Here is a 71,710-nt window from a genome sequence, read left to right on the forward strand (position 1 = left end):
GAGCACAAGGAAACTGCAACGCAGAACGTAAAGAGGATGGAGGGAATCTTTATAGTTACCAGAACAACCCTCACCTGTCCCCCTTCCAAGAATCCCCGGGTAGTGCTTCACTTGGACTCGAAAGCAGGAAAACACCAGGGCTGAGTGGAACGGTGAAAGGAGGAGAAGAGGAGGAGGAGGAGGAAGATTTGATTGAGGCAGCAGGGAAGAGTGTTAAAAAACGCCAGCCGAAACGCACAGTGAAGAAACCCCACTGCTGCTCAGACTGCGGCAAAAGCTTCAGTCACAAAAGTCATTTGACTGTTCACCAGCACACACACACCGGAGAGAAGCCTTACCACTGTACGCAGTGCGAGAACAGTTTCTACTGCTCATCTTATCTGATATCACACATGCGAACGCACACCGGTGAAAAGCCCTACCGCTGCTCTGACTGTGGGAAGAGGTTTGGCCAATCGAACGCCCTGAAGCTACACCGCATGCGAAGGCACACCGGTGAGCTGCCATTCTCTTGTTTAGAGTGTCCGAAACGTTTCGTCACGTCGGCACACTTGAAATCCCACCAGAGAGTCCACACGGGAGAGAAGCCCTACCACTGCTCGGACTGCGGGAAGAATTTCTCCCACTCGAGCGCCCTGAGACTCCACCAGAAAACCCACAGCGGAGAGAAACCTTTCATCTGCGAATGTGGAAAGAGCTTCATTAACTGGGCCCACTTAAACTCCCATCAAAGATCCCACACCGGTGAGAAGCCTTACTGCTGCGAGCAGTGTGGCAAGTGCTTCTCTGAATCCGGCACCCTGTCAAATCATCAGAGAACCCATACTGGGGAGAAGCCTTACAGCTGTGATCAGTGTGGGGAGAGGTTCGCTCAGTCGGGATCTCTGACGATCCACCAGAGGACACACACAGGAGAGAAGCCCTATGCCTGCGATCAGTGTGAGAAGAGGTTCATTACCTCTAGCCACCTGAGACGCCACCAGAGGACTCACACTGGAGAGAAGCCTCACCTCTGTGATGAATGTGGCAAGAGCTTCACGCGGGCCGGAGCCCTGGCGAGCCACCGCAAAACACACAGCGGAGAGAAACCCTACAGCTGTGATCTGTGTGGGAAGAGTTTTGTTCAGTCTGGGCAGCTGACGAGCCACCAGCGCACACACACAGGAGCCAAGCCGTATGGCTGCGATCAGTGTAGTGAAAGATTCACTCAATCAGCCACCCTGGCCAATCATCAACGAACACACACGGGAGAGAAGCCCTATGGTTGTAATCTATGCGAGAAGAGCTTCGCTCAGTCGGGGCACCTAAAAAGTCACCAGAAAGCCCACGCCAGAGGAGGAATGTGTCCTCTTCCAACCCTCTCCTCTCCGACATCTGTTCCGGTACCTTCTGTAAGTTCTAAATGGTCCAAAACTCAGCTGCCGGACTCCTCAGCCACACCAAGTTCTGAAACTACATCACCAGTGTTCTATGTGAACACTGGCTACCCGCTACACACAGCACCTTCTACTACTAAACCCCCTTATTGACCTGTTTTCTGAACCAGTGGTTGTCAAACCTCTCCTCAGGGACGTTTTGTGTATTTGATCTATTCCAGAACTAGTACACCTCATTCAACTAGTCAACTAATCCTAAAGCCCTTGACTAGGTGAACCAGGTGAGCTACTTCAGGAATATAACAAAGTTGTGAAACGTTGGGGTGTCCAAGGAGAGGTTTGGAAAACACTGCTCAACACTGTGGACACTATGGGGTGGTTTCCCGGACACAGATTATAACTTAAAAAATAATTTAATAGAGATTCTCCATTGAGCTTGTTTTTTTAGTTAAGGGCTAGGGTAGTGGGGTAATATTTATCATAAATGCATATATTATATATACCTCACATGCGACTCGTAATAAGAGAACAACAAAAAAGCCCATTTTAATTCATTATCTGACTCCATAAGATAAATGCCAATATGCAAGAGACTATAGTTAGTGTTACAAGACATCCTTCTAGGCATGGTCAGAGAGAGAAAGAGGGAGACAAAGTAACCATGGCCCATAGTTCATGGGAGAGAGAAAGAGGGAGACAGAAACCATGGCCCATAGCTCATGGGAGAGAGAAAGAGGGAGACAGAAACCATGGCCCATAGCTCATGGGAGAGAGAAAGAGGGAGACAGTAACCATGGCCCATAGCTCATGGGAGAGAGAAAGAGGGAGACAGAAACCATGGCCCATAGCTCATGGGAGAGAGAAAGAGGGAGACAGTAACCATGGCCCATAGCTCATGGGAGAGAGAAAGAGGGAGACAGAAACCATGGCCCATAGCTCATGGGAGAGAGAAAGAGGGAGACAGAAACCATGGCCCATAGCTCATGGGAGAGAGAAAGAGGGAGACAGAAACCATGGCCCATAGCTCATGGGAGAGAGAAAGAAATGGAGAGAGTATCTCACCACAGCAGTTCAGGAACCAAAAAAGAGAGAGGCAATGAATGTAAGACCTTTTATAATGTCAGAGCTGTTTGAATTCAAAAACTGAGTTGTTGACCAATAGCATTACTGTAAAGCTAACCTCCAATCAGATATCGTACCTACAGACCTGTAAAGACAACAGAACCCCTGACAATGGGGTTGGAGAATAACACAGATAAGACGACACAGAGGACATTCTGGCTTACAGTCGATAAGAAGGGTCTGGCCTGCCCTGAACTAGTATTAAGCGTTGTCTCGGAAACCGGCTCTATGGGCTAAACAACATCATACTGACCTGTTTCAATGTCATAGAACATGTCATAGTGAACTGTGTGTGTGTGTGTGTGGGTGGGGGGGGGGGGGGGGGGGGTGTTGAGGGGTGTATCTTTTATGCTCTCCCATTATCAATTAAGTTGTTATAATGTAGAATGTTTTAACAATAGTAGGTATGTATTCATGTATTCAATTGATCAATAAATTCAACCCAGTATCTTCTCAACAATGTCAGCTTATCACCTTGATTGTTTAGTACACTTAAAAATATATATATAATCTGTTTTAATATAAGTGCATTGAGTGTGGGAAATGTGCTCTACAAAATATAATTATTGTTATTAAAAAATGATGAAACGACTCGTGAAACTGTAATAAAGAATACATCTCATAATATACAAGGTCAAGCACTTTTCATGCTTTGTCTTCACATGATAAACACATCTGGACTCTGAGAGGTTCCTGTTCCAAGTGGGTGTCAGGTAAAAGTAGACGATAGCAGACAACAGGATTCTTAGTGAAAGGGCTGTTGTTGAACGTGTTCTTGATTTATAGATCCGGTAAAATCTTATCCAGGATCTTTCCTAAGTAAGATTAGCCTACATGAGACGCTTATTTGTTACTACTTAAATTAAGTTTTTAAATCTAAAATTAACGTTTGATTGGTCTGGTATTTCAGCTCATCGGACTTGAGATCCTGGAATTATTTCCCAGCAACCCCCTAATCTTTATCTAAAGGCTGCGACTAACAAAGTAAATGTAGCCTTACTTATTTGTCATGTGAATAAACTCTGAGGAAACAACATCTTCCACAATGGATCAGGTGAGTTTGTATGCTTTTCAACAGCATAGGCACGCTGTTCTGTATAAAGTGTTTCAAATATGCTTGATTGTAGAGCAGAGGAAAAAATGCATACAAATGTACATTTTGTTGTGAGCAATTATTTTTTACATAAATGACATGAACATACAAAACATCAGTATAATACAGCTGGAGGTCAAAGTTAACACGTTGAAACAAAATGGATACTTCAAAAACGGTATGAAGAGAAAAGGAAAACCCGAGACTCGAGACAAAGTGACTGAGAAGAAACCTCCTCCACCTTGTTCTGGGGACAATAAAAGGCCGCTCTACAATGTGCCGTTTTCACACGCAACACAATGCCACAGATGTCTCATGTTGAGGGAAATGTGCAGTTGGCAGAGCTGTTGCCAGATCATTTCATGTAAATTTCTCTACCATGAGTCTGGTAGAGAGAACATTTTACAGAAAACGTTTTATATTTTTGTTCAGTGTTCAATAACATTCTCAGTAACGGTTACAGAATTATTATTTTTCTTCTTACAGCTGTTATGTTGTTTATCTACATTAGTTGAATGCACTGACTATGTCACTCTGGATAAGAGCTCCTGCTGAATGACCAAACTGTAAAGGTAAAAACAAACAAATTCAAAGTATGCTGGATATTATTCTAATTAAATTAACATTAAATTACCAGACCAAATCTGAACCAATTATAGACGTCTTGGCTATGTTTCACAAATTTGAACAGCACAGTTCAGTACGGTACAGGACAGTAGTGTTATTCAGTAGAGTACAGTACGGTACAGTAGAGTTTAATTCAGTTGTGTACATTAGAGTAAAGTAGGGTACAATACAGTACATTATACTGAACTATACTTTACTTTCCTGTACTGTGCTGCTCTCTAATGGACTGTGCTGTACTGTGCTGCTCTCTAATGGACTGTGCTGTACTGTGCTGCTCTCTAATGGGCTGTGCTGTACTGTGCTGTACTGTGCTGCTCTCTACTGGACTGTGCTGTACTGTGCTGTACTGTGCTGCTCTCTACTGGACTGTGCTGTACTGTGCTGCTCTCTACTGGACTGTGCTGTACTGTGCTGCTCTCTACTGGACTGTGCTGTACTGTGCTGCTCTCTAATGGACTGTGCTGTACTGTGCTGTACTGTGCTGTACTGTGCTGCTCTGTGCTGTACTGTGCTGTACTGTGCTGCTCTCTACTGGACTGTGCTGTACTGTGCTGCTCTCTACTGGACTGTGCTGTACTGTGCTGTCCAAACTTGTGAAACATAGACGTCTATGTTTGGGTCAAATCAAAAACGCACCAAAAACACACGGCCGGAAGACATTGGCGTCGGTCCGTGCTTAGTGGAATAATCTATCCAGCCTTGTCTGGCGTATTTTGTTTTGTTGACATTTGGAAAGTTTACTGACAAATTTTCTCGTTACATCAGGCTTGTCATTACATGCATTTTATTCGCATAACAAGGTTAGCTAGAAACCAGGTTACTGACTTGCAGTGGCGACCCATCATTCAGGGCAGAGCCCCACATTTTTAGCAACATTTAATTATATTTTTGGGGCTTGCCTGTTTGCATGTTGTTTTGGCATTAATACGTGTCACATATCCGTTTGCAAACAATGTTTAAAAATATATATAATTGAGTTAATAAAACCTCATACAAACTTGGTCTCTTTGTTTTCTTGAGTAAGGCAGCTCCAAAATGAAGGAGTTTTAGCCTAGCTCAGTGCTTTCTGTGGTGGTGGCGCAAGTGTTCTGTCGCTCAGTGTTCTGTCACTCATTGGGACACTATGTCACCGCCAAGTCTAAGGGTAGAGCTCGAAATTCAAGCCCCTTGGGGGCTGCCATAGAGTTACATTAGAAGTGGCCATCCAAGAAGGCTCAAGGTCATTGACCACAGAGATAATGACGTTGAATCACGTTATATCTACAGTGGGGAGAACAAGTATTTGATACACTGCCGATTTTGCAGGTTTTCCTACTTACAAAGCATGTAGAGGGCTGTAATTTTTATCATAGGTACACTTCAACTGTGAGAGACGGAATCTAAAAAAATCCAGAAAATCACATTGTATGATTTTTAAGTAATTCCTTTGCATTTTATTGCATGACATAAGTATTTGATACATCAGAAAAGCAGAACTTAATATTTGGTACAGAAACCTTTGTTTGCAATTACAGAGATCATACGTTTCCTGTAGTTCTTGACCAGGTTTGCACACACTGCAGCAAGGATTTTGGCCCACTCCTCCATACAGACCTTCTCCAGATCCTTCAGGTTTTGGGGCTGTCGCTGGGCAATACGGACTTTCAGCTCCCTCCAAAGATTTTCCATTGGGTTCAGGTCTGGAGACTGGCTAGGCCACTCCAGGACCCTGAGATGCTTCTTACGGAGACACACCTTAGTTGCCCTGGCTGTGTGTTTCGGGTCGTTGTCATGCTGGAAGACCCAGCCACGACCCATCTTCAATGCTCTTACTAAGGGAAGGAGGTTGTTGGCCAAGATCTCGCGATAAATGGCCCCATCCATCCTCCCCTCAATACGGTGCAGTCGTCCTGTCCCCTTTGCAGAAAAGCATCCCCAAAGAATGATGTTTCCACCTCCATGCTTCACGGTTGGGATGGTGTTCTTGGGGTTGTACTCATCCTTCTTCTTCCTCCAAACACGGCGAGTGGAGTTTAGACCAAAAAGCTCTATTTTTGTCTCATCAGACCACATAACCTTCTCCCATTCCCCCTCTGGATCATCCAGATGGTCATTGGCAAACTTCAGACGGCCCTGGACATGCGCTGGCTTGAGCAGGGGGACCTTGCCTGCGCTGCAGGATTTTAATCCATGACGGCGTAGTGTGTTACTAATGGTTTTCTTTGAGACTGTGGTCCCAGCTCTCTTCAGGTCATTGACCAGGTCCTGCCGTGTAGTTCTGGGCTGATCCCTCACCTTCCACATGATCACTGATGCCCCACGAGGTGAGATCTTGCATGGAGCCCCTGATCGAGGTTGAATGACCGTCATCTTGAACTTTTTCTATTTTCTAATAATTGCGCCAACAGTTGTTGCCTTCTCACCAAGCTGCTTGCCTATTGTACTGTAGCCCATCCCAGCCTTCTGCAGGTCTCCAATTTTATTCCTGATGTCCTTACACAGCTCTCTGGTCTTGGCCATTGTGGAGAGGTTGGAGTCTGTTTGATTGAATGTGTGGACAGGTGTCTTTTATACAGGTAACGAGTTCAAACAGGTGCAGTTAATACAGGTAATGAGTGGAGAACAGGAAGGCTTCTTAAAGAAAAACTAACAGGTCTGTGAGAGCCGGAATTCATACTGGTTGGTAGGTGATCAAATACTTATGTCATGCAATAAATGCAAATTAATTACTTAAAAATCATACAATGTGATTTTCTGGATTTTGTTTTAGATTCCGTCTCTCACAGTTGAAGTGTATCTATGATAAAAAAAATTACAGACCTCTACATGGTTTGTAAGTAGGAAAATCTGCAAAATCGGCAGTGTATCAAATATTGTTCTCCCCACTGTATAGTAGCTTTGATTGTACTGATCATGTCAACATCATACTTTTGAAATCTTAGCTCGCAGTCATCATCATGTATCAAGTCGACAATCTACTGGGAAATCCTTTTTAATCCTTGTCATATGAAGAGAAATAATGAAGAGAAAATATAGATAAAACGTATCGGTTCTCATCGGCTATTGGACATAAACCTTACACAACAAGTTGGAAATTGCAAATTTAACAATGAGTGCTTTGGAAGGAATAAGTGACTAACTGCAAGCATTACAAAGCAATCATTAGCCTGCTATTCAGTGGAGTGGATGTGGGGTCCCAAGTCTAAGATTAAGGGTCTCTTTTCCTAGTTTAAAATTATAAACATTCAACATTGGCCATGCTGTCAATTAAGCATGATTTGTGCCACGCTCAAAACAACTGTTAACTCAGAAATGCAAAATCTAAATTTAGTTAGCTCAAGACAACTGGGAACTCAGGAAAAACGAGCTACAACTGGGAAAATACGTTTTGAACTGTCATCAACTCGGAATTATAAATTGGTAACCCGGGCCTCTTTCAAGCGCTACAACCTGAAGATCTCTGACATCATCATGATTCAACCTTTTTTTCTTTCTTCGAGTTCCCAGTTGTCTTAAAAGCACCATAAACCCAGAGAATGCCAGACTTTGATGACAAAGTTTGATGAAAAAATTTGCCCACGAAGGACCGCTGCGCCACCTTCCTGTTCAAGTGAGCACAGCACAAGGTGAGTCCAAAAAATGTATTGTGTGCGGCTGCATAAATTATGTAATATGCCAGGGAGAGATGTATTTTTTTTCTTCGTTATTTTACCAGGTAAGTTGACTGAGAACACGTTCTCATTTACAGCTACTACCTGGGGAATAGTTACAGGGGAGAGGACGGAGATGAATGAGCCAATTGTAAACTGGGGATTATTAGGTGACCAGATTGGGAATTTAGCCAGGACACCGGGGTTAACACCCCTACTCTTACGACAAGTGCCATAGGATCTTTAATAACCTCAGAAAGTCAGGACACCCGTTTATCGTCCCATCTGAAAGACGGCACCCTACACCGGGCAGTATACTGTAGCTAAGAAAGTAGTACTAAGTGTATGTTGTGTAGTAAGCTGTTAGTAGCCTATGTGCCTCACCCTAATTTGGTCTATCTTCACCTCTTAATTTCACCTACTGTTCTGACTTGGTGGTGCACATGTAGCCTATAACCTGTTTTTGAGAAATGTAATCATTGAATATTGTAAGAGCTTTCATTGTCTGCTTATATGCCCCCTTTATTTATCCTACAGTTCTGACTTGGTGTACAGGGAGAACACTGTAAGAACGGCCCATGTTCTGAATTCTGTTGCTGTACATTTCAAAAGTGCTGAACAAATAGTTATATTGACTACGTCTGTCCTAGCTCACTCAGTAATGTCTTAATTGAAATTACGGATTGTCTCTTATCCACTTGTTGTCCGCTTTTGCCATAGTTTGTACATCTCAATTGCCAGTATAACCCACATTTGTTTAAGCAAGTCAGCCATATCAGCTATGTTTTTTTTAAAGGCAGTAAATGAGGGTGAATGTTTCGCTGCCAGACAAGGCTCCGCTGATAGCCAGGTGTAGCAGTCGTAAGGTTGTGGGACTGCTGTTGGAACTCTGTTGTTGGGACAGCTTTATGTAGGCCCTAACAGTTTGTGGGCACCATTTGTCACCGTTATAGTGCAACTAATGTATTGTTTAGTGTTGTGTTGTATTGTGTAGTGCCCCACCAAGATGTACATGCCAAAATAGCCACTGCTGATTTGAAAGGTAATGATTGGTATTTAAAATTTTAAAAATAAAAACTCCCGCTAGCCCATGTCTCCACTAATCCAATGCTTTTAGATTTGTGGGAAGTAGAATGGTTGCACACTTAAGGAGATATTATAGTAATGCACCCAATCAATCAGGTTTGAATACTTCCTGTGGTCACCAATCTTCACCCAATGAAAACATCCGTACTCTCAACAAGAACTTTGTGGTCCAAGTATACTGAATGGAAATATAAACGCAACATGTAAAGTGTTGATCCCATGTTTCATTAACTGAAATAAAAGATCCCAGGAATGTTCCAGGCATAAAAAGCTTATTTCTCCAAAATGTTGTTCACAACTTTTTTTTACATCCCTGTTAGTGAGCATTTCTCCTTTGCCAAGATAATCCATCCACCTGACAGAAATTACCTAGTGGTCGGTTCCAGATCTCTAAACAGAAGTTCTATAGAAAACAACTAGTGAAGAGGTTTCAAATCTCTAAATAAAGGTTCTATAGAAAACAACTAGTGAAGAGGTTCCAGATCTCTAAATAAAGGTTCAATAGAAAACATGTAGTGAAGTGGTTCCAGATCTCTAAATAAAGGTTCAATAGAAAACATGTAGTGAAGTGGTTCCAGATCTCTAAATAACGGTTCTATAGAAAACAACTAGTGAAGAGGTTCCAGATCTCTAAATAAAGGTTCTATAGAAAACATGTAGTGAAGAGGTTCCAGATCTCTAAATACCGGTTCTATAGAAAACAACTAGTGAAGAGGTTCCAGATCTCTAAATAAAGGTTCTATATAAAACAACTAGTGAAGAGGTTCCAGATCTCTAAATAAAGCTTCTATAGAAAACATGTAGTGAAGAGGCTCCAGATACCTAAATAAATATTAAATGCACTGGTTTGCCGGACACGATGAAGGGGGTTAGTGCTCCTGATGGATTATCTTAATTCATATACTTTCCCATATGTAAAAATAATATATTGACATTTTATGTTTAATTCAATTTCATGTAAATATATTCCAATGTATATTTTTTCCGAATGGGTTTATCAATTGATGTATGCTATAAAGTTGAATTGAGTAATATATGTTAGTGTTTTTTTTTTGTTTTTTTTTTAACCTGTGCACGCCTTTTTTCATGTTAAGAAGTACGAAGGAATCCTTAGACAACTAAGCCTCGTAATGCTAATGAAATAACAGAAAAGGCTCCTCTGAACTTCAAAATTCATTTTTTTCACACTTTATATTTGCCTGAAAACATCCCAAATGCAGCAAAAATGTCTCCTGAAGTGAGATTACACGAAGCATCATCAGTCATATCTGCTCTAGCCATAGAGTTTACCATTGGTGGGGAGAAAGAGAGAGCGGTCCCAGCTAATGGTGGATCACGTACAGAGCTGGTGGAAGGAAGTCAAAATTGGAAAGTGTCGCAGTAGCTTTTGATAAAGAATAACTTCAAGACTAAGCAGCTGCATTATAAGTGGGATGCACTGTTGAGCGCTACATCCTGAGGGATTTGTGCTGATTGTACGGAGATTGTGAAAGCCGGTTAAATGGCGTCCCTTGAGAAGGCAAGAACAAGATGTATGTCAGGAGACGTGCCTTATTATCATAAGGAGACGTATACTTGGAATAAGGAGGAGGAATTCAGGGAAAAAGAGATGCAGGGGAGGTCTAAGAGAGAGGGAGGAAGATGGTGAGCTTGAGTCGCTTAAAAATGGCGGAAAAAGGGAGATGGTTTGTTAAAGAAGAATGGTAGAAAGTGTAAGCAGAGGGAGCTGAAGACAGGATGAGAATTGGAAGTGAATGAGGTTGAAGTATCGGAGGTGGTGGGTGTGGTGAAGTTCTCAGGCGCCCGACCCTTGAACCGAGGGTCAGGATGAAGATGAGTCTATGACAGTAGGAGTGAAGTTTTTGGAGAAAGTGGACCCTTGCCTTTTTGCTGATCCATTTGTGGTTTCAGGGTGGGTGAAAACAGAGCTGGGTGCCTTGAAATCAGTGAGGGTAACCAGAAGTGGTCTTGTGATAATTGTTTATGTTTCTGCTGGTCAGAGGGAGAAGGCGCTCGGAGTTAAACGAATGGGGACAAGAAATGGGAATTGTTTTGCACTCAAGAGAAGGGTGCCATTGAAAGGAGTGATTACTGGGGTAGCAGTAAATGTAAAAGTTTACCAACTGAAGAGGAAGACTTTGGGTGTTTGTGATGCTCGTTGTTTGCTGCGAGGCAGACAGGGTGGCGAGAGTGGTGAAACAGAAGAGTCATTGTCTGTTCTTTTGAGTTTTGATGTTGAGTCTTTGTCCGACAAAGTGATGTTAGAATATATAAGTTAACCTGTGCAAGCTTTTATACCGAATACATTATGTTGTTACAGGTGTCAAGCTTATGGGCACGTGGCAGCAGTGTGTAAGAGGGAGGTTCCTAGGTATGAGAAGTGTGCAGACGGGCATGAGACAAGGGAATGTGTAGCATTGGGGAAAGTAGTGGTATGTGTTAATTGTAGGTGTCCCCATGGGTCTGGGGATCAGAAATGTCCCGTGCGAGATAAATATTTATATTTTATTAATTTGTAGATTTTTTCGTGAGTGTGGTGTTAGATGGTAGGGTATTTGAATATCTTATTTAACAATTTAAAAAATCAAGCAACGTATAAAGGAGTTGTACTCCAGTCTAGTAAGTTGCGGTAATGCAACATATTGGATACCAATCGCCGTTAAACCTCATCGAAGAAGAAGTTTACCATTGATATATCGATACTCGACTGGTCTGGTCTGTGTGTGATGACGGCATAGCAGAAATTGGAACCGAGTAAAGAATGAGGAGCTAGCCCTAACTAGATTAGTCTTCCAACATAGTGGGAATTTCTAAAACTGATCTCAGAACAACGTTATCGAAGGAACATCGAGCGAAAGTCACGAGGTTTACTTCTTGTTCAGGTTGGACAGAGACGCGCTGGCCTGTTAGCTAGCTAGCCTTTCTACTGTACCTGGTAGGTAGCAAAGGTTACAAACGTTAGCACTACTGTGATTTACAACCTGATTTCAATCTTTTTTGGAATAGCAAGAAATGTATTGGTGAATTACATCGATCATGCATTGAATTGCATTCTTACTGTACGTCATATCGAACCTATTTATAAAACCTCTTATAAAGTTGGTTTTGTAGCATACACTGGGAATTTTATGTTTTAGACTGATATGATTATGTTTGTTTCATATCTGCAAAGTAGTTCAAACGCTGTCGGTTCCACTTTAGAGTTAAGCAAATGATTATCAAACCAAAGCCCTAAACAGTAGCTAATCGTTCACAGGGTTGGTGGTGTACAAAAACATCAAACTGGCTCCAAATCACAGCTGGACTGGTATTGTTTGCTGCATCCATTCGGAATGCACCGTTTAAGTTTCAATGACTCAATATTTCTGACAAAAACGGACGAATGTAACTAAGGCTGGGAATATCAAAACAATCAAACTAGCAATGACGATGATCACAAGGCAGTCATAGCGTGGCTAATAGGCTAGCCTGCGTATCTATTTATTTAACATGTTAAAAGCACGGAACCTAACATTAGCTAGCTGCTGGGAGGATGTCATGTCATTGGAGGAGTGGGTGAGTGACCGACTTTTTCCCCCTCATATCGTTTTTCGGTGGCTACAACTAGATGCAGGTGTCATTTGGTTAGCTAGAAATACATTTGGTTATCTTTGCTAGCTAGCTATGCTGAACTTGAACGACTGCTATCCAGTTAGCATATCTCTTGCGGTTCGTAGAAGTCATTCTGGCAATCTACTCCGATTTCAAAGGACACTGGTCTGTGTGCGCATGATGCAGAATAGGTGAATTTACCAACACGCAACACCAGCTGAATATATTACTTTAGAATTTTCACAAATGCCTTATTCTACATCAGGAGTCACCAACCCGTCGATCGTGGTCGACAAGTCGATATTGGAAGCATTCCAAGTCGATCGGGAGGAGTTTTCAAAATCAGAGAGAAAAAAAAATCATAAATGTTTGAATTAATTCATTATTTTTTAAGGAGGCCTTTATCACCTTGTTACTATTAAAAGGGAGCACAATAGGTGAGAACATTTACAACGAGTTTAAACGTTATGTGCATGATAACAGCATTCCCATTCATAAGCTGGTAGCGAGGGCACTACAGACGGGGCACCAGCAATGCGTGGGGTGCATTCGGGCTTCGTTGCAGTGTGCTGTCGTGATCCCGATTTCCCCGAGTTTTTGAACGAACACTGTGTGATCCATCAGCAAGCACTAGCTAGTAAAGTAGTGGACTCGTCTCATGTCATGACACTTGTTGTTATTATTGTTTATTCAATTCGCGCAAATGGACTTTAGCACCGCTTGTTTAAATCTTTATTAGATGAGTTTGACGCCGCATATGGTGACTTGATTCTCCACGCTTGCGTAAAGTGGATGAGTCGCGGGAAAGTACTGCAGCGATTTGTTGACTTGCTGCCCGAGATCAAATCGTTTCTGGAGTCACGAAATGAGGAGTATGAGGAACTGTCTGATGATGCATGGCTGCTAGACTGAGGTTTCCTCACGGACATAACAGCAAAACGGAACCAGCTCAACTATGAGCTTCAGGGAAAAGACAAAGACGTGGCAAACATGATCAGCGCTGTCAGTGCCTTTTAAGGCCAAGGTGGGTGTGTTTCTCAGCTGAGGAATGGAAGGCTGGTGCACTTCCCAAACCTGGAGAAAATGTAGCAACACATCGGAAACAAAGATGCTTTTCCCCAGCAACAATTCTGTCCCCACCTGGAGAAACTGGCATCTGAATTCAACAGGCGTTTTCAGAAGTTCAATGACATAGGAGTGGTTGTTGCATTTATCTAAAACCCTTACCTCCCCATTGAGATTGAGGAGGTGTCTGCCAAATTTCAGCAAGTATTTGCTTTACCAATCGGAGTTGACATGGAGATAATTGAATTGCAAAAGGACATAGGTTTGAAAGCAAGATCAAGAGACCGTGACTCTTGGGTTCTTGTAAACACTGAAAAGTTTCCCCTCCTTTCATCCTGCGCACATGAGGTAAAGGCCTACTTTGGATCAACATATCTCTGTGAGATGGCCTTTTCAGAGATGAAAATGATCAAGTCAAAGAACAGCTCTTGTCTATCTAATAGAAGTCTCACACAGTGTCAGACTTGCTGTGTCAAACTATGAGCCAGACTACAAAGCACTTGCTGATCATGTGCCATCACATTGAATGTGTGTGTGTGTGGGGAGGGGATCTCATCCACAGCCATCAGTGAGTGGCTATTGCCAGTTTGAAATCTGTTGTAGGCTACATTGTTTACAAAAGGATATGAACTGTGTTGTATGCTGTTCAAAAAAGGGCAAATAGAACAGTACTGTACATGATTGGCTTAGGCCTGTAATTGACATATTATTAAAGTTTTATATGAATGGTAGTAGGCCTGTAATTGACTGATTATTTAGGTAATGAATGGTAGTAGGCCTGTAATTGACAGATTATTTAGGTAATGAATGGTAGTAGGCATGTAATTGACAGATTATTGAGGTAATGAATGGTAGTAGGCCTGTAGTTGACAGATTATTGAGGTAATGAATGGTAGTAGGCCTGAGCTTGACAGATTATTTAGGTAATGAATGGTAGTAGGGCTGTGATTGACAGATTATTGAGGTAATGAATGGTAGTAGGCCTGAGCTTGACAGATTATTTAGGTAATGAATGGTAGTAGGGCTGTGATTGACAGATTATTGAGGTAATGAATGGTAGTAGGACCTGTAATTGACTGATTATTGAGGTAATGAATGGTAGTAGGCCTGTAATTGACTGATTATTGAGGTAATGAATGGTAGTAGGCCTGTGATTGACAGATTATTGAGGTAATGAATGGTAGTAGGCCTGTGATTAACAGATTATTGAGGTAATGAATGGTAGTAGGCCTGTGATTGACAGATTATTGAGGTAATGAATGGTAGTAGGCCTGTAATTGACAGATTATTGAGGTAATGAATGGTAGTAGAGCTGTACTTGACAGATTATTTAGGTAATGAATGGTAGTAGGCCTGTGATTGACAGATTATTGAGGTAATGAATGGTAGTAGGCCTGTAATTGACAGATTGAGGTAATGAATGGTAGTAGAGCTGTACTTGACAGATTATTTAGGTAATGAATGGTAGTAGGGCTGTGATTGACAGATTATTGAGGTAATGAATGGTAGTAGGCCTGTGATTGACAGATTATTGAGGTAATGAATGGTAGTAGGCCTGTAATTGACTGATTATTGAGGTAATGAATGGTAGTAGAGCTGTACTTGACAGATTATTTAGGTAATGAATGGTAGTAGGGCTGTGATTTGTGTGATATTATTTTTGAACAATTGAATGATGTGACTGTTGTCCTAATATTTTGAATGCTAGTTGCACTTGAGAATTGTCATTTTGAAGTGTCTTGAAATATATTTTAAAAAGGGAAAGTGAAACAGTACTGAGACTGGTCCAGACTGCTTTAGCCACTAAATACAGAGCTGTGTCAATACCAGCAGCTGTATTTAGGACAACACTGGGATTGAAAGCTGTAGCTACACGTTGCATGTTGTCCATGATGAAAATACGAGTAAATCCAATGGACCTTTCAAATATCTACTCTAGCAGAGAGCAGGAGGTGCCATTTGACAGAGAAGCTCTCCACCCTATAAAGCGCCATCAACAGCTCGATTAACAAGTCTGGTTGTGCTCTAGACTTCCCTTCTCTCAGCGTGACCAGGGCAGCGGCAGTCTGAACACAAAGTAACCCTTTTAGGCCCCACTTCTTCCACCCACCCCAATGCCCAGACTAGTGCCAACAACACAGCAGAGAAGACTGAAACTGCATCAGACATCAGCCTCCCCTGGTGCATCTGAAACCGGGGAACATGTATCCCAAACCCTGCTCTCCCACTGCCTGGGTTCCTCTGTGAAGATCCGCAAGTAGGGACCCCATGCCCACGTCATTGAAATGGCTCCCTTCCACAGATCTCCCTATATGATGTCATCTTAGTTCCGAAGTATTAATCAAACTAAGACAAAACACAATAGATGTAAACCACCATGTCATCTTGACATGCATAACCTTTTCATGTCATTTTATGACTATACCAACATGAATATTTAATTTAAACATGCCTGAATATTCCTAAACCAATTTAACACTCAAAGTAAAAAGAAACAAAATCTTAGGGTGAAATGACAGATGCAATCGTTAATGTGTTCTAATCTTTCATTACAGGTCATCTAACTGGACTATATCTGTCTTGACATTGACTTCATTGCTGTTGTTGCCACGTGAGCAGGACAATATGAGTGGAGAGAGGGAAACGTTGATGGATGAAATGGAACAGAGTTTATACACTTTAACCAAGGACAATTTACGCTGCCTGTGTGAACGCAGTGGAATAGGTGGCATGGATGGCTCCGATGGTCAAGGAAAGAATCCCCATCACTCATTGTGCCGTAAAATCCTGGAGGAACTTTGGGAAAATGTAGATTCAATGGAATCGGAGGAGCAGGGAATGTCTTGGTTACTCCAACTGAAAGAGGACATCAGAAAGATACAGGAGGATGGTAGTGGTGCACCTTTGAGTCCCAGCCAATCCATTGATGATGATGCTGTAGACTGTGATGAAGATGAGAACCAGAAGGACATGGATTGGTTACCTAGCACAAGGCTGGAGGCGGAGCGCATGAGTCCCAGCCAGTCCTTTGATGACAATGCTGCAGACTGCGATGAAGAATGGAATGAGGAGGACAGGGATTTGTTGCCTAGCAAAGGCCTGGAGGTGGAGCCAGCTCCAGAGAGACACACACCAGAGCAGAGGGAGAAGAGAGTGAGTGGGGCCCCCTCTCTGTCCTCTCCTGGTAATGCCTTACTGCTGGGTCTGAAGAGGGTGTCTGTGCTGCTGGTCGACTGCAGGAAAACACCAGGGTTGAGAGGAACTGCTGGAGGAGGAGACGAGGAGGAGGAAGGAGACGTGATTCATCAAAGTAAGTGCAGCAGGATACCTTTTGTTTTGGTTCTAAGTACCATTGTGAAGTGTTGTTGTCTAACATTACAGTACAGTCTGATATCAACGTTTTCTAAGTTGCATCAACACCTTTGTGTGTAACATTGTAGAATCGTTAACAGAGGACATTGACAAATCCAATCAATGTATGTTTCACATGCGCCGAATACAACAGGTATTACTGTGAAATGCTTACTTAAAATGCAAAGGTTTTACATTAAATGCCTTCATTGTAGAATCGTAAAACTTAGAGGACAGCGACGTGTAATGCACTCCCCCTGCCCTCTAACATCACTCCATTAGCTCTCCCTCTAACATCACTCCATTAGCTCTCCCTCTAACATCACTCCATTACCTCTCCCTCTAACATCAATCCATTACCTCTCTAACATCACTCCATTACCTCTCTAACATCACTCCATTACCTCTCCCTCTAACATCACTCCATTAGCTCTCCCTCTAACATCACTCCATTAGCTCTCCCTCTAACATCACTCCATTACCTCTCTAACATCACTCCATTACCTCTCTAACATCACTCCATTACCTCTCCCTCTAACATCAATCCATTACCTCTCCCTCTAACATCACTCCATTACCTCTCCCTCTAACATCAATCCATTACCTCTCCCTCTAACATCACTCCATTACCTCTCCCTCTAACATCACTCCATTACCTCTCCCTCTAACATCACTCCATTAGCTCTCTCTCTGCCTCTGCCCCATCTCTGCCCCTTCTCTGTCTATCCTCTCTCACATCACTCCATTACCTCTCTATTATCACTCCATTACCTCTCCCTCTAACATCACTCCATTACCTTTCTCTCTGCCTCTGCCCCTTCTCTGCCCCTTCTCTGTCTATCCTCTCACATCACTCCATTACCTCTCTTTAACATCACTCCATTACCTAGTTTAGTTGTTGTTATCTAACATTACAGTGCAGTCCAGGGGCCTCTGAAATCAACGTTTTCTAAGTTGCATCAACACCTTTTTCCATTGTAGAATCGTTAAACATAGAAGAGAGCAACATGTTGCCAAGGGTTTTGATACAATTAACGTATAACCATGTATCTGACAGTTGTGGCTGAAGACCGAGCTCATTAGAATAATACCCAGCATGCTATGAACGTGTTTTGTTTTTACATTCAGCAAGAGCTCTTATCCAGAGCGAATTTAGTCAGTGCATTCAACTAATGAAGATAAACAACATATCATAGTTGTAATAATGAAAAATATATTTCTGTAACCGTTCTTGAGAATGTTATTGAATACTGAACAAAAATATAAAATGCAACAGCCCCAGCCAATCAGAGTTAGTTTTTCCCCATAAAAAGGCTTTATTACAGACAGAAATACTCAGTTTAATAAGCTGTCTGGGTGGCTAGTCTCAGACGATCCTACAGGTCTTGCATTGTTACACATGATCTGTGGTTGTGAGGCCGGTTGGACGTACTGCCAAATTCTGTAAAACGACTGTAAAACGCCTAGAAGGCCAGCATCCCGGAGTTGCCTCATCACTGGTTAGGTTGAGACTGGTGTTTTGCGGGTACTATTTAATGAAGCTGCCAGTTGAGGACTTGTGGGGCATCTGTTTCTCAAACTAGACACTAATGTACTTGTCCTCTTGCTCAGTTGTGCAGTAGGGCCTCCCACTCCTCTTTCTATTCTGGTTAGAGACAGTTTGCGCTGTTCTGTGAAGGGGGTAGTACACAGCGTTGTACGAGATCTTCAGTTTCTTGGCAATTTCTCGCATGGAATAGCCTTCGTTTCTCAGAACAAGAATAGACTGATGAGTTTCAGAAGAAAGTTCTTTGTTTCTGGCTATTTTGAGCCTGTAATTGAACCCACAAATACTGATGCTCCAGATACTCAACTAGTCTAAAGAAGCACAGTTTTATTGCTTCTTTAATCAGAACAACAGTTTTCAGCTGTGCTAACATAATTACAAAAGGGTTTTCTAATGATGAATTGGTCTTTTGAAATGATAAACTTGGATTAGCTAACACAACGTGCCATTGGAACACAGTAGTGATGGTTGCTGTTAATGGGTCTCTGTACGCCTATGTAGATATTCCATTAAAAATCATCCATTTCCAGCTACAATAGTCATTTACAATATTAACAATGTCTACACTGTATTTCTGATCAATTTGATGTTATTTTAATGGACAAAAAAACTTTTGAACGGTGGTGTATAAGTCAAGCAAACGTTCAACAACAGCCCTTTCACTAAGAATCCTGTTGTCTCCTATCGTCTACTTTTACCTGACACCCACTTGGAACAGGAAGATCTCAGAGTCCAGATGTGTTTATCATGTGAAGACAAAGCATGAAAAGTGCTTGACCTTGTATATTATGAGATCTATCCTTCATTCCAGTTTCACGAGTCGTTTCATATTTTTTTTATAACAATAATTATGTTTTGGAAGCACATTTCCCACACTCAATGCACTTATATTAAAACAGATTATTATACTTAAAAAATATATACAGTACCAGTCAAAAGTTTTAGAACACCTACTCATTCAAGGGTTTTCTTTATTTTTACTGTTTTCTACATTGTAGAATAATAGTGAAGACATCAAAACTATGAAATAACACACATGGAATCATGTAGGAACCTAAAATGTGTTAAACACACATTGATGACAGCTTTCCACACTTGACATTCTCTCAACCAGCATCATGAGGTAGTCACCTGGAATGAAATTCAATTAACAGGTGTGTCTTGTTAATTTGTGGAATTCTATTCCTTAACGCATTTTTGCCAATCAGTTGCGTTGTGACAACGTAGGTGGTGGTATACAGAAGATAGGCCTGTTTGGTAAAAGACCAAGTCCATATTATGACGACAACAGCTCAAATAAGCAAAGAGAAACGGCAGTCCATCATTACTTTAAAGGTCAGTCGATATGGAAAATTGAAAGAACTTTCAAAGTTTATTCTAGTGCCGTTGCAAAAACCATCAAGCGCTATGTGGAAAATGGCTCTCATGAGGACCGCCACAGGAAAGGAAGACCCAGAGTTACCTTTGCTGCAGAGGATAAGTTCATTAGAGTTAAATGCACTTCAGATAGCAGCCCAAATAAATGCTTCACAGAGTTGAAGTAACAGACACATCTCAACATCAACTGTTCAGAGGAGACCGCGTGCATCAGGCCTTCATGGTCGAATTGCTGCAAAGAAACCACTACTAAAGGACACCAATAAGAAAAAGAGACTTGCTTTGGCCAATAAACACGATCAATGGACATTAGACCGGTGGAAATCTGTCTTTTGGTCTGATGAGTCCAAATTTGAGATTTTTGGTTCCAACCGCCGTGTCTTTGTGCGACGCAGAGTAGGTGAACGGATGATCTCCGCATGTGTGGTTGCCATCGTGAAGCATGGAGGAGGAGGTGTCATGGTGTGGGGGTGCTTTGCTGGTGACACTGTTGGTGATTTTTATTGAGAATTCAAGGCACACTTAACCATTATGGCTACCACAGCATTCTTTAGCGAGACGCCATCCCATCTGGTTTGCGCTTAGTGGGACCATCATTTGTTTTTCAACAGGACAATGATCCAAAACACACCTCCAGGCTGTGTAAGGACTATTTGACCAAGGAGAGTGATGCAGTGCTGCATCAGATAACCTGGCCTCCACAATCCCCTGACCTCATCCCCTTGGAGATGGTTTGGGATGAGTTTGACCGCAGAGTGAAGGAAAAGCAGCCAACAAGTACACAGCGTATGTGGGAACTCCTTCAAGACTGTTGGAAAAGCATTCCCCATGAAGCTGGTTGAGTGTGCAAAGCTGTCATTAAGGCAGAGTGTGGCTACTTTGAAGAATTTAAAATTACACTTTTTTGGATATAACATGATTCCGTATGTGTTCATAAATGTGATGTTTTCACAATTATTCTACAATATAGTAAAAAATTAAGAAAAACCTTTTAGTACATGTGTCCAAACTTTTGACTGGTACCATGTGTATTTGTTTTGCTATTTAAACTTTTTTTTACGGTAACCGCGGTCCTTTAGCTGGCCAATAACCGTTATTCAAAATTCCATGAACTATTTGATTCATGGAACTATTTCCATGAACTATTTGAACAATACTTCTCAAGGACTGGTTTTGCATGTCAAAGATTTTTTTTTAAATCCTAAATTACAATGCAGTCTAGGGAATTTGACTATCTGATGAATGGTTTTGATGATACCGCAAAATGATGTAACTTCTCTAGGACAAACTGTATTCAATGTTTTGATTGTTTTTCCTTGTTCACACAGGAAAAAGACGTGGCTATTGTGGATCCTCTGGGAAGCCTCAACAACAACATCATCATGATGCTGATGACCCAGACTGGAGTCTCTCTGAATCAAAACACGTCAACAAACAACCGCAGAGACGTACAGGGAAGAAATCTCACTACTGCTGCACTCAGTGTGGGAAGAGTTTAGCTGGTTCAGCGCAACTTAAAATGCACCAGAGAATCCATACAGGAGAGAAACCTTACAGCTGCTCACAGTGTGGAAAAAGTTTCAGTCTAAAAGGTAATCTTAAAATGCACCAGAAAACACATACAGGGGAAAAAATTCACCATTGCTCTGACTGCGGGAAAAGTTTTGCACAAAACTCCACTTTAAAAGCACACAAGCAAACACACAAGCCTGCCGCAGAAAGGCTTTACCAATGCTCCTTCTGCGAGAAGACGTTTTGTATTTTGGCAACCTTTAATTTCCATATGAAAATGCACACCAAAGAGAAACCGTTCTGACTGCGGAATGCGGTTCATTCATTTCAGTTTACTGAAAGCACATGAACATAAACACAAGCCCTCCGCCGAAAGGCCCTTCCGCTGCTCTGAATGCGGGGCGTGTTTTACTACAAAAGGTAATTTTAAATTTCACCAGCTGACGCACAACCGGGGAAAGAGACCTTACCGCTGCTCTGAGTGTGGGAACTGTTTCTCTCATCCGGTGTATCTGAAGAATCACCAGAAAAGGCACAGTAAAGAGAAGTCTGTTGTCTGCGACCTGTGTGGAAAGACCTTCAACCATCCTGATGACTTCAGAATTCACATGAAGATACACCGAGGAGTGAAACTGCACAACTGCTCCGACTGCGGCAGCAGCTTCATATTCCGCCGCCGTTTAATAACACACCAACGTGTGCATACTGGAGAGATGCCTTATGTCTGCAATCACTGTGGGAGGAGGTTTTCGCTGTCTCGTACTCTGGTGAATCACCAGCGAACGCACACGGGGGAAAAACCTTACCACTGTTCTTTCTGCGGGAAGAGCTTCAGTCGGTCACAAAACCTAGCTGCACACAAGAGAACTCATACTGGAGAGAAGCCTCATGCTTGTGATCAATGTGGGAAGAAGTTTTCCCGAACCGACGCGCTGGCTGTACACAAACGCACCCACACCGGAGAGAAGCCTTACAGCTGTGATATATGCAGGGAGAGGTTCACCTATTTAGTAGCCATGTTGAAACATAAGAAAGGACATGGTCATCTTGCAGGTGATGTACTCTGTGCTGAACAGCCTTAGAATGATCGAAGCTCTATGAATAGACTTTATTGTCCATTGTTTAACTTTTAGACTAAAGGGATTTGTCTTTTTGCTTACAATCTACCCATCTAGAGAGGGAGAGAGAGAGAGACACAAGCACACACGGTGGCAGGTAGCCTAGCGGTTAGAGCTTAGGGCCTGTAACCGAAAAGTCACTTGTTCTAATCCTCGAGCCGACAAGGCAAAAAATCTGTTGCTGTGCCATTGAGCAAGGCACCTAACCCTAATTGCTCCTGGGTCGCCGCTGATCATGGCTGACCCTGGCCGCGACTCCACTCTCCGATGGCGTCTCAGGGGAAGTTGTGATATGCAAAAAACAAGTGACCAATTCACACGTGTATATAAGACACACTTGTACATGTGAAATAAGGACAATATAAACACCAAATTATTATTATTATTATTGTTGCAGACACACACACATGGGTTGGGAGCAGAGCTTTGTATGAGAGTGGTTACTTAGGGTTACGTTTGCTCAGCCCCGTCCCACAGCTGCCAGTGGACTGAAACACAAAGCCAGGATTGTGGCTTTAAACTGCCTGAAATTACAGGGTTCTGTACATACATTCAGTATCTGACAGGGAGACCTAACCTCTGCTCTTCTAGTACTGGGGTGGAGTTTCCCATAGCTACAGATCTATATAGGATCAGCTTCTTCTCCACAAATCCAAGCCTTAAAGCCCCTGTCAGTCTTTGTAATTTTACACTATGAGGTCGAAATAACACTCTGAAATTGTGAAAATTATGATAATGCCCATTTTGTGTGAGTGCATTTTATTTATTTATCAAAATGCGTTTTTGGGCAGAAATGCCTTCTGGAACATGTGAACTTTCATGTGCCTTAATAGCAAACTTGTATTCCATCCATAAATATGAATAAAATTGTTAAATTACTAGCCTAGTTGGTTTAACCACGGAAAAAGTCAGGAACCTTCCCGCTAGCCATGATTGTCTGAGATAATGGATGGGCTGGACATGCTGGGAGATGAGTGTGGATTGGTCTGCCATGTAGCATGCTTCTGTCTATAACGTGAGATGTTCAGTATGTGTTGATAGTCCTTTCTACCGTGCCGTTTTTGAAAGATATAACGTTAGCCATCGAGGACTACAAAAGTTTTGCTACTTTTCTCAACAACATTAATGCCCTGAATTTAGCAGGCGCTATCGACAAATCAGTTGGAAAAAGTGATGGGCTACTTTCTGCACACGCCACGGTCAGTGTGAACCAGTGACTTGACACAACGCTGGCCAAACAAGATGTAGTTACAAATAAAAGGGAGTTAATGGTTCCAGTCTGCCGTGAAGCGTTCATCTATATATACGGGTAAGAGTCTAGCTCCATTTTCAGATACAAGTTTCTAATTTTGTCAGAAAGTCGCTTTATTGCCAGTTAAAGGTTAGTTAGCTAGCGAACGATAGCTTGCTGGCTCTCTAGCTAACGTTCCGTGTATGATCTGTGTCGTAACATTATTCGAATCAGAAAACCATTTGCATTGCTAGGTATAGCCTAATGTTAGCTAGCTAACATTGAACCTAGTTTGTGAGCTTTAGCTACCTGCCGATTCATACCACAGCTAGATACATGTCTGAACAAAAGACTCCACTTCAACCGGATTATTTAACGACACGTCAAATTAGCCAGGTGTGTCTGGGGGAGATTATGGCCATCTATTGTATTTCATGAACATGTGTACATGTCTAGACAATAGGGACCCATCCACTTAGCTAGATGTGGCTGGGGGAGTGGTTTAGCATTTCTTTCACATGACCCATCAATTTAGATAAATGTGTCGGGTAAGCGTCATCTAACAATTACAAAATATGTAAAAAAAAATATATATATATATATATATATCTGGACACTTCCTGTTTTTGATATTGCTACTATGCAAGTAACCATTTCACTGTACCGTTTACACCTTCTGTATGCTGTGCATGTGACAAATAAACTTTAATTTGATATAGCGTGTGTTTAGGACATGGCCCACTCATCCTTTATAAAGAGCACACAGTGCCACCTACAGAACAGAAACAGATTAACTGACAAAAGCATTTCCAACGAACTCCCCTCGGTTGAGTTATATACAGTTATTTAAAAAATATGCATATATATTAAAACATCTTGCATATCTTAATTTATTTCCACAATTAACAAATAATATGCATAATAAAGTTGGCAGTTCATACGAAGGATTGTTACCTATAATCTTTAGTGTAAGGGAACCAATGTTATTTTGTCTTAACTACGTCTGTTGATTTGTAATTGTGTGTTATGCTAATCTGATGGTAGTGCAAGTGATGTGCAATGTGATGGTTGATGCTGCCTCTCTCATTGCTACAGTAATATTGGTTTACACCTCAAATGTTGCATTGATATCGACTGTTTGCAGATATGACCTGTATTTACTGTTTGTCTGATGTTCTCATTCATTAACAAAGAACTTCAGTTCGTTTCAGAATGGGTGGCGAGGAATAAGTTAGTCCTAAATATTTCAAAAACTAAAAGCAATGTATTTTGGACAAATCATTCACTATACCCTAAACCTCAACTAAGTCTTGTAATAAATAAATGTGGAAATTGAGCAAGTTGAGATGACTAAACTGCTTGCAGTAACCCTGGATTGTAAACTGTCATGGTCAAAACATATTGAGTCAACAGTAGCTAAGATGGGGAGAAGTCTGTCTATAATAAAGTGCTTCTCTACCTTCTTAACAACACTATCAACAAGGCAGGTCCTACAAGCTCTTGTTTTGTCGCACCTAGACTACTGTTCAGCCACAAAGAGGGACTTAGGAAAATTGCAATTGGCTCAGAACAGGACAGTACGGCTGGCCCTTGGATGTACCCAGAGAGCAAACATTAATAATATGCATGTCAATCTCTCCTGGCTCAAAGTGGAGGAGAGATTGACTTCATCACTTCTTGTATTTGTTAGAGGTATTGACATGTTGAAAGCGCCTAGCTGTCTGTTTAAACGACTAGCACACAGCGCAGACACCCATACATACCCCACAAGACATGCCACCAGAGGTCCCTTCATAGTCCCCAAGCCCAGAACAGACTATGGGAGGCGCACCGTACTATATAGAGCCATGACTACATGGAACTCTGTTCCACATCAGATAACTGATGCAAGCAGTAGAATCAGATTTAAAAACAGATGAAAATACACCGTATGGGGCTCCCGAGTGGCTCAGCGGTCTAAGGCACTGCATCTCAGTGCTAGAGGCATCACTACAGACCCTGGTTCGATTCCAGGCTGTATCACAACTGGCCGTGATTGGGAGTCCTATAGGGCGGCGCACAATTGGCCCAGCGTCGTCCGGGTTTGGGTTTGGCCGGGGTAGGCCGTCATTGTAAATAAGAATTTGTTCTTAACTGACTTGCCTAGTTAAATACAGGTTAGGTAAGGAACAGCAGGGACTTTGAAGCAACACATTAAAGGCACACACACATGATAACAGATTTTGTGTCGGAGATATGTGGTAGTGGAGTAGGGGTCAGAGGGCAAATACTTAGTGTGTTGTGAAATCTGTTATGAATGTTTTGTAATGTTTTTAAAATTGTATAGCTGCCTTAATTTTGACAGACCCCAGGAAGAGTAGCTGCTGTCTTGGCAGGAACTAATGGGGATCCATAATAAATACAAGTACAAAATAAACGGCTGGGGGTAAGGCTCAAAATTGACATGCATATTTAGCAAGTATCAGATTTTTACACACTAGAGTCATTATTTCCAATGGCAATCTACCAGCATTACCTTGAAAAAAGAAGCAGCTTAAATGCAGAGGCTGGCTGAATTCAATAAATGTAAGACTAAGCAAGAACAAACTTGCAGTCCTTGCATAGCTCAGTCTGAGAATTTGAGAGTGGTTACATTTCTCCAGCCTCATCCCTCAGCTGTTTACCCAAAAAACGGACTGCTTTGTCGGGGTGACTTTTGCTGTTGGAATCCCAGATTGCTCCATTATTTAAAGTACAATATTTTATGGTATTAAAAATCTGTTTTCTGAGTAATAAGTCCACAGTCACAAAGGAAGTGTATGTAGATCTACATGTTTTTAATCAATGCTCAACATTTCACCCTGAAAATCATATTTTATGAAACACAGGAAAATGGTAAGACTTTGATCTTCAATACTTTGGTCTTGTTTATTCAGCAACTTCTTTTCCCTGTAAGAAGAAAGAAAAAATATAATGGATCAGTAATAATAATGAACATGATAAATATATGGATAGAATATAATGTATCAGTAATAATAATGAACATGATAAATATATGGATAGAATATAATGGATCAAGTCTTTAGTGCTCAGTGCTCAGCTTGGATTTTAGATGTTGAAGTACTAACTGAATTACTCTCATTAGATTGTTTAGCCCTTCCTAAAATGTTCTTCTTAGAGATCTTCAATACAGTTGAGTGTAAAAGGTCTGTGTTGACCTCTGAGAAGACCGACTCATAGGTGGTGTTGATGTGGTCATATCTGAACATGAGTCAGGTACAGGTTTAGCAGCAGTTCTGTACCTTTCCAGAGTCACGGGTCTTGGCTCTGAGCTTGTTGACCTGAGTCTCAGCGATGTCAGCACGCTCCTCAGCCTCCTCCAGCTCATGTTGAACCTTCCTGAACTTAGACATATGGCTATTGGCTGCTTCCTCCTGGGTGAGGAAAAGAGAGGGAGAGCAGAACATCAGCATTTAAAGTTTGAAGCTTCAGGCAGCAAATCAAAATTGTGTTTTTAAAAGGTATTTAAAAAACTAAATACAAGATTTAGGATAACAATGTATACAGGGAGCTAGATGATACAGCAGAGAAAGTGAGTGGCAAAATGGGGGATCAAACCACTGCCTCCAGCACTACCACTAGACCAGCTAATGAATATTCAACCCCTCTCCTTTAAGTTGGTAACACATTAACACAGGAGGCACTCACAAATGTGTATAATTTCTTCAGTGTTTACTTGCATTGTCAATTGTCATTGTTGACTGATGTGCTGTTGCTGTAGCAACACTTACTTCAAACTATGTAGTTTTGTCTGTGACTCACCGCTTCCTCAGAATTCCTCTTGTAGGCCTTCACTTTCATCTGCAGCTTATCTACCAGGTCCTGAAGTCTGTTAACGTTCTTCTTATCCTCCTCAGTCTGTGAGAGAAGAGCAAAGAATAAATGTCAGTATAGTTTTATACACAAACCTGTCTGTGTTAGTGTCAAGTGTGTGAAGAATGCACTTTCTCTTACCTGGTAAGTGAGCTCCTTGACTCTGCGCTCATACTTGCGGACTCCCTTGACTGCGTCTACACCTCTTCTCTGCTCTGCCTCCACCTCAGTCTCGAGCTCACGCACCTTTGTGGAACAACTACATTTAGGCATTTGTTTGAGGTGGTGAAACAAATCTTTGTAAAACAGAAGTAGAGTCTTCTACCCAGTCAAGGAGGCACAATCGTTGTCTTTCACTATGTATTTTTCCAAGTGGTTCCCAAAGTGGAATTTACATTTAAATTTGTGAATGAATATTGCTAGCAACAACAGATGAAACTACCAAGGATCTGTGGAACAAGATTAGAAGGTCCAATACAATACAATGTAATATTATTAATCCACTATTTATGTTCTAAACCCTTAGATGTACAACATGGGCATGGGAGGCTCACAGGGATACTGGTAGGCACATTATTCTGACAATTATACATTTTAAAAGTCAATTCTTCTTGTAGTTATAATATATAGGACTCTTTTTTTATTTGACCGATTTTGTCGTGCATTTAGCAGTGCATGTTGCAGTACCAGTATGACCAACAGAGGCCGCCACTCGCCTCTTTTAATGTTATGAGTTTGCTTCTGTTATGGGGGCTCGCGAAGTTTGCCAAGTGAGTCCACAGCAAGACAGAAACACCGACATAAATATATTTTTATGTCTTTATTTTTAAGGTAAGTGAGTGGAAAAGCACCATATTATCGAGAGTAATGTTTTTTTGTTCTTTCCCAGGAGCCAAGACTTGATTAGTCCGACCATGCACTGCTGAAGTCATAGTAAAACTGCGTGGATGCTATTTATATCGTACTCTAATGTAAGAGTTGTGTTCTGATATTATGAGGGGGTCCCTGATGAATTCACTATCACCAAAGGGATCCTTATATGATCAAATACATTTCCAGCAATCAGTCTTTCAATCCACCCTAATCCACCCTGCTGGTAACTCACCCTGGACTCCAGTTTCTGGAGCTGCTTCTTGCCTCCCTTCATGGCCAGATTCTCAGCCTCATCCAGGCGGTGCTGCAGGTCCTTGACTGTGACCTCCAGGTTCTTCTTCATCCTCTCCAGGTGAGAACTGGTGTCCTGCTCTTTCTTCAGCTCCTCGGCCATCATGGCCGCCTGGAATAGTAGTTTGTTTCATTTATGCACCAATTGGCACAAATCATAACGTCCCTCTGAGATCTTTATTGTGGTTAACCAGCCCAGCTACCATTGGCCATTAGGGACAAATTAATTTGATGTAATTCAAGGACTCACGTCAGTGATGGCCTTCTTGGCCTTCTCTTCTGCATTCCTGGCCTCCTGGACGATGTCGTCCACCTCTCCCTGCACCTGCACCAGGTCAGTCTCCAGCTTCTTCTTGGTGTTCAGAAGGCTGGTGTTCTGAAGGAGGAAACAAGACGATTTGTTTGACTCTCAAGAGAACGTACAAGGCTGAAATGATTCAACTCTCAAAGCAAGCATTGTCCATTTCAAGATGTGTTTAAACAGTATGCTTGGTTGGAAATGGCTTTTGACCCATACCTGGGAGTGCAGCAGTCCAACACGCTCGCTGGCGTCTACCAGCTCAGTCTCAGCCACTTTGCGGCCTCTCTCTGTCTGCTCCAGAGCAACTCTCAGCTCCTCGATTTCAGCCACCATCAGACCGTTTCTGCGCTCCACCATGGCTGCCTGCTCCTTCATGTCTTCTGCGACACGGACGGCGTCATCAAGGTGCAATTGGGCATCCTGTGGTTCACAATGACATACGTTCATTAGGACTTGTGGAAGTAGGGGTGATAGGATGGGTGATATAAATGTTAATTGGGAAGACTTTCCGCAGTATCCCTACCTTTCTATAGTACATAGTTCACTCTATTCAATTCCTCTGTTGTATTATTTTCTACAGATTTCAAAACAAATCCCTCTCCATGTTCAGATTTTGGAGCTTGATGTCCCTTTACCTTGAGCTGTCCCTGGACATTCCTCAGCTGTTTCTGGGCCTCAGCTGCCTGCCTGTTGGAGTGGCTCAGCTGGATCTCCATCTCGTTCAGGTCTCCCTCCATCTTCTTCTTCACCCTCATGGCATCATTCCTGCTCCTGACCTCAGAGTCCAGGGTGCTCTGCATGGAGTCAACCACCCTCTGGCTGTTCCTCTTGATCTGCTCCATCTCCTCGTCCTTCTCAGCGATCTTCCTGTCCACCTCACCCTTGATCTGGTTCAGCTCCAGCTGCACACGCAGAATCTTGGATTCCTCATGCTCCAGTGTTCCCTGGACAAACAGAAGCAGTCAGGCCAATTGTGTTCAATACATTTGGATGTAGGAATTAAATATATATGACTACAATAAACTCCAATACAGGGATCATTGGACTGTAGCTGGCGTTGGCTAGTGCAGCACTGCTTTCCCCATCAAACAGCTGTAGTTTGTACCTCAGCCTCCTCCAGAGCGGTCTGGATCTCAGACTTCTCTGTCTCCACGGTCTTCTTGGCCTTCTCCAGCTCATGGATGCTCTTACCAGTCTCTCCAATCTGCTCAGTCAGGTCAGAGATCTCCTCTGCGCACACACACACACACACACGGGAGCAGTTTAGACTTGGGAGATTTTCAGTGGATATCGGCAATGTGCTGAATTTGACATTAAATCATATTAACAGTTAATTAGCAGCACTTGCAAATCTAATCGCCTACCACTTATTTGGAATGTTAAAAGGAATACCGACTACAAGTACAACAATATATACAAATTATACTGTACATGTCATTTCTGAAATGGTGTAATATTAAGGGTGATGATTGCAGTTCCCTCCATTTTCAAAACACTAGTCAAACATGAGCCAAATAGAACTGCTGTTAAATGCTTACGTTGCAGGTTCTTGTTCTCTCTCTTCAGAGTCTCCAGATGATCCAGAGCCTCCTCGTAGGAGTTCTTCATCTTGAAGAGTTCAGTGCTCATAGAGCGAGCCTCCTTCTGAGCTCCTTCCAGCTCAGCCTGGCCCTCCTCATACTTCTGCTTCCACTCTGCCAGAACCTAGGGAAATCCATGGGATTTTCATTAGAAGTCGAAGATGAAGAGATTTTAAATTAGAAATATGCAACAATTATACAATTGATAAAAATGATAGGTTTATTCATTTTCACCTTGTCAAAGTTCCTCTGCTTCTTGTCGAGGTTGGCGGCCAATGCGTTGGCTCTCTCAACATCTATCATGAGGTCCTCCACCTCTCCCTGCAGCCTCTGCTTGGTCTTCTCCAGGGAGGCGCACTTGGAGTTGGTCGCCTCAATGGTCTCCTCAGCATCCTGCAGACGCTGGGCCAGCTTCTTCCTGTTGGACAACAGAGGGTGGTTTTATGGTGTAACTTTTTTTTATTTTGACAAACAATACATATTGATGTAACATTTTCTCAGAGCCCCCTACCACCCTCACCATCCACACCATATCTGATTTTTTTCTGTTGCGTGCGACTCACTTGGCCTCCTCCAGTTCCTCTGTGCGCTGGATAGCATCAGTTTCATACTTAGTCCTCCACTGAGCCACCTCACTGTTGGCCTTGGACATGCCGCGTTGCAGCTCTGCCTTGGCCTCCTGCTCCTCCTCAAACTGCTCCCTCAGGAGGTCACAGTCGTGGCGGGCAGACTGAACACCGTGGGCCAGTGCGTTTTTAGCCTGTGAGAAAGAAGGACAAAGACAAAGAGAGATTAGAGAGATCAAACAAATGACAGTAGGAGTCTTTGAGGGTGGAGAGACAGTAGGAATCTCTGAGGGTGGCGTAGTCACCATCTATGTGAAGATATGGCTCTAAACTCTCCATTAGCTCTGAACTGTTTGCCCTGTGGGGTCCATTTTGGGTCCCTTACCTTGACCTCCTCCTCAATCGCCCTCTTCAGCTCCTCCACCTGCTGGGTGAAGGCCTGTTTTCCTCTGGTCAGTTGAGACACCAGAGCTTCCTTCTCCTCCAGCTGGCGGCCAAACTCACCTGCAGGGACAGAGGGACATCTTGTAAATAGGGTCTCTGTTCTCTTGGATTGAAAATGTATTTTGAGGTATCGTAGGGCAATGTTAGGTGGTGAATTGTGCAGTATAAACTGTGTGGATACAGCCCCCAGCACATTATTCTGTTTTACTGAAGGAAAGCGTTGGCTTGTTTTTCATTGTTGATGGTACCATTTTCTGTCAAGAGTCTGGCCCTCTGTCCGCTAATGTCGTTGACCTGGCGAACATTCTCATCATTCTTAGTCTTGAGCTCACTCAGCTGGTCCTCAAGAGTACGGCATATCTTCTCCAGATTTCCCTGTTAGTGAAACATGTTCCATCATTACTTTATATACATGTGACTCCTGTCAACTTCTGTTCACTTGAATGGTAATGTAGTTGACCCTCCTCAACACCGCTTGAACAAAACATTACTACTCACCTTAGCCTTGGCGATGGCCTCCATGTTGCTGGAGAGGTCATCAATCTCCATCTTGTATTCGCTCTTCTCCTTCTCCAGCTTCTGCTTGACGCGCTGCAGGTTGTCGATCTGCTCCCCGAGCTCAGCCACACTGTCGGCCTGCTTCTTGCGCAGAGCGGCGGCTGTGGCCTCATGCTGCAGGGTGGACTCTTCAAGATCACGACGCAGCTTCTGGAACTCAGCCTCACGCTTCTTGTTCATCTCAATCTGAGCAGCAGTGGCGCCTCCGGCCTCCTCCAGCCTCTCGCTGATCTCCTCAAGTTCCCTGGAGAGATCGGCCCTCTGCTTCTCAACCTTAGCCCTGGCAGCACGCTCAGCCTCAATTTCCTCCTCCAGCTCCTCAATACGGGCCTAGAACAGGGGGCAGGAGCAGGGGGGATGAACACTACAATACAGTTGAAACAATTGAACCTCACAAAGTAATACTAGTATGTATATTTAGCATAAATGTGTTTAATACGAAGCCAGTTACACTAATATATTCAGTAGACAGTGTCCCATGCAGGAGCCAAAACCACAATGTTAAGAAACACCATCTTCCAACCTACTCAGCTATCAGAAGCCACCTGGGAAAATGTGTGCTACCAGAATAATGTTTTTCAGGAAATGATTCAAGTCTGTGCTTTTCTGTACTGGAGCTTATATCCTGTACTGTACCTGGAGTTCCTTGATCTTCTTCTGCAGCTGAGCTCCCAGAGACTGCTCATCCTCAACCTTGCTGAGGAGCTGGGTGGTCTCAAACTCCTTCCTAAGAAACACAAACACGTTGACTGCAGAGTTGGTTTTGTTTTGATAGTGTAAAGGGAGAGGATCATACCATTCACTTTGCTTTTAAGAATCACATACAAATGCTAATTCATAATTACAAGTATTAGCCAAGAACAACCATTATAGCAGGTAATACTGCAGTCAGTTGTTTGTGTTTACTTCTTGATTTTCTCATCAGCCTGCTGCTTGTCATTCTCCAGGTCCATTATGGACTCCTGGGCCAGTTTCAGATCTCCCTCCAGCTTTCTCTTGGATCTCTCAAGGTCCATACGGAGCTTCTTCTCTTGCTCCAGAGAACCCTCAAGCTAGAAGATAAAAACACATATATTGTTCAAATCTAAACAACTGAAGATAATATCATCTTACATACTATCATGGCCAAAATGTCAAACTCCACTCACGTCGTCCACTTGCTGTTCCAGCTTGGTCTTGGCCTTGGTCAGAGTGTTGACTTTGTCCTCCTCTGCCTGCAGGTCATCCAGTGTCTGCTGGTGGGCCTCTTGGAGGGCTTTCTTCTCCTTGGTCAGCTTGGCAACACTCTCATCCATAGACGCCATCTCCTCTGTCAGGTTTTTAACCTGTAAATTGCCACAACATAATTATACTTCACCATAAAGGGGAGATATAGTTTGTTCATTTAATTTAGATTAGAAATGAATCAACAATTACTGTACTATAGATTCAACACTACATGGCAGTGTTCACCATGCCAATGTTTCGAATGGAAGTCATAAATGGGGGAGTAGAACATGCAATGAATGTTGGAAGTACCCCGCATCTGAAATTCCACTATTGTTTCTTAATTTTTCCTGCACCCCCAATACAACTTGAATTCCATTTCTGTTAAGCTATGTTTTGAGTGTATTATTGTTTGGATTATTGTTTGGTTAGACTGTCTATGGTAAAACACAAGACCTTGTTTTCAGTGGCGTGCTTCTCCTTCTCCACTTTGGCCAGGGTGAGCTCCAGGTCATCAATGTCCTTCTTCAGCTCAGAGCACTCATCCTCCAGCTTCCTCTTCTTGGCAGTCAACTCAGCATTGATCTCCTCCTCATCCTCCAGCCTCTCGGTCGTCTCTTTGAGTTTGGCCTCCTGCTGGATCTTGCTCTTGATGAGCCCCTCACACCTTTCCTCAGCATCGTTCAGACTCTCTCCTTCCTGTTTTCAGAACAGGAGAAACAAAATCAGAGGCCTGACTTTGTGTATCAAAATATACACTTTAGTCAAAAAGGTCAGAGCAAATCAATAGACATTCATGAAATATATACAATATATAACATGGGCAATAGAAATGTGTGAGTTAGCCACATATGTTACAGTGTGTTCATATGTGTGTGTGTATTCATGTGTATGTAAATGTGGCCATACGAGGGTAGTTGTTTACTCACAGATGCGACTTGGAGCGACAGGTCATTCTTCTCCTGCGTCAGGGCCACTAACTTCTCCTCCATTTGCTTCTTCGTGGACAGAGCCTTGGCCAGGTCTGTCTTCATCTTCTCATAGTTCTCCTTCATGTTGGCCAGCTCCTTCTCAGTCTCAGCGCTCTGCAGCAGGGGCTTGATCTTGAAGTACAACTTCATCCATGGCCAGGTTTTGACATTCATGAATGAGCGGATGTTGTACTGGATGGCGTAAATTGATTCTCTGGTCGACAGAAAGGATAGAGTAGCATGGTGAGTGACATGCTTAAAGCTACATTCTGGGATTAGATGAACAACAAAACAGAACCAACTGCCACTGTTTGTTTACAGCTGAGGAATGGGGCCAGGGAAATGTAACCCCTCTTAAATTCATAGACATCGTCTAGATGCAAGGACTGACAGATCATTCATTCTAAGCTCAATAAGCAATTTATATACTTCAAGAATGAATGGGTAAATACCACACATTTTAATGCCAATTGAACAGCCAAGTCTCAAACTGCAGCTATAAAGCTAGAATCCTTAGTTGCTACATCCATTTCTGGACTAAATGAATTAACCCAAAAGCTTTAGTAGACCATTATAAGATGTACTTTCTCATTCTGAACAACTCACAGCATATACAGTATGTAATCATAATACATTAGACACAGGTGGTTGACAGAAAGCTTTGCCAGATGTCTGCTATTCCTCACCTCCTCTCCATCATCTTGCTAAACTCTCTCCTCATGAGGAATCCACGGCTGAGAGCCTGGACCATGCCGACCAGAGATGCCAGCTTCTCATCTCTCATCTCCTCCAGGACACCCAGCAGACCGGCTTTGAAGAAGACCTGAGACACAGGTTAACATGGTCAATGGAACCACAGATGGTGACAGATAGAAAGGGTTGAATCAAAAGAGGGGAACAACACCACTAGATAGATTTAAACAACATTAACTTTGCAACGGTTACAAACAAACCATGGGATACGTTGTTTCTAAGTTGTAAGTTATTGTACTGTTGTACAGAGCCTTCAGAAAGTATTCACAGCCCTGAACTTTTTCCAGCCTGAATTTAAAATGGATCACAATACCCCATAATGTCAAAGTGGAAATATTGTTTGAAGACATTCTAAACACATAAGTATTCAACCCCTTTTTCATTGCAACCCTAAATAGGTTTAGGAGTAAAAATGTGCTTAACAAGTCACATAATAAGTTGCATGCACTCATTCCGTTTTCAGTAATAGTGTTTGTAACTTCTTGTCAATACGGGGGCGCTGTTTTCACTTTGGAAAAAATCGTGCCCAAATGAAACGGCCTCGTACTCTTTTCTAGATCATACAATATGCATTTTATTATTACTATTGGATAGAGAACACTCAGAAGTTTCTAAAACTGTTTGAATTATGTCTGTGAGTAAAACAGAACTCATTTTGCAGCAAACTTCCATGCAGGAAGTGAAAAATCTGAAAACGAGGCTCTGTTTCAGGGCCTGCCTATTCAATTGCCTTATATTTATCGATATGCATGCACTTCATACGCCTTCCACTAGATGTCAACAGGCAGTGGAAGGTGGAATGGGGTGTCTAGCTTGATCTGAGGCCGAACAAGAGCTTTTGGAGTGGCAGGTCAGGAATTTTCTTTGTCTACCAAGGCGCGCCGCGGAGCTCGACATTGGCTTCTGAAAAGCGTTACGTATACACGTCGAATATCTCCGGCTCTGATTTTATTTGATACATGTGATAATAACATCATAAAGTAGGTTTTTTCAACTGAGTTTTATCAGTTTATTCAACGTTTATTGGGACCTTTGGAATTTTCCGTTCTTTGCGCCAAGAGTTGATGGGCATGTTCACGCCACATGGCTAGCTAAGGTTGCTAATTCGACAGAAGAAATGGACATTCTAAAACCAAACAACTATTTATTCTGGACCAAGGACGCCTTGTACAACATTCTGATGGAAGCTCAACAAAAGTAAGAAAACATTTATGATGTTATTTCGTATTTCTGTGTAAAATGTTGAGTCCTATTCTCCGCCGTTTTGGTGAGCGCTGTCTCGCAATAACGCAAGCTGTATGTTATGGTAAAGTCATTAAAAAAAATCTAACACAGCGGTTGCATTAAGAACCAGTGTATCTTTCATTTGCCATACAACAAGTATTTTTATGTAAAGTTTATGATGAGTTCTTTGGTCAGTTTAGGTGAGTGTCCAAAATATCTCTGGAGATTCTGGTGAATCGATACTACGTATTCACAATGTATAATCAGGAATTGTAGCTCTAAATATGCACATTTTCGAACAAAACATAATTGTATTGTATAACATGATGTTATAAGACTGTCATCTGATGAATTTGTTCAAGGTTAGTGATTAATTTTATATATTTTGCTGGTTTTTGCGAAAGCTACCTTTTGCGGTGAATAAATGCGTTTGTGTGTTTGGCTATTGTGGTAAGCTAATATAATTCTATATTGTGTTTTCGCTGTAAAACACTTAAAGAATCGGAAATATTGGCTGGATTCACCAGATGTTTATCTTTCATTTGCTGTACACCATGTATTTTTCATAAATGTTTTATGATGAGTATTTAGGTATTTCACGTTGCTCTCTGTAATTATTCTGGCTGCTTTGGTGATATTTTTGATGGTAGCTGCAATGTAAAACTATGATTTATACCTCAAATATGCACATTTTCGAACAAAACATAAATGTATTGTATAACATGTTATAAGACTGTCATCTGATGAAGTTGTTTCTTGGTTAGTGACTAATTTTATCTCTATTTGGTCGGTTTTGTGATAGCTACCTATGCGGTAGAAACATGGTGAAAATATGCGGTTGAGTCTTTGGCTATTGTGGTTAGCTAATAGAAATACATATTGTGTTTTCAGTGTAAAACATTTTAAAAATCGGAAATGATGGCTGGATTCACAAGCTGTTTATCTTTCATTTGCTGTATTGGACTTGTGATTTCATGAAAATTATATTATATGATATCCCTGTCCCGTTAGGCTAGGCTATGCTAGTCAGCTTTTTTGATGAGGAGGATCCCGGATCCGGGAGAGAGAAGTGGTAGAGTTAACATGATTTTTGAATGACTCCCTCATCTTTGTACCCCACACATACAATTATCTGTAAGGTCCCTCAGTCGAGCAGTGCACTTGAAACACAGATTCAACCACAAAGACCAGGGAGGTTTTCCAATGCCTCGCAAAGAAAAGCACCTATTGGTAGATGTGTAAAACATTTTTGTTTTAATTGATTACACTTTGTGAATGGCCAAGTTACAGGTTTTGACTTAAATTGGCATGAAAATCTATGGCAAGACTTGAAAATGGCTGTCTAGTAATGATCAACAACCAACTTGACAGAGCTTGAAGAATTTTTGAAGAATAATGATCAAATATTGTACAATCCAGGTGTGGAAAGCTCTTCGACTTACGCAGAAAGGCTCACAGATCTAATCACTGCCAAAATTAAGTCTAACGTGTTGGCTCAGAGGGTTGAATACTTATGTAATCAAGATATATTAGTGTTTTGTTTTTCATAATAGTTTTTTATATATGTTAGAATATTTCTTCCACTTTGACATTATAACATTTTGTGTAGATCATTGACAATAAATCACAATTAAATCCATTTAAATCCCAACTTTTCACGTGAAAGAATTTGGAAAAAGTCAAGGGGTGTGAATACTTTCTGAAGGCACTGTAGATAAATAATGTACACAGATACAGATATCTGCAGCCATACGACTATAACAAAATGCAAAAGATAATGTGTTTAGTTTCTCGTCTATACTTGTCATGTATGACTTTGAAGAAAAAGCAGTACAATGTTTTTCCACCTTTTCCATTAGGTAAATGAAGAAGAAAGAACAAAAGGATGGATAGATCAACTGGAGACATTTTATATGGTACGGGTTTAAATTATTTTTCAAGTTGTGTTTTGTTGTCAGCTTTTGCTGGGGGTATTTGACTGACCTTGGTGTGTCCAAACTTGTAATCCTCGTGATTCACATCAATGGACCCAAGCAGCTTCTCAGAAGCCTTCTTGTTGTCCATGAACTGGCCCTCAGGGATGACACTGGCATTCAGTACTTTGTACCTGAATGAGGAGACAGTTTTAAAGTATGTGAAGTTGTAATAAGTTGGTTATAATACGTAAAAGGTAAGACTTTTATGATGCTGGGAAAAACCTTGTGCATTTGTGTTTGTGTGCCTGTACCTCTGCTTGAAGTCAGCATAGAGGATTCTGCTGGGGAAGCCCTTTCTGCAGATCCTGATACCCTCCAGTACACCATTACACCTGAGCTGGTGGATAACCAGGAAGTTCTCCATCAGACCTGGTAAAACAAAACAAGTCTCTTTTAATTCTCATAAACAGGTTAAAGATTGGGATTGTTAAAGTCACTGATACTGTACTGATAAGATATTCTTGTACCTGGAGTCTTTGACTCGTTGGGGATCAGGCAGCGCACAAAGTGAGGATGAGTGCTCCTCAAGTTGGTCATCAGCTTATGTAAGTTCTCCTGTAAGGGCGTTACAAACAATTTTCACGGAAATCATTTATGATAATCAATGCACCTTTTAAAGGACTGAATCTACACATTTCAAAAGCTCACCCTGAACTGTGAGGACACTGTCTGCATGGAACCACCCTTCTTCTTGCCTCCTTTCTTGGCTTTATCTGTTAAAATTTGGAAAGTAAAAGATAACTAGGAAAGTACATTTCCTGGTTAACTTCACACTTATCTAGAGGCAAATGATGCCAATGAGATCATGTAAAATAACAACTATTGTATGGTTAAATTCACAGAGTGTATGATGAAATCAACCCAGTGATAAACTTTGAGAAATTGTGATACATTGAAAGACTTTAAAGAACATTTGGGTCTGAGTTGTAACTAGTATTTAGTTAAATGTTGTGACGTGATGCTAGTCTTACCCTCAGGAGGGGGAGGGGGATACAGGGCAGCCAAAATTTTGACTGGGGACTTCCCATACAGCTGACAAACTGAGTCATTCAAGGGGTCCTTGTTCTTCTCCAGCCAGCCAGTGATGTTGTAGTCCACAGTGCCGGCGTAGTGCACCAGGGAGAAGTGGGCCTCTGCCTTGCCTTTGGCAGGCTTGGGCTTCTCAAATGCCTGTGTTTTGCCAAGATGCTGGGCATACAGCTTGTCCTTGAAGGTAGTGTCTGAAGACTTGGGGAACATGCACTCCTCTTCAAGGATGGAGAAGATGCCCAATGGCTTCACAAAAAGACATGTATATCAAATTAGTGATATTTACACTTAGGATCACATTTATTACTTTAGTAAACATTCTATTATAGGATTATATTCCTTTCGGGGAACATAATAGGAAACATATTGAGTTCTCAACAGTCAGATACGTTGTCCCACTGTGATAATATCTCACACAGGGCTCACTATGAACTTTGCTGTTACGGTCCATTAAAATCCCCACAGACAGCTTACCTTCTCAATAAGCTCAATGCAGGCAGCCAAGTCCATGCCGAAGTCAATGAAGGCCCAGACGATTCCCTCCTTCTTGTACTCCTCTTGCTCCAGGACGAACATGGTGTGGTTGAAAAACTGTTGCAGTTTCTCATTGGTGAAGTTGATGCACAGCTGCTCCATGCTGTTGTACTGTTGATGGAGTTTTAAAAGGGATAATTTCATCATACAAGACTGTAATCCCTCTCAATCACATCTAATTGTCTTGTTCTGGTGTCATACTCACATCAAAGATCTCAAACCCGGCAATGTCAAGCACACCGATATAGAACTGCCTTGGATTCTTGGTGTCCAACATCTCATTGATACGGATGACCATCCACAAGAACATCCTCTCATAGATGGACTTGGCCAGAGCACTGACTGAGTTATTAACCTGCAATGATAATACCTCAAATTAATACATGAGATATTGACCATGTCTGGTGATAAGGTGATAAGACCTTGGGATAAACAACATCACTATTTTAAAAAAGCAAGGCACTCGTCCCCAAAATAATTATGGTGCTCAGAGAATGGTAAAAGCTTTGTTTGGCCGCCTTACCTGAGCCACAGTCTGTCCCTTGGTCACATACTCGTTGCCGACCTTCACTCTGGGGTAGCACAGAGCCTTCAACATCTCAGCTGAGTTCAGGCCCAGGAGGTAGGCGATTTTATCAGCCACTGGAGAGAGAACCAACAACAACAGCTTTATAGACACAAGATGTATTGAAGAATTTCCATTATTCTCAGTTAGTCTGAGAAGGTTAGAGTTAGTCTGTGAAGGTTAGAGTTAGTCTGTGAAGGTTAGAGTTAGTCTGTGAAGGTTAGAGTTAGTCTGTGAAGGTTAGAGTTAGTCTGTGAAGGTTAGAGTTAGTCTGAGAAGGTTAGAGTTAGTCTGAGAAGGCTAGAGTTAGTCTGAGAAGAAGGCTAGAGTTAGTCTGAGAAAAAGGCTAGAGTTAGTCTGAGAAGAAGGCTAGAGTTAGTCTGAGAAGAAGGCTAGAGTTAGTCTGAGAAGAAGGCTAGAGTTAGTCTGAGAAGAAGGCTAGAGTTAGTCTGAGAAGAAGGCTAGAGTTAGTCTGAGAAGAAGGCTAGAGTTAGTCTGAGAAGAAGGCTAGAGTTAGTCTGAGAAGAAGGCTAGAGTTAGTCTGAGAAGAAGGCTAGAGTTAGTCTGAGAAGAAGGCTAGAGTTAGTCTGAGAAGAAGGCTAGAGCTAGTCTGAGAAGAAGGCTAGAGCTAGTCTGAGAAGAAGGCTAGAGCTAGTCTGAGAAGAAGGCTAGAGCTAGTCTGAGAAGAAGGCTAAAGCTAGTCTGAGAAGGTTAGAGCTAGTCTGAGAAGAAGGCTAGAGCTAGTCTGAGAAGAAGGCTAGAGTTAGTTTGAGAAGAAGGCTAGAGTTAGTCTGAGAAGAAGGCTAGAGCTAGTCTGAGAAGAAGGCTAGAGTTAGTCTGAGAAGAAGGCTAGAGTTAGTCTGAGAAGAAGGCTAGAGTTAGTCTGAGAAGAAGGCTAGAGTTAGTCTGAGAAGGTTAGAGTTAGTCTGAGAAGGTTAGAGTTAGTCTGAGAAGAAGGCTAGAGTTAGTCTGAGAAGAAGGTTAGAAATAGTCTGAGAAGAAGGTTAGAAATAGTCTGAGAAGAAGGTTAGAAATAGTCTGAGAAGAAGGTTAGAGCTAGTCTGAGAAGAAGGTTAGAGCTAGTCTGAGAAGAAGGTTAGAGCTAGTCTGAGAAGAAGGTTAGAGCTAGTCTGAGAAGGTTAGAGTTAGTCTGAGAAGGCTAGAGTTAGTCTGAGAAGAAGGCTAGAGTTAGTCTGAGAAGAAGGCTAGAGCTAGTCTGAGAAGGTTAGAGTTAGTCTGAGAAGGTTAGAGTTAGTCTGAGAAGGTTAGAGTTAGTCTGAGAAGGTTAGAGTTAGTCTGAGAAGGTTAGAGTTAGTCTGAGAAGGTTAGAGTTAGTCTGAGAAGGCTAGAGTTAGTCTGAGAAGGCTAGAGTTAGTCTGAGAAGGCTAGAGTTAGTCTGAGAAGGCTAGAGTTAGTCTGAGAAGGCTAGAGTTAGTCTGAGAAGAAGGCTAGAGCTAGTCTGAGAAGAAGGCTAGAGCTAGTCTGAGAAGAAGGCTAGAGCTAGTCTGAGAAGAAGGCTAGAGCTAGTCTGAGAAGAAGGCTAGAGCTAGTCTGAGAAGGCTAGAGCTAGTCTGAGAAGGCTAGAGCTAGTCTGAGAAGAAGGCTAGAGCTAGTCTGAGAAGAAGGCTAGAGCTAGTCTGAGAAGAAGGCTAGAGCTAGTCTGAGAAGAAGGCTAGAGCTAGTCTGAGAAGAAGGCTAGAGCTAGTCTGAGAAGAAGGCTAGAGCTAGTCTGAGAAGAAGGCTAGAGCTAGTCTGAGAAGAAGGCTAGAGCTAGTCTGAGAAGAAGGCTAGAGCTAGTCTGAGAAGAAGGCTAGAGCTAGTCTGAGAAGAAAGCTGGAGTGAGGCCAAGAAAAGCCCCACTGACAATTGTCTGTAGGCATTTATGAGAAGTGTCTACGTGGTCTGAGAACCTGAGAAGAAGGCTAGAGTTAGTCTGAGAAGAAGGCTAGAGTTAGTCTGAGAAGAAGGCTAGAGTTAGTCTGAGAAGAAGGCTAGAGTTAGTCTGAGAAGAAGGCTAGAGTTAGTCTGAGAAGAAGGCTAGAGTTAGTCTGAGAAGAAGGCTAGAGTTAGTCTGAGAAGAAGGCTAGAGTTAGTCTGAGAAGAAGGCTAGAGTTAGTCTGAGAAGAAGGCTAGAGTTAGTCGGAGAAGAAGGCTAGAGTTAGTCTGAGAAGAAGGCTAGAGTTAGTCGGAGAAGAAGGCTAGAGCTAGTCTGAGAAGAAGGCTGGAGTGAGGCCAAGAAAAGCCCCACTGACAATTGTCTGTAGGCATTTATGAGAAGTGTCTACGTGGTCTGAGAACCACTAAAAAAACGCAAGGTGTTATTGAGCACTGGGTGTTATTGTAGGCATTTATGTGAGAACTGTCTACATGGTATGAGAACCACTGGGAACAACACAAGGTGTACTAGATGTTATTTGATATGTATAGGAAGCAATGGCAAGAGAACCATTGAAGATACATATGTATGCATATGAGGTAACGACAAGAGAATCGTTGAAGATGCATAAGGAGTAATAAGGGAGATTACTGAGTGTGTTTGAGAATAGTACTAAGTGAATGTGGATGTGAGTATTGTGTGATTGACTAAGCAGGGATTTAGCCCCGGTTTGAGAGATGTGTGAGTGTGGGATGGCGTGTTAAGCTGGAAGTAACAATCACAAAACGGAGAAATCGCAAAAAAAATATAAATGCAACTTGCACACCCACACGTAGACATACGTAAGTGGTGTAAAACGTATTCTGAGATATGTTCAGAGTGGTCCCTTTTTGGATCATTTGATAAAGATAAGGTTAAAGCATTGAATCAGAGCCTTCGTCAAGAATTAAAGGAATTACCGCCCTGGTAATACATTTTGAAACAAAACCCATGCAACCATATATGTCCGAGTTTTCATCAAGCTTGTATTGAGTTTGTGAACCTCTCCAGTTAACTGTTAATGAAGATGGATTAATTTGCATTGAGTGTGCGTTCTTAGTGGAGAATTTCCATTACACTTTCATGTGGCACTGTCTGTCTTTGGTGTTCTTTTTCTATGTTGGGGAATGGGACTAATGTTCTACATATTGTATATCTATGAGTGGGACTCACCCTCTGTGCCGTCTGGCTCGGCCTGCTCCTCACGCTGCTTCTGCTTGAATTTCATGTTGCCATGGTGCACTACAGCTCCTGTCAGCTTGTAGATGCCAAGCTTCTCATCATTAGTGAAGCCCAGGATTGTAATGGCATCCTGGCAATAAAGAGGAAGTACCACAGAATGAACTGAACTGTAGTTTGGTCAGTTACACTACAGTTCTGTGCTGCTCACTCCAGAATGAATGGGATGGATAGATTTGACTCTTGGCACACATTAGTAGATGGCAGCACAAAATGAGTTTTACACAGTTCCACATGGCACTTAGTGGTGCTCTCTTGTGGATGTCTTAAATGTAAGTGCCTCAAGGTGAAGTGTGAAGGCATGAAAAGTTCCTTTACGTTCATGCTTAAAACTTCTTATGGCTGCAAGGGGCAGTATTGAGTAGCCAGTTAAATGGTGCCCATTTCAAACGGCCTCGTACTCAATTCTTGCTCGTACAATATGCATATTATTATTACTATTGGATAGAAAACACTCTCTAGTTTCTAAAACTGTTTGAATTATTTCTCTGAGTGAAACAGAACTCCTTCTGCAGCACATTTCCTGACCAGGAAGTGGAATGTCAGAAATCGATGCTCTGTTCAACTTCCTGCCTATACATGGGCATGATACGTAAGAGTCTACGTACACTTCATACACCTTCCCCTGGTTGTCAAGAGGCGGTGAGAGAAGAAATTTCGTGTTTATCTTGGTCTGATGTGGAATTAAAGCTCTTTGTATGACGTGACCGTCCATTTCCTGTTTCTGGAGCGCACGAAAGGGGACATGGATTTGCCTTCTGTTTAGCTGTCGTTATGGATGACTAACATCTCCGGTTTAGATTTTATTTGATACATGTGACCATATCATCGTAAAGTATGTTTTTTCAATATAGTTTAATCAGATTATTGAAATTTTTTCGGGAGTTTTGCCGTGTTCCGTTCTCTGACTTTGTTGACGTTGGAGAGATCCGTGCCACTTGGCAAGTGCCCATGCTAAATGATGAGGGAAATTTGCCGTTCCAGATCCAAACAACGACTGTTCTGGACAAAGGACACCTTGTCCAACATTCTGACGGAAGATCACCAAAAGTAAGAAACATTTTATGATGCTATTTCTAATATCTGTCGTGCATGTGAACTGGTCGTCGGCGCCCAAGTGTTTCTGGCTATTGTGGCTACGCTAATATAACGCTACATTTTGTTTTCGCTGTAAAACATTTAATAAATCGGAAATATTGTCTGGAATCACAAGATGCCTGTCTTTCAATTGCTGTACACTATGTATTTTTCAGAAATGTTTTATGATGAGTAATTAGGTATTTGACGTTGGTGTCTGTAAATATTATGGCTGCTTTCGGTGCAATTTCTGATTGTAGCTGAAATGTAAACTATGATTAATACCTGAAATATGCAAATTTTTCGAACAAAACATATGCTATACAATAAATATGTTATCAGACTGTCATCTGATGAAGTTGTTTCTTGGTTAGTGGCTATTATCTTTATTTGGTCGAATTTGTGATAGCTACTGATGGAGTAAAAAACTGATGGAGTAAGAAAAGTGTTGTCTTTTGCTAACGTGGTTAGCTAATAGATTTACATATTGTGTCTTCCCTGTAAAACATTTTAAAAATCGGACATGTTGGCTTGATTCACAAGATGTGTACCTTTTCATATGCTGTATTGGACTTGTTAATGTGTGAAAGTTAAATATTTAAAAAATATATATTTTGAATTTCGCGCCCTGCACTTTGAGCTGGCTGTTGTCATAATTCTACCGACGTCGGGCTTGCACGCCAAACAGGTTAACTAACACAAGGCATTTAGAATCAAACAAAAACATACATGAACATTCCCAGCTGCCACTAAGTCACAGAGCATTTAGTGTGTATGGTGGTCCTACCCATTCCATATCTAGAGTTTGGTTAACCCTTTGTTTGACTCACATCTGTGGCATCCAGCTCTTCGTTGTCGTTTATGCTGGCCACAGCGATCTGACCCTGGCTGCACATGGGGAAGTCGTATGGGTTGGTGGTGAGGAGAGCCAATTCTGTGGACAACGGAGAACAGCTTGTCAGTTAAATCTCTTAGAATTCTGCTGTCCTACCTTTACAGTATCTCTCCCTCCTTTACTCAATAGATGGACCCAAGGATACATGTAGTATATAATAAATAGCATCAAAAGAGGAGACTGAGACTTGTGGACTCGTGCATCACAGTGCATTACTTGATAGATATTTCCCAAAGACCTGACAAATGTCTAGATGCCTTGTTACCTTGGGTGTACTCATTGTAATAGTTTTCATATTGTGGATTATAAATATTTTAAATAAATTCCATAGATGGGGGTGGGAATAATTTCCCCTGAACCTCTACTTTGTCGCACCAACTAGCTCAGGTTTGTGGCCTGTCATCATCTGGAAGAAGATGTGGTAGCCTCTCTCATCGGGCAGCTGGAAGGACACTCTGGACTTCTCCAGCAGGTCTGAGGGTGAAAGAGAGAGAGAGCGAGTGATACAAAGAGAGAAGAAAGAGAGACAGAGACAGACAGAAAAAACATAAGATTAAATCAAATTTGATGATCTCCAAAAATGAATCTGTGAATTTAGGAAAAAATGTAGAACCAATCAAACCAACTCACAGGTCTCAATGTCAGCTTTAGCCAGTTTACCAGCTTGGAAGTGAATCCTGATGAATTTACCCTGTAATAGAGCATGGGGGTTAGAAATAGGCCAACAAATGAATCTAACATTTTATTTTGAAAGATCCCTTTAACTGTTACAGTTTGTTGGACATCTATTAATATAACAATAGGGAACTACTGAAATACATTTTTCCAATATAAGGTAACTTCCACAGTATGCCCTTTATACTTACAAAGCGAGACGAGTTGTCGTTCCTCACTGTCTTGGCATTACCGTAAGACTCCAGCAGAGGGTTAGCTGCAATGATCTGATCCTCAAGAGACCCCTGATTGAGACAAACACAAGTTGCTCAGAAACTGGAAAAGTGTTCAAGTTTGTTTTCGCTCGATTGCTTGAACAAATTTCTTGAAACATGATTCACAGCTCGAAAAAAAGTTTGCTCAGAAAACAAAACTGAAATGTGTTAAAAAAGCAAACATAAGATCAACCTACCTGCATTTTGCCAGGGTCTGCTTCCTTCTTGGCACCAGACACTGCAATGGTGGCAAAGTACTGGATGACACGCTTGGTGTTGACAGTCTTTCCTGCACCGGATTCTCCACTGGTTTATATGACAGAGAAAGAGGGGTTTTAGGTACATGTTTGAGTGTCAGATTGGCTTTCACCAAGAAATAGCATAGAAAAATACCTGTTTTCTAACATAAATAAATCCTTAACAAATATTCCCTTTCATCGACTCGTTATTACACATAGCCTAATGTCATAATCCATTCATAATGTAATGTATTTCATCACACCAAGTGACCTAACTTATTACAAAAGAAACACTTTCTCAAGTGACATTTTAGTAAACAACTTACGTAATCAGGACGGACTGGTTCTCCTTATCTGGAACCAAAAAACATATTGCTTATCATACTCAAGCAACATTATGAGGACATTATTGTGTTCATAGCATCATCACACATTTCATCTTGGAACATTTTCCATTCAAGGGTAGTGAAATCAGATATTCCCAAGCAAACTGTTCTAACCTAGACTAGAAAACTCTAAAGCATATTTTAACACCCAACGATCTATCCATTAATCCATCCATCCATCCATCCATCCATCCATCAGCACTTATGGACTTTGAGATCCATATGCACTTATGGAGATCCATATAGCTCCAGTTTTATGGATTGTCTAATCATGTGAGAGACACAGACTAGGTCTCGACCTTTAAGTCTTTACTGAAGACTAGGGCTTGGATAAGTCTGTCCTATCCGGTGAAATTCTCCTGTCTTAACTGGTGTCCTGTGTGAACTTAAGTATTCTCTCTCTCTGTCTCTGAGGACCAGAACCCTAGGACCATGCCTCAGAACTACCTGACTTGATGACTCCTGGCTGTGCCTAGTCCACCTGGCTGTGCTGCTGCTCCAGTTTCAACTGTTCTGCCTGTGGCTATGGAACCCTGATCTGTTCACCGGATGTGCTACCTTGTCCCGGACCTGCTGTTTTTTGACTCTCCCTATCTCTCGCTCTCACTCCCTCTCTTTTCACTCTCTACCGCACCTGCTGTCTCGACCTCTGAATGCTCGGCTATGAAAAGCCAACTGACATTTACTCCTGAGGTGCTGACCTGTTGAACCCTCTATAGCCACTGTGATAATTATATTACGCCTGCTGGTCATCTAAGAATGTTTGAACATCTTGTAGAACGATCTGGCCTTAATGGCCATAAACTCTTATCTCCACCCGGCACAGCCAGAAGAGGATTGGCCACCCCTCAGAGCCTGGTTACCCTCTAGTTTTTATAGTTTTTCCTTCTACATCTGCATTGCTTGGTGTTTGGGGTTTTAGGCTGGGTTTCTGTATAAGCACTTTGTGATATCTGCTCATGTATAAAGGGTTTTATAAATAAATGTGATTGATTGATCCAACCATCCATCCATCCATCCATGAGATATCGTACCAATCATCATGAACTGAAAGGCGTTGTCAGAGACGGAGAAGATATGGGGTGGAGCCTCCACTCTCTTCTTCCCTCTGTAGGCGTTGACAACCTCTTCATCGTACACTGGCAGCCACTTGTAGGGGTTCACCGTGGCACAGAAGAGCCCAGAGTAGGTCTGGATGAAAGCATATTTAATTTAGGAGATTAACAAAGTCAGATGGACTTTTACCTGGATTTATGTGAGGATGTGGGTGTACTTTGGTATACTGATGTGGGTCTACTGTATTGATATGTTTTGGTTTCTACCTTTCATTTATGTGTAGTACTGTATGTGTGTATTTATTATGTTCATGTATGTGTGTATTTATTATGTTCATGTATGTGTGAATTTATTATGTTCATGTATGTGCAGGTTTCTTACATAGATCATCCATGCTGCATAACGCTCTTTGAGGTTATACAACACAGAGGCTTCATTCAGGTAGGTCATCATGGCCATGTCCTCAATCTTGTCGTACTTAGGGGGGTTCATCTCATAGATGTCTGCATCTTTGAACTCTTTTCCTTCCTGAAACAGTCAGAAATCTAGATTACACACAGATCAAACTCGACATGACTGAATGCTTTTTGCTCATTAAATACAAGTTTAATCATTTAAAAAATGCATATCCACATTAATCCAACTACTTAGTTATCACCCACTGACACATAACTGGTGATTCTTGACTAGTCAACATGAGAAATTCTATGTCCTTTTAAATAGCAGCAATAAAAATTGTCTTTGATGGTTATATTCTGCTTACAAAAAACATTGGATGTTTGTTTCTGCATTTAGTTGACTTTTCAAGAATTAGAATGATTGTACAAACTTGAATTTGAATACTTTTCAGATCAGACTTACCTCCTTACTGCCGTCAGGTTTGGTAACTGTTACAGTACACTTCCCGTCGGCCCTGGCAGTGACCAGACCCTTAAGGTACAGCTCCACCTTGTCTGTCACATAGCAGGCGTTCTTTGAATCAAAGGGCATGGCTTGTGCCTCCATCCTCTCCTTCTCAGATTTACGGAGGTATATGGCAGCCTTGCCGTAGATTTGCATCTCAGCGTCCGTACTCATGGTGACGGATAACTAGGAAAGAGATTAAACATGAAACATGATTGACTCTGTGGTGCTTCCTCCCCAGTCAACAGAGTTGGGTGAGCGGTATCTCTCACAAAATATTCTCATCACTTTTTATGTGAAGACTGGAACCATGTCTCACCTTCTTTTCCCCTTCCTACAGATGAATGTGTACTTCTTGGAGGACCCTGTGAAACATTAGGGTTTTGTGAAAACCCACAAGTCTAAAGCCTTATCATTTAGACCCGGAAGGGCTAGAAAACATTTAACTCAATCATTACAGCCATGTCAAATTCAACTACAGGTGCACCTGATAACTTTAATTTACTACACATCCACACATTCTGTTAGGAATTCAAATAAATTCCCCTGAAAACCCAGTTACATTCTAGAACACCCTTTCAAGTGCAGGAGCACCACTTTGTACTGTAAAGGAAAGTTACAGATTTTAAGTAAAACACATAATAAAAACAACATTATTTTTAATGCCAATTGATTTAATATTGTAAAATCTAAAAGAAATGAATTCAAATAGTGCAATTAGCTACTGCCTCAGATGCTGAGTGCAAGGATGAGACGCATTTAAAAATCTAAGGAGGTGGAGAGGTCTTACCACAGAGGAAGAAGGTTTCTGACTCATGGATGCTGGGGCCTCAGCCTCCTTATATCTGGTTGGAAGTGCTAACCAAGCAAAAGTTAATTATGGACCACTCTGGGAAAGGAAATGGATTGGATGAGAGACCTGTTTATTTCTGTGTCTCACTAGCACCTCCCACTTCCAGGAGCACCACACTCCCATTACATTACTTTTTAATGACATCTGTGGTTCTAGCAGTCTGCATCTGGGTCTTATCCTGAGTTCTGATACACATATTATTTCTATGATTTAACTTGTAAACACATCTGAACTGTCTCCTCACCACATGCTTGTGACGGAGTTGGCCGTTACCTCGTGCTTTGCTTAGTATGACTTATCACCCTGGTGGAACCATATTAAATTAATATTTAAAATGAATAATATAAAGCTAGAACTGAAACATTGAGGCTTTTATCTACACCTCAAAAAACTGCTAATTATAATGTGTAGTTAAACCATACATACATACATACATACATACATGCATACAAGTATGTGAACACCCCTTCTAATGAATAGATTCCGCTATTTCAGCCACACCCAATGCTGACAGGTGTATAAAATCAAGCACACAGCCATGAAATCTCCATAGACCAACATTGGCAATTGAATGACCTTACTGAAGAGCTCAGTGACTTTCAACGTGGCACCGTCACAGGATGCCACCTTTCCAACAAGTCAGTTCGTCAAATTTCTGCCCAGCTAGAGCTGCCTCAATCAACTGTAAGTGCTTTTATTCTTTTATTCTGAAGTGGAAACGTCTAGGAGCAACAACGGCTCAGCTGCGAAGTGGTAAGCCACAAAAGCACACAGAAGGGGTCCGCCAAGAGCTGAAGCACGTAAAAATTGTCTGTCCTCAGTTGCAACACCCACTATCAAGTTCCAAACTGCCTTTGGAGGTAACATCAGTACAAGAACTGTTCGTCGGAAGCTTTATGAAATGTGTTTTCATGGCCGTGCAGCCACACACAAGCCTAAGATCACCATGCCCAATGCCAAGCGCCAGCTGGAGTGGTGTAAAGCTCGCCGCCATTGGACTCTGGAGCAGTTCAAATGCATTCTCTCGAGTGATGAATCACGCTTCACCATCTGGCAGTCCGACGGACGAATTTGTGTTTGGCAGGACACTGCCCAAATGCGTAGTGCCAACTGTAAAGTTTGGTGGAGGATAAATAATGGTCTGGGGATCTTTTCCATGGTTCTGGCTAGGCCCCTTAGTTCCAGTGAAGGGAAATCTTAATGATACAGTATACAATAACATTCTAGATGATTCTGTACGTTGTGGCAACAGTTTGGGGAAGGCCCTTTCCTGTTTCAGCATGACAATGCCCCTGTGCACAAAGTGATCCCCATACAGAAATGGTTTGTCAAGATCAGTGTGGAAGAACTTGACTGGCCTGCACAGAGCCCTGACCTCAACTCCATCGGACACCTTTGGGATAAATTGGAACGCCGACTGCGATCCAGGCCTAATCGCCGAACATCAGTGCCTGACCTCACTAATGCTCTTGTGGCTGAATGGAAGTAGGTCCCCGTAGCAATGTTCCAACATCTAGTGGAAAGCCTTCCCAGAAGAGTGGAGGCTGTTATAATAGTAAAGGGGAGACTAACTTCATATTAATGAGATGTTCGCCAAGCAGATGTTCACATACTTTTGGTCATGTAGTGTATTTATTTACAGTTTGGTAGTCGTTCCACTTAATAAATGAGTCCCTTTAGCATCTCTTTGATATTTAGCTCATCTTTGATATTTTAAGTAGACATTGTGCACCAATATTACTTTTTAAAAGACTGTTATATTAAACGAAGTGCTCTGATTTGCTAAAGTGACTAAATTCATGCCGCAATGTCCATATGTGCAACTCTGTGACTTCTAGGAGGATTTCAACCCCAAAATGTCTCCAAGTTTTCATCACCATTTTATCATTGCTAGTTATTTTGTTGTTTTGACAAATACATGTTGGAAGATTGTCAAACGGTGGGTGTCGCTGGTGCAATGAAGTCAGGCGCAGGAGAGCAGAGATGAGTGGACAAAGCACTTTACTGAGGAATTTATTTGAACAGAGCGCAACCGTGTCACAAAAAAAACAAATGCCCAAAGAACAAGTGAGGCAGCACATTGTACAAAGTACCGACTGCCACAAAGCACGGGTGTAAAACAAAACTCGGCGCATACCAGCCGGAAGCGTGCCAACCTGACAAATAAACAATACCCCACACAGACATGGAGGGAACAGAGGGCTAAATACACATAGTAATTATGAGGAGATGTAAACCAGGTGTGCAGGAAAACGAGACAAAACAAATGGAAAATGAAAGGTGGATCGGCGATGGCTAGAAGACCGGTAACGTCGACCACTGAACGTCGCCCGATAAAGGAGAGGAACCGACTTCGGCGGAAGTCGTGACAGATTATTAATGCCATGTGATTAATTTTAAGGTCAACTTGAACTGAACTCTCTTTTTAATATGATGAATCTGTTTCCTTTTTTAAATATTTTTTTTCAAAGCAAACATTGATTATTTAGCAGTCAAATATTAGTGTAAAAGGTTCTACTCTTCATGGACATTTTCTGGTGTTTTGTGGTGGAAAACTGAGCGGGTTGAGAATAGCACGTCGACCCTGTTACCCATAGATAGACAGGCTTGAAATGTTTTCACAATAAAAACATTTTTTGTGAAGCTTGCATTCAATTGCCCTTCCCTGTTGCACACAGCAAGCCTGTCACGAGGGGATTCATGGCTGATTTCAGATGACGACCTCAACCCTGTTACGGTCCATCCTGTTACCTTATTTGGCACCTAAGAGTCTCTTACTATAGTATTTATTTAGTTGAACCTCTTGAGATGGGAAAACATGTGTTTTATTAAGTTGAACATGTTCTCTTTGTGACGGAATGTTAAAATTAGGTGAAATAAAATGTTTTCATTCACCAAGTTTCACTACCCATAAGGGGCTCATTATGTGGAACGACCCATGTTCTATTGAAGATTCTGGAAGTGCTTTTATTTGTCTCACATTTCAGTTGGCTAAAACGGTCCAGTAGGATTCTTATGACTTACATAACACCATACCAGTATTTAAATAATCTTATCCACTCATATTGCTGACAGCGATATAGCTGCCTCAAACTTTAATTACACTCTGATATAAACTGCTTAGTAGCTGAGCTGGCTTCAACGATGACCTTTATTTATGACCTTTTCTGTTGGCCATAAATTTTCTGAGCGATTACTGAGCGTCACTCGGGGCAAAATATACATACCCTGCAAAGGCCTAAATGTAAGAAAATAAATGTGGCAAATGATTTTCTATGCTCTGAAATGGCACAAGCCACACTGTTAAAACTCATCGAAACTTAAGACGTGTGATATGAAACATTTGGTGTTATAATATAGTCCTGTGTGGCTCAGTTGGTAGAGCATGGTGCTTGCAATGCCAGGGCTGTGGGTTCAACTCATCTAGGTGGACCGGTACAAACAAATATGACAATGTATGGACTCCCTACTGTAAATCCCTCTGGATTAGAGCATCTGAAAATGAAATGGGGGGGGGGGGGGGTCATTTCAATTGAGAATATTAACCAAAGTCAGCTGAACAAGCCTTATTGGAATGATGACTTAAGGGACCTATGTTCTGTAATGTGGAGATTGTATTCAGCGTAAAGAAACTCATTTAAGAAAAAACAGCATGTGTTTAAAAGAAGACTGCCTCTTCTAACACAGCTTTCAGAGAGGGCAGTTATTACACCTTGAGTAGATACAGATATCAGAGAGGGCAGTTATTACACCTTGAGTAGATACAGATATCAGAGAGGGCAGTTATTACACCTTGAGTAGATACAGATATCAGAGAGGGCAGTTATTACACCTTGAGTAGATACAGATAAGAAATACTCTACCGTTCTGGAACCTAATAAGTTAGAAACGAAACAACACCATCGGAAGTCCGGGAAGAGCAGCGGGGGTTGAAGGGGGGTCGAACGCTGATAGCAAAAAGGTACTTTTTGGAAGAAGGACTTTGCAAGTTTGTTCTCAAGTAATGAAAATGTGGCGTATTTTGAGGAAGAATTTTATGAAGACACATGTTCCCTGAAAACTAAACTGGAAAAAACAATGTCAGTACCCTCTTATATATAGCATTATATATAAAGGAATACATTTTATATAAGTGTTTCCAACACAAGAACAAAGTTGGGTAGGATGTCATTTTATATGATGTTCAGACGAACCATCAAACAGGCAAAGCATCAATACAGGACTAAGATCAAATCATACTACGCTGATGCTTGTCGGATGTGGCAGGGCTTGCAAACTATTAGACTACAAAGGGAAGCACAGCGGCGAGCTGCCTACTGACACAAGGCTACCAGACGAGCTAAATTACTTCTATGCTTGCTTCGAGCCAAGCAACACTGAAACATGCATGAGAGCATCAGCTGTTCGGACGACTGTGATCACGCTCTCCGCAGCCGATGTGAGTAAGAACTTGAAACAGGTCAACATTCACAAGGCCACAGGGCCAGACGGATTACCAGGACGTGTACTCCGTGCATGCGCTGACCAACTGATAATAGTCTTCACTGACATTTTCAACCTCTCCCTGGCTGAGTCTGTAATACCAACATGTTTCAAGCAGACCACCAAAGTCCCTGTGCCCAAGAACACTAAGGTAATCTGCCTAAATGCCAAGAACACTAAGGTAACCTGCCTAAATGACTACTGACCCGTAGCACTCACATCTGTAGCCATGAAGTGCTTTGAAAGACTGGTCATGGCTCACATCAATAGCATTATCCCAGAAACCCTGGACCCACTCCAATTTGCATACTGCCCAAACAGATCCACAGATGATGCAATCTCTATTGCACTCCATACTGCCCTTTCCCACCTGGACAAAAGAAACACCTATGTGAGATTGCTATTCATTGACTAAAGCTCAGCGTTCAACACCATAGTGCCCTCAAAGCTCATCAATAAGCTAAGGATCCTGGGACTAAACACCTCCCTCTGCAACTGAATCCTGGACTTTCTGAGGGGCCGCCCACAGGTGGTAAGGGTAGGTAACATCACATCTGCTATGCTGATACTCAACACTGGGGCCCCTCAGGGTTGCGTGCTCAGTCCCATCCTGTACTCCCTGTTCACCCATGACTGCATGGCCAGGCACGACTCCAACACCATCAATAAGAACTGGCAGTATGGTGCCAGGACAACAACCTCTCCCTCAACCTGATCAAGACTAAGGAGATGATTGTGGGCTACAGGAAAAAGAGGACCGAGCACACCCCCATTCTCATCAAGGGGGGTGTAGTGGAGCAGGTAGAGAGCTTCAAGTTCCTTGGTGTCCACGTCACCAACAAACTAACATGGTCCAAGCACACCAAAACAGTCGTTAAGAGGGCACGACAAACCTATTCCCCCTCAGGGGACTGAAAAGATTTGGCATGGGTCCTCAGATCCTCAAAGTTCTACAGCTGCACTATCGAGCATCCTGACTGGTTGCATCACTGCCTGGTATGGCAACTGCTCGGCCTCCGACCGCCAGGCACTACAGAGGGTAGTGCGTACGGCCCAGTACATCACTGGGGCCAAGCTTCCTGCCATCAAGGACCTCTATACCAGGCGGTGTCAGAGGAAGGCCCTAAAAATTGCCAAAGACCCCAGCCACCCTAGTCATAGACGGTTCTCTCTGATACCGCAAGGCAAGCGGTACTGGAGTACCAAGTCTAGGTCCAAGTGGCTTCTAAACTGCTTCTACTCCTAAGCCATAAGACATCTGAACACCTAATAATATGGCTACCCAGACTATTTGCATTGCCCCCCCCCCCCGGTATTTTACGCTGCGGCTACTCTCTGTTAATTATCACTTTAATAACTCTACCTGCATGTACATATTAACTCAATTACCTCGACTAACAGGTGCCGCCTCACATTGACTCTGTACCGGTACCCCCCTGTATATAGCCTAGCTATTGTTATGTTACTGCTGCTCTTTAATTATTTGTTACTTTTCTCTAATTTTTGGGTATTTTTCTTAACTGCCTTGTTGGTTAAGGGCTTGTAAGTAAGCATTTCATTGTAAGGTCTACATCTGTTGTATTCGGTGCATGTGACAAATACATTTTGATTTGATTTGAACACAAGAACTGAGTTTGGTAGGAAGTAATTATATATCATGTTTCCAACACAAGAACTGAGTTTGGTAGGAAGTAATTATATATCCTGTTCCCAACACAAGAACAGAGTTTGGTAGGAAGCCATTTTATATAATGCAGTGGAGGCTGCTGATGGGAGGACGGCTCATAATAATAACTGGAAAGGAGCAAATGGAATGGTATCAAACGCATGGAATCCATGTGTTTGCTGTATTTGATACCATTCCACCCATTCCACTCCGTCCATTACCACAAGCCCATCCCCCCCAATCAAGGTGCCACCACCTCCTGTGATATAATGTTCCCAATACAAAATAATAGTTTGGTAGGAAGTCATTTTATATAATGTTCCCACTATAAAATAATAGTTTTGTAGGAGTGCTTTTAGCTTTGCTGAACCATCATCGTGGAACATGTTACATCATCGTGGACCATTTTACAAAAGGATTTAAAGCTGGATAATTTTTTTATGATTGATGATTTTAAGTTCCAGATTGGAGAGCTGTTGGCCACATATTGCACTTGTTTTTAAACTCCTTTAAGCTCTCTGATGCAATTTGAACTGTTTTAACGTCCATTCATTGTTCTGTTATACAGTGCCTTTGGAAAGTATTCAGACCGCTTGACTTTTTCCACATTTTGATACGTTACAGCCTTATTCTAAAATTGATTAAATCATTTTCTCCCCTCCTGAATCTACACACAACACCCCATAATGACAAAGCGAAAACAGGTTTTTAGAAATGTTTGCTAATTCCTGACTAATAAAAAACGGAAGTAGAATATTTACATAAGTATTCAGACCCTTTATTCAGTAGTTTGTTGAATAACTTTTTGGCAGCGATCACAGCTTCGAGTCTTCTTTGGTAGGACGCTCCAAGGACTTTCAGAGACCGAAGCCACTCCTGCGTTGTCTTGGCTGTGTGCTTAGGGTCATTGTCCTGTTGGAAGGTGAACCTTCACCCCAGGCTGAGGTCCCGAGTGCTCTGGAGCAGGTTTTCATCAAGGATCTCTCTGTACTTTGCTCCGTTCATCTTTGCCTCGATCCTGACTAGTCTCCCAGTCCCTGCCGCTGAAAAACAACCCTACAGCATGATGCTGCCACCGCCATACTTCACCGTAGGGATGGTGCCAGATTTACTCCAGATGTGACGCTTGGCATTCAGGCCAAAGAGTTCAATCTTGGTTTCATCAGACCAGAGAATCTTGTTTCTCATGGTCTGAGAGTCTTTAGGTGCCTTTTGGCAAACTCTAAGCGGCTGTCATGTGCCTTTTACTGAGGAGTGGCTTCCGTCTGGCCACTCTACAATAAAGGCCTGATTTGTGGAGTGCTGCAGAGATGGTTGTGATTCTGGAAGGTTCTCCCATCTCCACAGAGGAACTCTAGAGCGTTGTCAAAGCTTGGTCACCACCCTGACCAAGGCCCTTCTCCCCTGATTGCTCAGTTTGGGCAGGTGGCCAGCTCTAGGAAGAGTCTTGGTGGTTCAAAACTTCTTCCATTTAAGAATGATGGAGGCCACTGTGTTATTGGGGACCTTCAATGCTGCTGAAATGTTTTGGTAACCTTCCCCAGATCTGTGCTTCGACACGATCCTGTCTCGGAGCTCTACAGACAACTCCTTCGACCTCATGGCTTGGTTTTTGTTCTGACATGCACTGTCAACTGTGGGACCTTATACTAACAGGTGTGTGCCTTTCCAAATAATGTCCACTCAATTGAATTTACCACAGGTGGACTCCAATGAATGATCAATGCAAACAGGATGCACCTGAGCTCAATTTTGAGTCTCATAGCAACGGGTCTGAATACTTATGTAAATAAAGTATATTTCTGTTTTATTTTTGATACATTTGCAAAAATGTCTAAACCTGTATTTCATTATGGGGTATTGTGTGCAGATTGCTAAGGAAAAACATTTATTAAATCCATTTTAGAATAAGGCTGTAATGTAACAAAATGTGGAAAAAGTCAAGGGGTCTGAATACTTCCCGAAGGCTCTGTATGTTGTGTTGTGTCTCATGTGTTTACTATAGGAATGCTGCTTTCTAGTCCAGGGCTCACTGTCAATCTCAATGTGACTTTCTCTGTTTAAATAAAGGATAAATACAAATATCTGTAACCCGTAACTAAATGATTGATGAACTGTCTAAATAAGTCTTAAAATCCCTGAATTAACTGAAGTTCTACATGGTTGGCTCCTAATTTGTTTTGAGTACAGTATACTGCCATCCACTTGGTGTAAGTCCATAGTGAATCCCATTCCCAAATCTTAAACAATGTATCCGGTATAGACTCGTTCTCACCTGGGTGTGGTTCGACTGAATGTTAACTTGATGATATTCGAAGGAACGTACCCACCCGCGATCACACTCAAACCGCTCTTGGTGTGGCCGTGACCCTTCACGTCAAAGTGAAGAAATTCTATGAAGTGCGCTTATAGATGGGTTACTACGAGTCTCTTACAGTGGGCTTGTTTGTGATTCTTTTGGGTTCTGTTGGGTTCCTGTTTGTGATTCTTTTGTGTTCTGTTGGGTTCTGTTGGGTACCTGTTTGGGTTGTTTTGGGTTCTGTTGGGTACCTGTTTGGGTTGTTTTGGGTTCTGTTGGGTACCTGTTTGGGGTAGTTTTGTGTTATGTTAGGTTCTGCTGGGTACCTGTTTGGGGTTGTTTTGGGTTCTGTTGGGTTCTGTTGGGTACCTGTTTGGGTTGTTTTGGGTTCTGTTGGGTACCTGTTTGGGTTCTGTTGGGTACCTGTTTGGGGTAGTTTTGTGTTATGTTAGGTTCTGCTGGGTACCTGTTTGGGGTTGTTTTGGGTACTTTTGGGTTCTGTTTGGTTCTTTTGGGTTCGGTTGGGTAACCGTTTTGTGTTGTTTTGTGTTCTGTTGGGTACCTGTTTGGGGTTGTTTTGGGTTCTGTTGGGTACCTGTTTGGGGTTGTTTGGGGTGATTAGTAAAACCCCTTGGAAGTTATAGGAAAAACAATATTGGTTATGCCACGTATTCCAAGGTGTATCAGACGTGTGTCCTGTTCTGAACTATTCAGCAGGAGGGTGGGGCTCTAAAAGGTATAATAAAATGACATGTCCATAACAGAGAAGGCCATTATTTTTTAGGTGTTCACAAGTTTACACCTATATTGGCAGTAACTGGGGACACAGGCTGGGAACATATAACAAAGTGTATGTATGTATAGATTGTGTAGGTCTCTATCTCTCACACCTGACTCTTCTCTTTGTGTCAGAATGGGTTTAAATACCATCCATTTAATGTATTTGTTACCTCTCTAGGGTTATTGTTATTGCTTTGATTACCTTATCTACTATTATGTATTGATATTGATTCATTTCATTTGATTCATTTCACTTTATGCCTAGTGTCCACCCAGCACATCAGTACAAGAAGCCCCATATCTGCTGGATCCACTAGTTGAGCAGGGTGACCATCTGGAAGGATCCCATCAAGGCCTTTTCATTTCTTGGACTGTGCTCTCATCTTCACTGCAGCCAAGGTTTATTGTTTGGTATATCTGCCAACGCAGCCTAATTCTGACACCGATGCCACTGTTATTAGACAATATATTTACTTGCCATGTTTGTGGGAGGAGATAATATTAGCACCATGCAGACCATGCAGACTAAACATTTATGATATTGATTTTAATGTGCAAAGATCTTGCATGATATATGACCTGCGTTTTTGTATTTGAGGGACATGTTTAGCTCCAAACTTGCTCTGGGCAGAAGTTACCCTCTGGGATAAAACTGACCTTAGTTTAGTGTCAGAGGAATATGTACAGCTGTCATACCCAACTAGACAACTGTGCATTTGGCCACAAAGACCTCAACTGACTTTACACCCATGGGTCTTCTCACAATGCAGATCAGGGGTCATTTCAAGTAAATTCAGGAGGTGAACTGAAATGTCTATTTAAAAGCATTGTGACATGTTTTAATTTTGCTTACTTCCTGATTGAACTGAATTGTATTTCTTCCTCTCCAGCACTAACATACTGGACCTGATTTAAGGTAATTAAGGGCTAAATTGAAGATCATGATTAGTTGTAAAGCAAATGTTATTGGTCACGTAACGCATATTTTACATATGTTATCACAGGTGCAGCGAAATGTTTATGTTCCTAGCAGTGCAGTAATACCTAAGAATTCAATACAGGCAAATCCCCCCAAAATAAAGGAATTAAATATAGAAGATGTTAAGATGTTTCCATTGGTCAGAATGCAATGAGGAGATTGAGATTAAGAATTCAGGTTCAGTGTTTATTACACAGTTTAACAGGAACACAGAGCACATGAGGGTTTGATTAAGGTTTAGGAGTTGGAGTTGGGGCTTGTAAAGGCCGATAGGAAGGTTAGGTTGTGGAAATGTAGAAACATACAATTGTATTTTAAAACGTTAGACAAACAACTTCTTATGAGACATTAACTTGTCATTTAGTGGGTTAGGCCAATAGTTTCCCCTTTTGCAGTGTGACTTATCAAGGCAATGTATCACGTGTACAAATGATGTTCGGACTTTATTAGATGTGCTGTGAAATTTAGTGTGACATTTATCCTAACTGAGAGCAGTGAACCACTTCTATATGGAAATGAAAGGGGTGTAAAAAGGCAGAGGAGAGGTAATTAGGGAGTGGTAACAGGTTTGGAGGATAGGGGCGTAATTAGGAGCATTTGGGAGTCCTGTAGGAGTGGCATGACCCTTCCCAACAAGTTGATTTTGCCAAAGAATGTTTATTATATTGACAAGATATTTGAGTGACCTCTCTAACAATGGAAATACATGTCTTCAAAGATGGAAGGCAGGCGGGAGGAGGCGAGATTAGGTGGGAACATTTTATCCAATGAGAGGGTAGATACTGTGTGTTAACAACAGATAGACAGAGGACTCATATTTGCATCTGTGCCATTATAGTGTCTGTGACAGCATGGGCAGTGCCATTGAGGCTATCTCCATTTTAGAGTAGTCAATTATATTCTTCTTCATTGGCTGATGGCTCCCAACTCATAGGAATCCCAACCTGATTTCTAGTAATTCAGGGCTAAATTGAAGGTTATGATCATTTGCTTTAGCTGAACCCACTGTGTTAGTGCTGGGCTGGAATAAAAGCCTGCACCCCATGTGGATGGGCTGTTCAGAACAGGAGTTACAGGCCCCTGATATACTGTTATTAACTGGCAGATGTCATTAATCAGTTGAGTAAACTGTCAATATAAAACTGTTATTGTACATTTGTATTTTAGCAGGGCCTTGGGGGGATCGGATAGTAACTGCTGATCCAATACATTTTGTTCTGTAAAACGACCCGCAAAGTAGTTTGCCTGAGACACCCCAGTGCCTTGGATCACGTCAGCATTTTTTTTAATTTGATTCAATCCATTAAAATGTCAGAGCTACTAAAATCTATATCTGGATTTGAAATGTCACATGGTGTGGCATGGACCCACAAAACATCCAATCTTGGCTCGGTTAATTCAGATCTTATTTTCCAGGTCACATATCTTGCTGTAAATTTATTACAGTGTCAGCAATGTAAGGGCCTCATGGTTGACTAATAAGGTCAAAATAATGTGCTGGCCTGTATCGGATCTCTCTGTGCTCCCCCTTTCAGCATGTTGTGTAAGGTCAATGGAGTGCTAAATGTAATAATAATCTAATACATTTACAAGGATTAACACTTGGATCAAATGGGGAGCTGTTGTGTTTTTCAGTAAGATCTACAGATCTTTGGACAAACAAGTCCACAGTTATTACCCCCTGCCTAGTGACCTTCTCCAACCATGATCCAAACTGGGTGTCAGAAATACATGCAGCCTAAAGTAGTTTGGGATTGATCCATGACCCTGCGTCATAGAGATGGTATCAAACCTGCTGAGCTGTTCATGAAACTCCAATTTGATCCCATACAGTCGATGGCAGAGTTACAGGAAGCAAACTAAATCAACAGATCCTTTACAAGCCCAAGATGTCCATGTTCAGAGACAGGTGTGTCAGAAATACATCCAGCTTCCACAGAAATACAGTGCCATCGGAAAGTATTCAGACCCCTTCCCTTTTTCCACATTTTGTTAGTCTTATTCTAAAATGAATAAAATCAAGTAAATTCCTCATCAATCTTCACATAATTTCCCATAATGACAAAGTGAAAATAGGTTTTTAGAAATTTTACCAAAAATAAAAAAACAAAAACAAATTATTTAAATAAGTATTCAGACCCTTTGCTATGAGACCCAAAATTGAGTTCAGATGCATCCTATTTCCATTTACAAATGGAGGGAGGGGGTGTCAATGTAAATAGTCCAGGTTACCATTTCGATTAGTTGTTCAGCACTCTTATGGCTTCGGGGTAGAAGCTGTTAAGGAGCCTTTTGGTCCTAGACTTGGAGCTCCGGTACCGCTTGCTGTGAGGTAGCAGAGAGAACAGTCTATGACTTGGGTAACTGGAGTCTTTGACCATTTTTTGGGCCTTCCTCTGACACTGCCCAGTATATAGCTCCTGGATGGCAGGAATCTTGGCCCCAGTGATGTACTGGGCTGTACGCACTACCCTTACCATCAGATGCCGAGCAGTTTCCATACCAGGCAGTGATGCAACCGGTCAGGATGCTCTTGATGGTGCAGCTGTAGAACTTTTTGAGGATCTGGGGGACCCATGGCAAATCTTTTCAGTCTCCTGAGGGCGAAAAGGTGTTTTCGTGCCCTCTTCACGACTGTCTTGGTGTGTTCGGACCATGATAGTTCGCTGGTGATGTGGACACCAAGGAACTTGAAACTCTTGACCAGCTCCTCTACAGTCCTGTCGATGTTAATGGGGGCCAGTTCAGTCTGCCTTTTCCTGTTGTCCACGACCAGCTCCTTTGTCGTGCTCACATTGAGGGAGAGGTTGTTGTCCTGGCACCACACTGCCAGGTCTCTGACCTCCTACCTATAGGCTGTCTCATCATTGTCGGTGATCAGGCCTAGCACTGTTCTGTCGTCAGCAAACTTAATGATGGTGTTGGAGTTGTGTTTGGCCACGCAGTCGTGGATGAACAGGGAGTACAGGAGGGGACTAAGCACACACCCCTGAGGAGCCCCAGTGTTGAGGATCAGCGTGGCAGATGTGTTGTTGCCTACCCTTACCACCTGGAGAAGGCCTATCAGAAAGTCCAGGATACAGTTGCAGAGGGAGGTGTTTAGTCCCAGGGTCCTTAGCTTAGTGATGGGCACTATGGTGTTGAACGCTGAGCTGTAGTCAATAAACAGCATTCTCACATAGGTATTCCTTTTGTCCAGGTGGGAAAGGGTGGGAAAGGGCAGAGTGGAGTGTGATAGAGATTGCGTTGTCTGTGGATCTGTTGGGGCGGTATGCGAAATGGAGTGGGTCTAGGGTTTCCGGGATGATGGTGTTGATGTGAGCCATGCCCAGCCTTTTAAAGCACTTCATGGCTACGTACCAGCATGAGTGCCACAGGGCGGTAATCATTTAGGCAAGTTACCTTCGCTTCTTTGGGCACAGGGACTATGGGGGTCTGCTTGAAACATGTAAGTATTACAGACTCGGTCAGAGAGAGGTTGAAAATGTCAGTGAAGACACTTGCCAGTTGGTCCACGCATGCTTTGTGTACACGTCCTGGTAACCTGTCTGGCCCCGTGGCTTTGTAAATGTTGACCTATTTAAAGGTCTTGCTCACATTGGCTATGTAGAGGGTGATCACACAGTCGTCCAGAACAGCTATTGCTCTCATTTATGCTTCAGTGTTGCTTGCATCGAAGTGAGCATAAAAGGCATTTAGCTCGTCTGGTAGGCTCACGTCACTGGGCAGCTCGTGGCTGTGATTTCCTTTGTAGTCCGTAATAGTTTTCAAGCCCTGCAACATCCGACAAGCGTCAGAGCCGGTGTGGTAGGATTCAATATTAATCCTGTATTGACGCTTTGCCTGTTTGATGGTTCGTCTGAGGGCGTAGCGGGATTTCTTATAAGTGTCCGGATTAGTGTCCCGCTCCTTGAAAGCAGCAGCTCTAGCCTTTAGCTCGATGCGGATGTTGCCTGTAATCCTTGGCTTCTGGTTGGAATATGTACGTATGGTCACCATAGGGACGACGTCTATGCACTTTTTGATGAAGCCGGTGACTGAGTTGGTATACTCCTCAATGCCATTTGATGAATCCCGGAACATATTCCAGTCTGTGCTAGCAAAACAGTCCTGTAGCGTACCATCCGCGTCATCTCACCACTTCCTTATTGAGCGAGTCACTGGTACTTCCTGCTTTAGTTTTTGCTTGTAAGCAGGAATCAGAAGGATATAATTATTGTCAAATTTGCCAAATGGAGGGCGAGGGAGAGCTTTGTATGCGTCTCTGTGTATGGAGTAAAGGGGGTCTAGAGTTGTTTCCCCTCTTGTTGCAAATGTGACATCCTGGTAGAAATGAGGTACAATGGATTACAGTTTGCCTGCAATCAAGTCCCCGACCACTAGGAGCGCCACTTCTGGATGAGTATTTTCTTGTTTGCTTATGTCTTTATACAGCTCGTTGAGTGCGGTCTTAGTGCCAGCATCGGTTTGTGGTGGTAAATAGACGGCTACGAATACTATAGATGAGACCTCTCTTGGTAGATAGTGTGGTCTACAGCTTATCATGAGGTACTCTAGCTCAGGTGAGCAATACCTCAATAATTCTTTAATATTAGACATCGCACTCCAGCTGTTATTGACAAATAGAAACACAACCCCGCCCCTCATCTTAGATGTAGCTTCTCTGTCCTGGCAATGCCTAGTAAACCCAGCCAGCTCTATATTATCCGTGTCGTCGTTCAACCACGACTCTGTGAAACATAATATATTACAGTCTTTAATGTCCCGTTGGTAGGATAGTCTTAATCGTAGATCATCCATTTTATTTTCCATGATTGCACGTTGGCCAATGGAACGGATGGTAGTGGATGTTTACTCACTCGCCTATGAATTCTCAGAAGGCAGCTCGAACTCCGCCCCCTTCTTTCTCTGTCTTTTCTTCATGCAAATGACAGGGATTTGGGCCTGTTCTCGAGAAAGCAATATATCCTTCACGTCAGACTTGTTAAGGGAAAAATCTTTGTCCAGTTTCGAGGTGAGTAATTGCTGTTCTGATGTCTAGAAGCTCTTTTCAGTCGTAATAGACAGTAGCGGCAGCATTATGTACAAAATAAGTTAAAAAAATAACAAACACGAAAAAACTAACAAAATAGCACAGTTGTTTTGGAGCCCATAAAACCGCAACCATCCCTTCCGGTGCCATTAGGTAGTTCATCCGTTCACCTTCTCTGTGTCTCACACATTTTGACTAATCAGACCAAAGGACAGATTTCCACCTGTCTAATGTCCATTGCTTGTGTTTCTTGGCCCAAGCAAGTCTCTTCTTCTTATTGATGTCCTTTAGTAGTGTTTTCTTTGCAGTAATTCGACCACGAAGGCCTGATTCACACAGTCACCTCTGAACAGCTGATGTTGAGATGTGTCTGTTACTTGCACTCTGTGAAGTATTTATTTGGGCTGCAATTTCTGAGGCTGGTAACTCTAATGAACTTATCCACTGCAGCAGAGGTAACTCTCTGTCTTCCTTTCCTGTGGCAGTCCTCATGAACCAGTTTCATCATCGCGCTTGATTGTTTTTGCGACTGCACTTGAAGAAACTTTCAAAGTTCTTGACATTTTCCGGATTGACTGACCATGTCTTAAAGTAATGATGGACTGTCATTTCTCTTTCCTTATTTGAGCTGTTCTTGCCATAATATGGACTTGGTCTTTTACCAAATAAGGCTATCTTCTGTATACCACACCTACCTTGTCACAACACAATGTATTGGCTCAAATGCATTATGGAAAGAAATTCCAAAAATTTACTTAACAAGGCACACCTGTTACTTGAAATGCACTCCAGGTGACTACCTCATGAAGCTGGTTGAGAGAATGCCAAGAGTGTGCAAAGCTGTCATCAAGGCAAAGGGTATCTACTTTGAAGAATCTAAATATAAAATATTTTTTTGTTTAACACTTTTTTGGCGACTGTATGATTCCATTCAATGTGTTGTTGTCAAGGCCGTCGTAGGGAGGAGACCAAGGCGCAGCATGATAAGCGTACATTCTTCTTTATTTAAAGAATGAACACTGAACAGAACAAAATAGCAAAACTAACCGTGAAGCTCATATGGATAGTACAGACAGGCAACTAAACATAGATCAGAACCCACAAACACAAAAGGGAAAATGGCTACCTAAATATGATCCCCAATCAGAGACAACGAGAAACAGCTGCCTCTGATTGGGAACCGTATCAGGCCACCATAAACATACACATCACCTAGACCTTCGTACCCTAGACTTACAAAAACCCTAGACAATACAAAACTAGCCTACCCACCCTAGTCACACCCTGACCTGACCAAAATAATAAAGAAAACAGATAACTAAGGCCAGGGCGTGAAAGTTATGGCATAGTTTTACTGTCTTCACTATTGTTGTACAATGTAGAAATTTGTAATAAATAAAGTACATCCATGGAATGAGTAGGTGTGTCCAAACTTTTCACTGGTACTGTATATTTTCAAAATAACACAAAATAATTTATTCGTTCACGTTAGGCTACATGTAAAAACAAAAAAATCCAATTGTTCAATCTATTTTATTTGTGGAGTGCCTTTGTTACGACTATGAAACATACAGATTGTGTGTTTGAACACGGTGACAGCTTATTGTTCTAATTCACAGGTGTCAAACTCATTCCACGGAGGGCCGAGTGTCTGCGGGTTTTCGCTCCTCCCTTGTACTTGATTGATGAATTAACATCACTAATTAGTTAGGAACTCCCCACACCTGGTTGTCTAGGGCTTTATTGAAAGGAAAAACCAAAAACCTGCAGACACTAGGCCCTCCATGGAATGAGTTTGACACCCCTGTTCTAATTGAATGAATAACCCAACCACCACGACGCACGGTGAAATGATAAAAACATCAGTAGCCTAAACATGATAAGTGACAAATGTACTTGATAAATAGTGAAAATCATCACAAAAACAATAATGCATTATAATGAATATTTGTCGCTATGACAGCAGTGAAAAAAAGTTAATCATTTGTAAATCGGATACCATGGAAATGTGTCTGTTTCCAGGCATCGCGTTCTCGTTTGTCATCAAAACAGAGGTAAAGCGTGATTTCTCTGAAGTGCTGCAGCGACATGGTTTCTCCAAAGGTATTCCATACATGTCTGACCAGAAGCTGTCCATATACACATTATTTCCCCCTAATGCTCCACGGACATAGAGGATTTAAATGAACGCTTCTAACTTATCAACAGACAGATCCCAGGCAGTGTCTCCTTGCTCCCTGTATTTTATACCAGACCACATGTTCCTCTTAGCCTGATCGCAGAAAAGTACAATAGGAACAATAGTGGTATCACGTCTACTCCCGCTCCTCTCTGGCGCTCGTTGTCGCCAGTTTACTCATTTTTACGCACATCTGTCACCATCGTTACGCGCACCTGCGCCTCATGAGACTCACCTGGACTCCATCACCTTCCTGATTACCTCCCCTATATCTGTCACTCCCTTTGGTTCTTTTCACAGGTGTTAATGATTCTGTTTCTGTGTTTTATGTCGGCACACTACGTGTTTTGGTCTGTTTCATTTATTATTAAATGCACTCCCTTTACTTGCTCCCTGACTCCTAGCTTATATTACAAGTGAATCAATATATTAGTTTTATTCTTGTCTTGTAATCAAATCAAATTTATTTAAATAGCCCTTCTTACATCAGCTGATATCTCAAAGTGCTGTACAGAAAACCAGCCTAAAACCCCAAACAGCAAGCAATGCAGGTGTAGAAGCACGGTGGCTAGGAAAAACTCCCTAGAAAGGCCAAAACCTAGGAAGAAACCTAGAGAGGAACCAGGCTATGACCAGTGGCCAGTCCTCTTCTGGCTGTGCCGGGTGGAGATTATAACAGAACATGGCCAAGATGTTCAAATGTTCATAAATGACCAGCATGGTCAAATAATAATAATCACAGTAGTTGTTGAGGGTGCAACAGGTCAGCACCTCAGGAGTAAATGTCAGTTGGCTTTTCATAGCCGATCATTGAGAGTATCTCTACCGCTCCTGCTGTCTCTAGAGAGTTGAAAATAGCAGGTCTGGGACAGGTAGCATGTCCGGTGAACAGGTCAGGGTTCCATAGCCGCAGGCAGAACAGTTGAAACTGGAGCAGCAGCACTGCCAGGTGGACTGGGGACAGCAAGGAGTCATCATGCCAGGTAGTCTTGAGGCATGGTCCTAGGGCTCAGGTCCTCCGAGAGAGAAAGAAAGAGAGAAAGAGAGAATTAGAGAGAGCATACTTAAAATCCCACAGGACACCGGATAAGACAGAAGAAATCCTTTAGTTATAACAGACTGACCCTAGCCCCCCGACACGTAAACTACTGCAGCATAAATACTGGAGGCTGAGACAGGAGGGGTCAGGAGACACTGTGGCCCCATCCGATGATACCCCCGGACAGGGCCAAACAGGCAGGATATAACCCCACCCAGTGTATACAGATGGTTTAAAGGATCCCATAAAGGTGGAAGACAGGCTCAGGTGTATTTATCCCTATGCAACAGACTAACCTTTGATGTATCTGTTAAATCAACAGATGTTATCGCTATAATTGTTGAATTGCAATTGATAGAGGAGGTGCAATCAAGAAGAGTAGTACTATGTTGGGACTGTGCATCAGTTTTGTATAGTTTAAGATCTGGAAAGTCAGAAGGTGGTTAGAAGTAATGATGCTGTTGTCGGGGTTACAAAGAAAATGGTATTGAAATTCCGTGTTGTTGGATTCCGGCTCATACAGGAGTTTATAGAAAGTATATAACTAAGCAATAAGGCCCGAGGAAGTGTGGTGTATATGGCCAATACACCACGGCTATGCGCTGTTCTTATGCACGACGCAATGCGGAGCGCCTGGACTACAGCCCTGAGCCGTGGCATATTGGCCATATATCACAAACCCCAGAGGTACCTTACTGCTATTATAAACTGGTTACCAACGTGATTAGAGTAGTAAAACTAAAAATGTTTTGTCATACTCGTGGTATACCATGGCTTTCAGCCAATCTGAATTTAGGACTCAAACCACCCAATTTATAATAGCAGCAAAACCCGTATGTAGTAGTGTATGCACCTGTCAGTTTGTTGCGATTTGCCAATAACACTGAAAGAAGAACAAGCCTCTCTCATTTCCCCAGACAGACAAACGCTCTGCTTCACTCACTCACAGTCACTCGTCTCAGGGCACAAGTGTCCCTTTCCCCAGACAGACAAACGCTCTGCTTCACTCACTCACAGTCACTCGTCTCAGGGCACAAGTGTCATAGGTGGAAATCCCAGGGGGGATTCCACCTAATCCCAGGGGGGATTTCCCCCAATATATCACTGTAAACATAACTATGTAATTTCAATAATATTAATAATACGCAATGAAAGCACTTGTGCTGATTATAGACACTTAATAGCGCATTTAAATTTCAAAAGATTGCGACCCCCCCCCGCCCTTTGCCTCACAATGGTTTGATCCACTGCCAGTTCTTTAGCTGGCAAGGTAATAGAGAGTTCGTATCTACTGTCCGAAAGGGACATGTACGTAACTGACGCGAGGTTAATCCAGTCAATCCATAGCAGGTCCATAGCAATGTTATTTATTTATTTTTATGTTGGCAGTGTTCACACACTAGGGGAATTTGCAGAGCTAGCGCGCAAACTAAAGCAAACATTAACTATCAAGCTAGCTAGTACCTATTCCATTTATGTGGCGTCGTCAAAGATGGAATCTTTGCTATCGTCAGTTTATTACAAGATCAGCATGCAGCTGTAGTGCTTCGACGTCCCTGTGATAAGGTTAGCAATAAACTGAAGTCCAAACTGAACAGAACAGAACTACACTCTCTTCTACCATTGTCTTAAATATATATAATGGTCTCGTTGCAAAAGATAAATTGTCGCTAGTGAACTTTTTTTATTTTATTTTATTTCACCTTTATTTAACCAGGTAGCAAAAATTATAGCAAACACATAGAAACGGAATTGGTGCTCGCTAGCTTTACAAATTCAGCTATTGTTGGAAGCCAGCCAATATGAAACAAACTATTTCAATTACAAAAGGTTGCAGCATGTGTTGTGTAAATGTGTGTGTGTGCAGCTAGGCCAGCCAGCCAGCCAGGTAGAAAAATGGCAGAAAAAAGTAAGAAGACGGACATCAGAGTATTTGTCAGTACACCAAAACACATAGTAAGAACTCTAGTATCCTAATATCTCAAAGACTAGTTGATAAAATGTTCATAAGAAAGAAGTGAAATGCTAATGGAAATGTTTCACAATGATGTCATTAGGCAGAGCAGGCAGCAGATGGCACACAGACAGCAGAGCTGGGGACAGACTGGCAGAGACAGGGAGTCTCAGGTAAGTTTGTTGAGTCTTTGTTTGGCAACATTATGAAAGGTTCTCAATTTTTTTGACTTGTAAAATAGGGACATAATTGGAAAATGCCATGGATACCCCCACTCTCAACTTAAACTGGTGACTAAACTAAGATTTGTTTACGGCAATGGTATTGTTGTTGTGATTAATTGTGTAGTTTTGGGTACCGGTAGTTAGGAGTACGGCAAACACCTTATTTATTTTCTAGGAGACCGGCTGAGTCAGTTAGGGGGGTGAAAGGGAAAGAGCCAGGAAGAGAGACTTCAGAGGACAGTGTCACAGCCACGGCAGGACCAAGTGTCACCCTTGTTGCCAGCAGCACCAGTATAGGGGACAGTGGCACAGCATTGTCCAGTTACCACAGTGATGGCACAAAACCATATCAGCCACACCCACAATTTATAGAACCGCAAACTCTTGCCAACAGAGTGTTGACCTTTCAAGAGAGATGGTTTCGCGATTTCCCCTGGCTACATTATAATCCATCAATAAAAGGAGTGTTGTGTTTTCACTGTAGCCAAGGGTTTTCAAGCCAGCCATCTTTTGGCCAAAGAGCTGATGCTGCCTTCATTAGTGCAGGATTTAGGAACTGGAGAAAAGGCATTGAAAAATTCACAGCACATCAAAATTGCCAAACCCACCGCCACTTTGTAATTGTAACAGCACACCAGCTAAAGCCAATCAGTGTCCAGTTATGTCCAGCGCGTGGGTTAAACAGCTGGATGACGCAAGGCATTGCTTGATGAAAATTGTTAGTTCGGTGCGGCATGTAGTAAGACAGGGACAAGCCTTTAGAGGCCACACGGATGACAGTGGGAATTTATACCAGATTTTGAAACTTAGGGCAGAAGAGGATGATCCCATTTTACTGAAGTGGTTAACAGAGCGTACCACAATGTACACAGGCCCCAAAGCACAGAATGAAATTCTGAACATCATGGCCAATAGTCATTCGAGGCATTGCAGCTGAGATTAGGTCTCTTCCGATTGTACAATTTTCATTAATTGTTGATGGTACTCAAGATGTCTCTGGTGCTGAACAGGAGAGTGTCTGTCTGCGTTATGTTGACCATGACCATGTCCCTCACAAGGAGTTTATTGGGCTATACAGGGTGTCGGAGACAACAGGCGAGGGCATTGCGAAAGTGCCAACTGATGTGTTGTTGAGGA

The 71,710-nt window shown here is 42.1% G+C and overlaps 4 protein-coding genes across 4 annotated transcripts in view; 3 read left to right on the forward strand and 1 right to left on the reverse strand.

Annotated features, from left to right (window-relative positions):
• Positions 1 to 2,805, forward strand: part of LOC129839053 (zinc finger protein 883-like) — a 3,772-nt gene extending 967 nt beyond the window's left edge. Inside the window, exon 2 of the mRNA XM_055906321.1 lies at positions 1 to 2,805. This exon is cut by the window's left edge and continues 417 nt beyond it. Coding sequence (XP_055762296.1) covers positions 1 to 1,529 — 1,529 coding nt within the window. The 3' untranslated portion in view covers positions 1,530 to 2,805.
• Positions 2,806 to 11,641: 8,836 nt separating this feature from the next.
• On the forward strand, positions 11,642 to 25,067 carry LOC129839075 (zinc finger protein 629-like). The gene is made up of 3 exons (XM_055906346.1): positions 11,642 to 11,868; positions 16,145 to 16,899; positions 21,192 to 25,067. The coding sequence occupies exons 2-3, from the start codon at positions 16,215 to 16,217 to the stop codon at positions 21,677 to 21,679; spliced, it is 1,173 nt and encodes a 390-aa protein (XP_055762321.1). The 5' UTR covers positions 11,642 to 11,868; positions 16,145 to 16,214; the 3' UTR covers positions 21,680 to 25,067.
• On the forward strand, positions 21,675 to 25,067 carry LOC129839091 (gastrula zinc finger protein XlCGF7.1-like). Its single transcript, XM_055906367.1, has one exon. It carries the CDS (start codon positions 21,687 to 21,689, stop codon positions 22,455 to 22,457), a length of 771 nt encoding a protein of 256 aa, XP_055762342.1. The 5' UTR covers positions 21,675 to 21,686; the 3' UTR covers positions 22,458 to 25,067.
• Positions 25,068 to 26,519: 1,452 nt separating this feature from the next.
• On the reverse strand, positions 26,520 to 49,451 carry LOC129839045 (myosin heavy chain, fast skeletal muscle-like). Its single transcript, XM_055906308.1, has 40 exons — positions 49,406 to 49,451; positions 49,045 to 49,272; positions 48,565 to 48,711; positions 48,162 to 48,318; positions 47,068 to 47,095; positions 46,700 to 46,808; positions 46,440 to 46,532; positions 46,204 to 46,264; positions 45,949 to 46,047; positions 45,509 to 45,612; positions 43,536 to 43,674; positions 40,406 to 40,524; positions 40,088 to 40,237; positions 39,823 to 39,993; positions 39,291 to 39,594; positions 38,968 to 39,032; positions 38,787 to 38,874; positions 38,571 to 38,688; positions 38,327 to 38,450; positions 35,053 to 35,189; positions 34,325 to 34,580; positions 33,852 to 34,094; positions 33,338 to 33,514; positions 33,096 to 33,241; positions 32,826 to 32,916; positions 32,130 to 32,519; positions 31,880 to 32,006; positions 31,573 to 31,691; positions 31,185 to 31,381; positions 30,856 to 31,039; positions 30,580 to 30,745; positions 30,147 to 30,271; positions 29,677 to 29,985; positions 29,258 to 29,461; positions 28,991 to 29,116; positions 28,682 to 28,852; positions 27,718 to 27,822; positions 27,526 to 27,621; positions 27,006 to 27,137; positions 26,520 to 26,652 (listed from the first exon to the last, which is right to left on the reverse strand). Exons 2-40 carry the CDS (start codon positions 49,258 to 49,260, stop codon positions 26,632 to 26,634), a joined length of 5,814 nt encoding a protein of 1,937 aa, XP_055762283.1. The 5' UTR covers positions 49,261 to 49,272; positions 49,406 to 49,451; the 3' UTR covers positions 26,520 to 26,631.
• Between the last annotated feature and the right edge of the window lie 22,259 nt (positions 49,452 to 71,710).

The sequence above is a fragment of the Salvelinus fontinalis genome, chromosome 40 (assembly GCF_029448725.1).
Source record: "Salvelinus fontinalis isolate EN_2023a chromosome 40, ASM2944872v1, whole genome shotgun sequence".
Lineage (NCBI taxonomy): Eukaryota > Metazoa > Chordata > Actinopteri > Salmoniformes > Salmonidae > Salvelinus > Salvelinus fontinalis.

What these genes read in the sequence shown, in the direction of transcription:
- LOC129839075 (XM_055906346.1), top strand. Translation starts at nt 16,215, where the DNA reads ATGAGTGGAGAGAGGGAAACGTTGATGGATGAAATGGAACAGAGTTTA. An exon ending in AGGAGACGTGATTCATCAAA is followed by an intron (nt 16,900 to 21,191) that starts GTAAGTGCAGCA and finishes TTGTTCACACAG; the next exon opens with GAAAAAGACGTGGCTATTGT.
- LOC129839091 (XM_055906367.1), top strand. Translation starts at nt 21,687, where the DNA reads ATGCGGTTCATTCATTTCAGTTTACTGAAAGCACATGAACATAAACAC.
- LOC129839045 (XM_055906308.1), bottom strand. Translation starts at nt 49,260, where the DNA reads ATGAGTACGGACGCTGAGATGCAAATCTACGGCAAGGCTGCCATATAC. An exon ending in AACCTGACGGCAGTAAGGAG is followed by an intron (nt 48,712 to 49,044) that starts GTAAGTCTGATC and finishes TGACTGTTTCAG; the next exon opens with GAAGGAAAAGAGTTCAAAGA. An exon ending in GAGGAACTGGAGGAGGCCAA is followed by an intron (nt 31,040 to 31,184) that starts GTGAGTCGCACG and finishes GTTGTCCAACAG; the next exon opens with GAAGAAGCTGGCCCAGCGTC.